The sequence below is a fragment of the Parasteatoda tepidariorum genome, chromosome 2, assembly GCF_043381705.1.
Source record: "Parasteatoda tepidariorum isolate YZ-2023 chromosome 2, CAS_Ptep_4.0, whole genome shotgun sequence".
Lineage (NCBI taxonomy): Eukaryota > Metazoa > Arthropoda > Arachnida > Araneae > Theridiidae > Parasteatoda > Parasteatoda tepidariorum.
The window spans coordinates 15,045,970-15,118,058 of record NC_092205.1 but is presented as its reverse complement, the minus strand read 5'-3'; the positions used below and the strand labels follow the sequence as shown (position 1 = coordinate 15,118,058).

General features: G+C 29.4%; 4 protein-coding genes across 9 annotated transcripts in view; 2 read left to right on the top strand and 2 right to left on the bottom strand.

Annotated features, from left to right (window-relative positions):
- Positions 1 to 4,878, top strand: part of LOC107441582 (oxidation resistance protein 1) — a 156,152-nt gene extending 151,274 nt beyond the window's left edge. For all 5 annotated transcript variants that reach the window (XM_016054904.3, XM_043051248.2, XM_043051269.2 and 2 more), the window contains one exon: positions 780 to 4,878. In XM_016054904.3, the coding sequence (XP_015910390.2) occupies positions 780 to 915 (136 nt within the window). In that variant the 3' untranslated portion in view covers positions 916 to 4,878. The remainder of the gene's footprint in view (positions 1 to 779) is intronic.
- Positions 4,879 to 19,201: 14,323 nt separating this feature from the next.
- On the bottom strand, positions 19,202 to 21,037 carry LOC107441584 (zinc finger protein 845). Its single transcript, XM_016054906.3, has one exon. It carries the CDS (start codon positions 21,035 to 21,037, stop codon positions 19,202 to 19,204), a length of 1,836 nt encoding a protein of 611 aa, XP_015910392.2.
- A 390-nt stretch (positions 21,038 to 21,427) lies between these two features.
- SREB (Sterol regulatory element binding protein) lies at positions 21,428 to 49,583 on the top strand. 2 transcript variants are annotated; one of them, XM_043051281.2, is made up of 16 exons: positions 21,428 to 21,649; positions 21,779 to 22,359; positions 23,855 to 24,081; positions 25,297 to 25,432; positions 26,149 to 26,263; positions 26,775 to 27,167; positions 28,454 to 28,629; positions 31,496 to 31,736; positions 34,826 to 34,992; positions 35,138 to 35,300; positions 39,472 to 39,583; positions 41,634 to 41,888; positions 42,768 to 42,933; positions 45,554 to 45,721; positions 47,692 to 47,812; positions 48,997 to 49,583. In XM_043051281.2, exons 1-16 carry the CDS (start codon positions 21,619 to 21,621, stop codon positions 49,221 to 49,223), a joined length of 3,279 nt encoding a protein of 1,092 aa, XP_042907215.1. In that variant the 5' UTR covers positions 21,428 to 21,618; the 3' UTR covers positions 49,224 to 49,583. The 2 variants fall into 2 exon arrangements, with proteins under 2 accessions (XP_042907215.1, XP_071033293.1); XM_071177192.1 differs by lacking the exons at positions 47,692 to 47,812; positions 48,997 to 49,583 and adding an exon at positions 47,369 to 47,437 and having other exon boundaries at positions 21,434 to 21,649.
- A 2,815-nt stretch (positions 49,584 to 52,398) lies between these two features.
- Positions 52,399 to 66,446, bottom strand: LOC107441585 (juvenile hormone acid O-methyltransferase). The gene is made up of 3 exons (XM_043051291.2): positions 65,347 to 66,446; positions 59,508 to 59,682; positions 52,399 to 52,668 (listed from the first exon to the last, which is right to left on the bottom strand). The coding sequence occupies exons 1-3, from the start codon at positions 65,845 to 65,847 to the stop codon at positions 52,493 to 52,495; spliced, it is 852 nt and encodes a 283-aa protein (XP_042907225.1). The 5' UTR covers positions 65,848 to 66,446; the 3' UTR covers positions 52,399 to 52,492.
- Positions 66,447 to 72,089: the final 5,643 nt, after the last annotated feature.

The window sequence follows — 72,089 nt, the reverse complement described above, 5'->3', positions numbered from 1 at the left end:
AACAGCTCAAAAGTTAAGAGTGATATGTTTCTGCTTACTATGCACTGCTAAAAATTCCAAGCCACGTTGTTCCAAAAATTGGTATTCATTTGCTGACTGCATAAAATGGAGATCAATTTTACCATATTTTAGTATTTTCACTAGCTCCACATATCGGTAGAAGGTTGTACCGAAAGTAAGTGTTTCGAAGAAACATACTTTCATTCTTTCTTCTTTTTCTTTTATAAAAGAAGAGGGAAGTTACACCATTATTAGGTATTTTTATAGAGCTCAAATTTAGGCAAAGGTTGCCATGTACCCTAATAAAACTATTTACCGGAAGTAGGTCATTTTATAGGAAGTAGGTCATATATCTAACCATTTTATACCGACAAACCAAATTTAAAAAGGCAACATAAAAGAAATGAACTTTAATGAATGCAAATAAAACATTTATTTACCTAAATAAGTTTATACTTGAAATCACGCGCATGAGTCGTTCCCATACAGAGTTGTAAAGAAAACATGGCATCGTAAACAAATATCGTTCTGCTTACAGTCACTGTCAAAGTTTTCTGTCTTTTACCAAATGCAGTCAGTTGCAGTTTGGAAGTATTTCTCGATCATGCTTCACAATGAATGGTGTTACTAAAATAAAATGATCTTTCACTTTGGGATAATGAGTCCTTTTGAACCAAATACTGGTTAAAGATTTACCGATTTTTTTATTTATTTTTACATTGTAAGTGAGGAAGGTTTCAAACTGTCATACTGAATATTCAATGTGTTTTAATTTTCAGAGGTCACTTTGGTTTGTGGATCGATGGCGATCTCTATCGAGGAAGAAGTGTCCGGTGCCAGACTTACGACAACGATACTCTGGCGTCCTCGAGTGACTTCATAATCAAAACCCTCGAAGCCTGGGGATTCGCCTAATAGTAGAATCTAGTCCGCTGTGTGTGTGTTTTTCTAGTCAAATAGAATCAGCCGTAGACCCATCCTCACAGCCGGCGCTTCCTCCTTTTTCTCGAGCAGCCCTTTCAACAAGGACATAACATTTTTTTGGTTTTCTCCAGCTCGACGACCAATCCTCTCCCTGGAAACGCCGGTCAGCAAGAATATCCCAAAGAAATCCAGAAACGGAGCGTGTCAGTCCGCACAGTCGTTACGTATAGTTCTAGATAGGCGTCGCCGGACGTTTAGTGTTGCAAAGATGTTTTGTCTACTGCTGAATTTCACAGCCACGTTCATCATTCTTAAAATCCTGTTATTCTTTTTTTGGAACAGTTAATTTCTCTTGTATGTGATTTTTATTGGGTTTCGAACTCCTCAGTCGCAAAACGGGGGAAATTTACACGATTTACTTCCTGAAAGTACACCTTCTGGAAAATCTGTTCAACGTTGAACCATACTATCAATAAGTTAAACTATGACACAGTGCGAATTTACTGCAACCTTAATAATGCTTTAACTTGAACCCTATTTCCGTGGACTGAAGTTTAATCACGGTATTGAGAAATCAAGTGTAAAAACTTCGATAAGTACCATTTATTATTTTTTAAAAATTGTCTCGGAAGTTTTTTTCTTCTTGTATGTCATTTTATTGGTTTCGAACTTTTTACTCTCAAAACGGGTAAAATTTACGCTATTTACTTACTAAGCGTACATTCTCGGAAAAACCGGTTCAAATACAAAATCATAATATCATGAAAAAGTCGATGAACCATAATATTTGTAAATTAACCCATAATACAGTGCAAATTCGCTGCAACCTCAATAAGAGGGTAACTAGAACCATGTTTCCGTTCAAGTGTAATCATAGTATCGACTATTCGAAGAAATACGATAATATGATTCAGCTTAATTTCGTATTAAGGTTGCAGAAAATTTGAATGATATTATGGTTCCATGCGCTCCAAAATTTCTAACAGTGAATTCTTAAAAAAAGATCAAAATTTTCTTAAGGAATTTTTAAGTAGAAATCCCAAAATTAATTTTATTCATGGTGTTTTAATTTTTAAACTATATGTAAGAAAAAAGATTTTTGATGAGAAATAAGTTTGGTTTGAATTGAAATTTTTTATCTCGCCTCTATCGTTTCATAGTGTTTTTCCATCCACGAATTTTAGTGTTAAAAAACGAAGCCTTTAAGTTATTATTTCTGAGCGATATTTAAAGTATCAAGAGCGTAATGGTGCTCGAAACTTTTGAACTCCAGTACTGCGTCTTTAGAAAATCTGCAGGAAAAAAAACTATCAACTTTCACTTAAACTGTTTAGTGTTTATCTGCTTAAATTTTATATTTCTGTGATCATTAAAAATTTCTCGATTCGATCTCTTTGTTTTTGAAATCAAAAGTTCCGCTTCGATACTGGAAAGGCTACAAGCGCATCTCCGCGAATTTGTTTATTCGATGTAAGAACGTGGTTGAGGGATCAGCTTCATTATTAATGGAGCACTGATTGAAAGTGAGAGAGAGAGAAAAAATATACTGAAGTTTTTATGATCTTTGTGAATTATTTTATTTTTAACCTGTTTGTTAATATGAAATTTAGTTTTGCTATGAATTGGAATATTTCAAAAAAAGGAATGTGTGATAGAGAGACATGTGATCGGTGGATAAAGAAAAGTGAGAGAAAAACCTCCAAGTACAACTGATAAAGCGAATTTTGAAAAAAAAATGAATATATAAAATTTGAGTCGACTGCTAACTTCTTCCCTTTCCACGTTTCCAGACGAGAAAAAAAAAGTAAAGATATGGATATAGATATATTTGCCGGCATGTTTTTATCTGAAAACGCAAAAAGGGTGGCAAAAAAAGTCGCTCTAAGCGTTGTCGACCCCTCCTTGTCCAGAGTCGACACGACAAGAATTGTCTTCCAATCAGAGTTTAGACTCGATGGCGACGCCCCTCAACTTTTTTCACAGGGTGACCTTTCACTAGATGTTTTCGAGTTTGCCTCCTTGCGTCAAACAAGAGAGAGGATTGTTTAAACTATTTAAAGCGTCAACGCAATTCTAGATATCACGAGATTTCGTGAAAAAATCAAAATATTTTTACTCTTTTTTAATGAAAAGTAACCGTTTTTATTCCAGGTTTTTAGGTAGTTTTATACTAAAAAAATTATAGTATTGCGGATTTTTAATGCTGTACCCTATTTCCGAGTTAAATACGTCAGTTTTACAGAGTTGTTGCTCACTTTTCGTAATGTACCCGACAAAACTGTATCCTCTGTTTGGTAGTCGTGATAGAATAAGTTTCAGTTTCGATTAGAATTCCGTTAGTTTTTAAACCCCAAACTTTAAAGAAAATATTTTGAAACGCTTTTAAAAAGAATGTCCTACCTATATCGACAAAATATTTCTACATAGACACCCTGCAGAATTATTGTCTGCCTTTTATAATCTTTCCTATATTAATTCAATCTCCTTTCATATCAACCATTTTTACTATTTCCCCGGAGCCGCGTCGCTGTACCACACTGATCTCAAGCATGGATTGCAGATTCAATGCATCAAAGCCCGTTTTGGCAAAGAAGAGGGATCACCCCTAACCCTAGCATTACAGGCTCTTCTGAATAACTGATGACAAAGACCATAAAAGAAAACAATACTCTGTTCAGCTAGAACTGATAGTGGAAGTAAGGTTTTTCTGTTTATCGCCAACCATCTGCGATTCCTTGCTGATTCGGTAGTATTTTTCTTACTTACCATTGGCCAGATGAGAGTTACTTGTCATGACTTTGGCGTCAATCTGCTAATGGTAATGCAGTAATAAGCATAATTCGATCAATGAGGCCATTTTCAAAGGAGTGTAGTCATACATTGAAAGCCCGTTCAGATAGAGTCCTATCATAAAGAGATCAGTGCAGTACCGTCTGGTTTTATTTGCGAAAGTACCCTCGTATACAGATTTTATCAACTCTAGGATAAGTACACACCTGGTTCGAACGCATCGAGTGGAAGGTCGCCAGTCTTTGAGACAAAATGAAATCATTTTTATTCCCACTACTTATTTTTCTACGTATGATGCCCAATCACCCACCTGGCAATCCGAAGAGCCACCCTAAAAACACCCTCTTCCCAATCCTTATCCATCGACCAAAGTAGTCGCGCCATTGATGTTTTACAGCCAATAGGCAGGCAGCCATCGTTTCTTCTGTGAGCTCTCGAATCGCCAACATATTACAATATTTGCTTGATTTACTTCCCTAATGTAGTTTTGACTTATAGAGTGCTTTAAAAGAAATGGAGATGCCTATATATACATATATATTTTCTTAGTTTTGTGCTTTTATCTCATTATCGATGTCGATAACCTCTTGAAAGTGTTTTTTCTTCTAAGTTCGACAATCAAGCAAAAGAGTTTATTCATGTTTTTTCATATTTTTAAAAAAAAAATTATAACGATACTATAGGATATTTGTGGATTTTAAAAAATATATCGCCTGCATTTACTGTAAATAATTTGCATTCTGAACACTATTCAATTGAATTCTTCTCGCACTTGTAATAATTCAATTGGATTTTTAACTGAATTTGATAGTGGGTGAAAAACTAATAGTTATTTTGAAAGTTAAATGTTGGAGAAATCTAACAAGGGAAATCACGACAATAACTTATTGCTTCGTGTTGTTTAAGTTTATAAAAACGCTTTAAAAATCATGTTTGGTAAGATGGTGCCATTAAAAAGCAGAATGCAAATTATTAAACGCGATCACTATTTTGTGTGCATATTCAAATCACGAGTGGCGGTTCGAGGCGATGAGCTTGCTTGCAATTGTAGATAGAATATTATATTTTGTAGAGCTCTATGGATGTTGTAGTCTAAAGGACCAAAGGGTTGTCAACCTCATGTCTGGTGCTCATTCGGAGTTATAAAATTTATTTTGTAGTTTATACCGTGTCTTGTATTCTTTTCCACACAAACAACATTTGCGCCACGATGCTGGGTGTTCTGTTACAACCTTCCTTTATATGTATATTTAGAATACTCGTCAGGTAACTTATAAGTACAAATAGTGTGGGGCACAAAATTTATACAGTTTACGACAGCACAATCTTCATAAATTCAAATTTGTTTGCGATGCAGCGAGACAAATACTGTATGTCTTCAGCTTAATCTAATGCACATTTAGCAATATTTTCAAATTTAAGGTCTGTAAGGAATTTGAAGACTTCGTCGTTTACTGATAAAATTAAAGAGTGAACAATACCAGTGGTCAGGGACAGAAAGAAAGGAAGGATCGAGAAACCATGCCTACATGGAGGAAGAGCGAGGACAAGTTATAGAATAGAAAGAGATCAGACATTTTGAAAATGGAATGAGTGTTTTTTATGAAATAAAAAGCTGTACATTGTACATCTTTAAAAGGGCTAAATTCTGCTTAAAATTTTAAAGATGCTTTAATAATGTTTTTTTGGATCATTATAAATTAGCTCTCTTGTTTACAAAGTTACCGAAAGGTTCAGTCCTAACAAGGCCCTTGAGCTTGAAGTTGTTTAAATTTAAGTTGAAATTTGTACAATGATACTGAAAAAGGTAGAATGAATTTCTATACAATTTAAATAGTAGTCAAGTAACAGAATTTTTTTTTCTTAATTCAGCTTTTTAATTTTCATTCAGAACAAATGCAGGGATGCTTAACAACTGAGTCTCAGGAATTTACCCCTTTTGTTCGCTTGCTATTTAAAACTAAAAGGTAAACTTAAATGAAAAAATAATCTGTAGCTCCCACTGCCGTGCAGGAAAGATGCTCCTAGCACGTTAAGCACGTGTCTAGCACAAAATCACCGACGATGTACTATATAAATCGGCATCACAGAAATAAGGGGGACGTGCGTGGTTAAATTGTTTCCGATTTCTGTCTTGCAAATAGAAAAGAGTGATGTCTTGAACTCAGTTTTGACAAGGATATAAGAAATATAAACTAAGAGAGGTCTTTACTAAACAATCTGCACTGTGGATATAGTACTCTACATAACTTATTTTTTGAGGTTCAATCGATATTTTTCGTGTTATAGCATTATATTAATATATAGCATTATATAGCATATAATGCTATATTATNCTACGGAGTTGAACGTAAGTAGTCGTAAACCCATGAAATTGAGTCGGCTGTTCAACGACGGTTATAAAAATAAAATAAAATAAAAAACTAAGAGAGGTCTTTACTAAACAATCTGCACTGTGGATATAGTACACTACAAAACTTATTTTTTGATGTTCAATCGATATTTTTCGTGATTAAATTATATAGCATTAGCTTTGAAATGCTTTAATTACACTCATGTCCGTGATTTAAGGACAAAGACATGGAAAGTGAAATTTAAAGTAAAAATTTTACCTGTAAAATTATCACACACATCAAGAATAATATGGAAGTTACAAGAAACCACCAGATGACGCTGATAGTTCGTCATCAAAATGATTAGAGTGTATATGTTACTGTGAATAACCGAAATCGGTGGTTGCTGACTTCCACCGGTGAATGTACATCAATGTTTTTTTAAAGTTTAGTGCCACTGCCCAGTATGCATATAACCGATACTCCGAACACTGATGTTTCTCCTAATCTATCCTCAGCAGATATTAAAATATCATATAAATATAATGACATCAACGAATAAATTAATATCAAATCGGATATAACAAATATTTCGGACATTCGCCAAAGCGACTGTGTTGTTGTTGACATTCACCGGTGAAAGTCGACATTCTCTTGATTTCGGTCATTCACGGTAACGCACATAAGGAATGGTGGGGAAGAAGTATTATTATTCACAAGCTTTCTTTTAACCGCTGAGTGCCGTTATCAACTAGTTAAGACACAGAGGATGCATTGAAAAAAATTTTTGTGGTAGAATTATCGGCTACCTGGAATGTGGGTGTACTCAGATGGAAGTACTTAAGGAACTTTGAATTGCCTAAAGTATTATCTCTAAACTTCGGCAAGGATTCCAAGACGATAAACGCGTTGCAGTGCAGGTCACCCCCGAGTTACAACGGTGACTGAAGACCGGTATTTGGCAGGAAATTCCAAAAAAAAAAACAGGCAGAGTACAGCGTGTCTTGTCAACTATCTGCATTCACGGGTATCACAGGTTCAAGGCAAATTGTACAATATACTTTTGGGAAGCATTGGTCTATAGACCAATGCTTCCCAAAGGTATTAGGCCAGTCAATCCCAGGCCACTCACTGTTGCCAGTGATTAGCCTGGAAAGGAGAAACACTAAGCGTGGACATCGTCAACGTCACAGTGGGTTTGTGAGTTCTTTTCCGACGATTCCAGGTTTAACGTACAGTCTGATTCAAGTTGAACTTTTACATGGAGAAAGCCTGGTACCCGTTAGTACCAAGACAACATCATTGAACGACATCGTAACGATGGTGCAGGATTGTTCGTTTAGCGTGGAATTATAATGGGCTCTAGAGCAGATCTGCACGTTCAAATTGGAATCATGATAGGCCCAATTTATCGGGATATTATGCTGGAACAACATTTACGTTTGTCTAGGGGTTCCATGGGCAGAATTTATGTTTATGAATGATAACGCCTGTCCTCACCGAGAAAACATCGTAAGAGAATGCTTTCAATCTGAGGATAGCACCCGTATGGAATAGCCGACATTCTCATCTGACTTGAATCCGATAGAGCATGTGGGGGACATGCTTTGTTTATGAATATCTCTTTGATATAAAATGTCTCCTACATTTGTACCGGAGTTTCGGAGATCATGAGTGAAGTAATCATGATTATTTCTATAGTTTGATACTAAACATGCGTTATACGAACTTTCATCGCATGGAGGGCATACAGTAATACCAACATAGCAACACTACAATATTAAACTTTTGTAAAAGAGATGTTTTTTATAATTGCTCCAGGGATTTAAAAATCGTAGTTTTAATGAATGGCATTATGCATACACCATTTCTTTAGTTTAATTAATGTATTTCATGAGTAAGTCACGTTTGTTTCGTTCCTGAAACTTTATTTTCCGCATTAGCCTTAATTTATGAACATGGGCGTAGATAACCGTATGTAGTTGGTGCTCTAACTAGACAACTCTTGTAAAAAGACAAAACATTAATAATTTCAAAACATGTGCATTAGAATTAGTATTTTACCTCAGGACTAAAGAATGAACAGAAGGGCTAGGTTACTCCTTTGAAGAGACACGTGCCGCTCCGAGTTTCTGATATCAGTCATTGACGTCACGGCGGCGCAACATCAACATCTCGCTTTAAAAATAAATTTTTTTCGCATGTAACTAGCATTCTCTTTTTTGAAACTTATTTTACTGTATTCATTGTTTTCCATAATTTTTATTTTGAGGTAATTTTCTTCTCATCTGATTGAAAAAATTTAACAGTCAAATATCACCCCTAAGAATTATTATAAAACACAAAATAAGAAAACGTAATTTTCCATGTTTTACTTCAGAAAATATTTTTTCTGATGGGAATAAAAAGCATTAAAACTAAACTTAGAAAATGATAATGAAAAAACGACAACCATTGAGAAAATTTTCGAACTTTAAAATGTTATTTTTTATACTATAAGAAAAAGGAATACTATATTTTCTGAACAGAAATAATTTGTTGGCAGTGTAAAGTTTGGTAGCTATTATCAGAAAAGTGACGAACATTCATATAATTTCTTACAGAAAGTATTAATAGTAAAGTTTCATTTCCCTTAGTTGTTATTTTCAAGGTCTGTGTACGGCGTGACGTCATGAGGTGGGGAATCGTAGTTTCAGCTTTGAGTAAGGAATGAACCAGCTCTTCTCTTTAGCCCTGATTTTACCTACTGATATGTTTTAAAATATATCATTTTTCAACTGCTACAAGGCATTCATAATTTTAACCTTTTTAAATTTATATCAATGCAATAATTTGTGAGGGGAGTTTTGGAAATGTCAACAAGTTCACTAAGGTTAAATTTTTTTTCTTCTTTTCAAAAAAAGTTGCATGACCACATTAAAGAATGAAATATGCTGGTTATTCAATACGTTCAGTGGTTCATACCGTAAGCTAATGCTATCAAGAAAAACTTATGAGTGATATTTGAAATAAAACACTATCTTAAATCGGATAGAAGTACGGTATAGATTGCTGCAAGAAAACTCAATTTAAAATTGCAAAGACTCTACATTTTGAGTATCAATGCTGTGTAAGATGTATGTTTACCATTTATGCGAATTTGTTCAAATCAGAATTCCTCTCAATCGGTTTAATTTAAGGATAATTTACGAAGGCTTGGTTGTCCTACGAGAGGAACTTTTTTTTAAATGAATAATATGCTAATTTCATAAATGCTATCCACGATAGTTGCAACAGCTATTCACGAGTGTTAAGAGAAGTTTAGCCAATCTTTAGCCAGCGTCTTCTGCTCATTCTGTAAATGGTGCAAAACGTCAATATGAAAAAAAAAGCAGCAGTTTCTGAAAATGAAGAGCTTTTGTGATCGATCTATTTTTTTTTAAAAGTTACTCCAATGCTGCATTATCTGTGCTCTTAAAAACTTACGAAAGAAATGGGAATTATTCATTAGTTCTGATTTTTTTCCCATCTAGATGGAAATATCTCGCCAAATCGATGGTTTTTAAAAAGTTTAAAAACTTTAAAAATATTTTTAGTTATTTCAAAAGTTATTAAACTTCTCCATTTTAAGCCTTTTCTTTAAGTCCGAATAATTCTGTACGGCAAGATGGTAGAGATAGTTTAAATTGGTAGCTTTGTCTCAAGTATAAGATACTTAAACTAAATTTTTTTTTATTTTCTTTGGTGAAAGAGCTTCGAAAAACACTGTTAAGCAGGCCAAACCAACACCTCCTAGTAAACTACTTTCTCCATTTTCTGACTACTTTTTCACTAGCTAGAGCATTCCAATCACTACTGGAGCATTATGATGACAATTTCAATCATTTTCCGATTTTTACAATCAAAATATAACGAGCTGTGGTGACCGTTCATCTTCCAATGAGGTGAATCGGGGTCGAATCCCACCGATGGCTGGTCGATACGAATTCCGCACCCGGCTAGCACCGACCATAATGCTGATGTAAAATATTCTCAGCATGTAGGAGAATCATGCTTTAGAGTCCCCTTGCCGTCAAGCTAATCGTGGGAGGTTTTTGTGGTTTTCCCCTTCATGTAACGTAAATGTGGGTTAAGTCCTCCAAGAAGCCAAATTTCGCCTAATACTTGTGAAGAGTTCTTTTGTCTTCTGGATTGGATTCAAAATTAGAAGACAACGGAGTAGAACATTAATAGTCCTAAGCCCGGAATTGGGTCGGCTGTTCAACGATGGTCATGAAATTAAATAAAATAAAAATATAACGCAGTTTCATTAACAATCGAAATTTCATCCGTCTGACTTGCTAGAGAGCGTAAACTTTAACTTGAGTTGGGTACCTGATTCGCAATGTAAGTTTCAGTCGTTTTCTGACTGCTGTCAGTAGAATTTATTGAAAGAAAAAAAAAAAAAAGAATTTGTTGACCATCCGGCTAGTTAGAATGTTTAAAACAGAACAAGAGCTCTCTGCTGGACAACAGCAGTTTTATTATATTTTGCCATTTCAAAATGTATATACGATTCCTTCGCATCGATCCCTTCGCAGGCTGATCAAAGTGGTCACCCACCCGCTCACTGACCGCCTCCAGTGATGCTTGACTTTGGTGCTCTACTGGGAACCGTGTCTTTACGATCAGTCCACTACTGGACGCAAATAGTCAGAAATTGCGCAAAGTTTAAATTTTCTCCTGGAACTCTGAGCTACATACCAACACAAATTTCAACTGTCTCCTACATATTGAAAGCAAATGAAATTCGATTACTTTTCGGTATAATTGACACAGAAGAAAAAAGTAATAGAAGTAAATAAAAAAAAAGCTGTTATTTAAGTAATTTATGCATTTAGAATTCTTTTTGTCAGTTCTAAAACGAAAAATGAAGGACGCATCTTTGTTCTTCCCCACTGAAAATTTATTTTAGTCTTTCAAACGATACGCCTTACGTTTATTGTTTTAGGTCAGGCAAAAATCTTATTTTCATAGTCCATTTAAAAATCGTAAAGCTAAAAATATTTTACTTTATTATTTTTTTTTAAGAAATTTAAAATTTTAGTTACCACTTTTTAAAAAAATTGTCATTTGTCACTATAGCATTAGGCCGCAGATATAAGAGAAAAATATATAATTCTTATTCGTAGAACATTCTATTTTCGCTAAAATTCAAATTATACCTGTAACTGTATATAAAAATATTCTCAAATATAGCAGATCACTCACATATTAAAATTTCCATATAATCATTTTCATTAAGTTGACATTTTATAGAAAAAGTTTATTAAAATCATTTTCATTTAACGTACACTGGGAATAAAATCTCAATAAAAATGAAAAAAAAAATTACAATTCATAATATGCATAATTGTGTAATAAAGTCACAAAATAAGCATGTTTAAAATTTACATCAGTCGAAGCTTCGTAATAATCATACAATCCAATAAAAAAATTTATGAATAAAATGTTCCTGAATCCTCCAAATACAACGTTCAAGATTGGAAACAGGACAATCAAAGCATTCACGCTTTTTGTACGACACATGTAAAAGAATTCGAATAAAACATATGTCAATATGTATGCATCCATGTACAGCTCAATGATCGGAAATAGGTAATACACAAAGATGAAAACTATGTAATTGACATTAAAATTGTGCTTGTTTAACACAAGTCTAACTCCTAATAAAAACGTTAGAAGCGTACTGTAATCCAATATTGACAACTGATCTAAGCATTCGTATTTGGTGGAAAGAAGAAGCACAAACACACCAGACTGATATTTTCTTCTATAAATTTTGTTATAACTTGCTGATCGAATAAAATTAATGAGTAAAAATATTTTAAAAGCAACAATTTGATCGTGCGTGTGTTTATCATTGAAAACGTTGAAAAAAGCTGTACAGTTCATTTGGAATGTCTTTTTCTATTTTAAAATTTACATAGATAAAAATAGCGGGACTTGCCGTTATTAGTTACTGTTCATTGCTTTATTGAAATGACATACATTTGCAGGCTTGTTTGCTCAATTTAGGCTTGTTTGCTCAATTTAGGTCAAGTAGAAGGACAGATAGAACAATTTACAGAAGGACATCACAAAGAATACATCCAGGGTTACGGAGGGATTCGAACCCGCCACCTCCATGCTTCTCACTGCGTTTGGCGGGCGATACCGCTCAGTCTGGGAGGCCCCTACTGTTTATTGTTATTGCGTTAATAAAATTACATACATTTGCAGGCTTGTGTGCTATTTAGGCTTATAAACCTTTTTCCAGAAGAAGGACAGATAGAACAATGCAGAGAAGGACACCACGTAGAATACTTCCAGGGTTACGGTGGGATTCGAACCTGCCACCTTCATGGTGAGCAGTAACGCTCGGCCAGAGAGACCCCTAGTTCCTGTTTATTGGTACAGCGTGCATTTGCAGAGTTGTGTGCTTAATTAAGGTTTATAAACTTTTGTCAAGTAAAAGGACAGCTAGCACATTACAGAGAAAAACAGCACGAGGATATATCCGGGTTAACAGCGGGATTCGAGCCCGCTACCTACACGCTTCACACAACGTATGGCGGGTGATACCGTTCGGCCAGTGATGCCCCTTGATTACTGTTTTATTGATTTATTCTAACACTCTATAATAGAGCGGCGATGGCTCAGGGATAGAGCTTTCACCTTCCAATGAGGTGATCTGGGTTCGAATCCCAGCGATGACTGGCTGATACGAATTCCGCATCTGGATTGCACCGACTACAGTGGTGACGTGAAATATCCTCAGTGGTAGACGGGTCATGAGTTAGGGTCACCATGCCGTCAGGCTAACCGTGGGAGTCTTCCTGTACATGTAACGCAAATGCAGGTTGGTTCCATCAAAATATCCTCCACGTAGGCAAGTTTCTTCCAATACTTGATCCTGGAGATCCCTAATCTTCTGGATTGGGTTTAAAATTACAAGGCTATGGAGTTAAACATTGGTAGTCGTAAACCCAAATTTGGGTCGGCTGTTCAACGACGGTATAATATAAAATAAAAACACTCTATAATATACATATAGACTTGTGTGCTTACTACAACTAGTGGCTTATAAGCCCTCGCCAAGTTGAAGAAAAGGCAGCACAAATAAGTGAATGAAATCACAAAGATATCAGTGGATATACACGAGATTCGAATCCGTTACTTCCCCGTTACAGATCGTTTGGTGGAACTGCGAGTCATCTTAAACTATGGATATTACTTATTCATTGACAAACATAGGGTATGTCTATAGGTTAGATGGCCATAGCAGAAAGATGATCAGTTTAAACATTCACAATTAGTGGATGGGAATCAGATGCAGCTGCACAAAAAGCAGTTCAAAACTTGTTTATCAATTGAAACGAAGTGTTCTTTTTTGTGACAATAAAAAGTTAGAAAAGTTTCATTTACTGAAGGGTAAAATATTTTCCGCGAGTTTAGTATTTTTGTTGTTTTTCAATGCGTTGGTAATACTTTTCCCCTAACTAAATGGAATTTTTACGCATATATATAGTTTGTCATAATCAGGAAGCCAGCAGAGCAGACAATATTATTTAATTAATGGAAAATGAAATAAAGAGTGCATTATCAATTTAATTATTTATTTAGATAGAAGAAAGACAAGTTATACATGCTCAAACCCACAACGTGTTCTCACAACGTTGGAGTCGATTGATTATTGATTACTGAGTTATTCAGTTCAGTTCTCACTTCAATGTACGTTGCCAGATGTATGAAAGATATATGAGATAGTCTAATCTTTATTTCCGAGTAAAAGGCATATAGGTAGGTAAGTACTTTATTTTACGTCGCCCTATAGCTGCAAAATTCAGCTATTGGTGACGATCTGGGAAATATCCGTTGTTGTTAATTTACGTCGCACTAGAGCAGCACAATGGGCTATTGGCGACGATCTGGGAAACATCCCGGAGGATGATCCGAAGACATGCCATCACAATTTTGATCCTCTGCGGAGGGGATGGCACCCCCGCTTCGGTAGCCCGATGACCTGCGCGCGAAGTCGAGCACTTTACGGTAATACAGTTTAACGAGGACCAATACAACACACCCTCGGTGTGTTGTATTGGTCGGTGTGTTGTATTGGGTGACCCCCCTCCAAGTGGTCACCCACCCGCACACTGACCGTAGCCAGTGATGCTTGACTTCGGTGATCTGCTGGGAACCGTGTCTTAGCGATCAGTCCACTGCGGGACTGGAAAATATCCATGAGGATGATCCGAAAACATGCCATCGCAATTTTGATCCTCTGGCAGAGGGGATAGCTTCTCTGCTTTGGTAGCCTGACGACCTCCTCGCGAATTCGAGCACTTTACGGTAAAACAGTTTGACGAGGACAGATACCGCGCAACCTCGGTCCCTACGCAGGCTGATCAAAGTGGTCACCCAACCAGTTACTGATCACAACCAGTGATGCTTGACTTCGGCGTTCTACTGGGAATCGTGTCTTTACGATCAGTCCACAATAAAAACTTGTAAAATCGAGCCCCATTACCAGAATAAAGAAATAGGAAGTTTTCGAATATCGATTCAACGTTTTCTGAGAATTGGTGAGCCTAAAATAAATAAAATGAACACACTGAATAATTTTTGATTAAATAATCTCATTTCCACATACCAGGACTCCTATTTAATGAGTTTGAGGGTCTAATCTTAAATAGGATTATTAATTAATGCAAACGATATTTTAATTAGCTAATAAATTACGAAGTCCGATACAAAAACATACTTCCTCTGAATAAACATACCTTATTTTGGCGAATTTTAAACTCTGACCCTCAAAATATGGATGCTAGCTATCCACAATCTAGAAAATATGGTCTCAATAGTTTAAACCACTAAGTGGCAGTCTGAACCCTTTAATATTGATTTAACTTTTTGTGCATTTTGTTAAATCGTAAAAAGTTTCTAAGATAATCAAACGATTTTGGTACAGAATAATAAAATTCCTTAATTCAAAGATAATTACATGTAAAAACAATTTTTTTAACTTACAAACTTTAAAATGTACTACCTTATAATTCAAATTATCTTCAATTATTATATAAGATAAAATAAATAATAATTATTATTTTTTTACATGGAATTATATTTGGATCATGGAGTTTTATAACTGCGGGTAAAAACTTTTTGATTTGTTTCTCAAGTTTTCGTGATATATTGTGAAACACAGAAAAGGCGAAATTTTCAAAAAGGAGTCCTAACTTTTAATCTCTTTCCTCCATAAATTATTGGGACCCTATCTTTCAGATTGCTGCTATCCCCCATATTTCGAGGATCAGAATTCCAAATATGTCGAAAAAAAGATATCCATATTCTGAGAAAATTACCTTTTGCGTCTGATTTAATAACATAAAATATCGACAGCATTAATTAATTAGCACATTTAAGGTTATGCTTGCTTCTTTTTCTAGCCTCATTGCATTATTAAAACTTAAAAAAAAGGATGAATACTTTTAAAATCAAACAAGTATCTGAGCAGAACATGAAATACATAAAACGTACACTGAATCAATATAAAATTGCACTCTAAAATGTGTTTTAAATGTTCAATTTTCAAGTGTACGGGGAATTATTTTAACTGATGTAGCATCTAATTATTTAATTGATTTAAAAGAAATGTCAATCGAGAGCCTCTCTTTCATTAGACTTACCACTTTTCTGTAACAAAAGTTTTCACCAAGAAGGCCAGTTTTAAAAGTTTCAAGAATATTTTATCTTCAACAGTATATAGAGAAATACTGTTGAAAGTCCCATATCCGGAATCGTCGGAACTTAGGTAAGTCCGGGAAATAGATTTTTCCGGATAATAGGTCCTTAAGGTAAACAATTAGCAAAACACCCTAACTCAAAAAAAAAAAAAAAAAAAAAAAAAAAAAAAAAAAAAAAAAAAAAAAAAAAAAAAAAANAAAAAAAAAAAGAATGATAACAAATGGACGATAACAAATAAATATACGTGGTTGCGCTATTTCGAAAGATTTTGTTACAGATTTCCACGTGGTTTTTAAAATCTCAATGTGATTCCGATATCACGCATTTCAGTTAGTAATCATTTCTCAATCTACTCGATTATTAGCGATGATTCCACAGTGAATCCGAGAGGTTTTGCCGATCGTTTTTTCGGTAGCTATTAAAACTGATTTTCATCTCGTTTTTGAAATCTCGATGTTTTAATACGATACTATTTTGATCGGCAAACCTCGAATCGTGCAATCAATTATTGACGATTCACCAGCAATATCACGTGAATTTACGATTGCATTTTTGTCAGTTATTGTTACCGATTTTCATAGTCTTTTAATGCTATATTCTCAATCCGCCAATCAAAATATATTCTCAATTTCATCTCAAATCCGCAATTTTTCAAAATGTGAAATTTTTGCGCAGTCTGAAATTAAGTGCGTGATTCTTGGAGGATCCTTTTATGCTAGACGTAAAAAAAAAAGAAATCGCATTTTTTTTTCGCTCTCAAATGAAATGCCGAATTTTGTTTCCGTGATAACCAATTTTTTCCCCACATATTTCAGCGGAAAGCGGATTAAAATCAAATGAAAATCGGGTAAAAATCAAAAAGAGGCGGGAATTAGAGGTAAAACAGAGGATTCTCATCCCTGCATACTTTTTTTCAACAAGTGGCAAATGTAACAAAAAAAAATTTAATTTTGATAATGAAAACAAAAAAAGTGTTCAGTTTATTTTGATTGTCAAAAAGTGTCTGGGAAAAAAAACCCTTCCTGTAAACGGATGTTCAGATACAGAACTTTTCACTGAGTAATTTTTGCTGAAAAAAAAGTAAAAATTTATGGGGAAATTAGCAGTCTAGTCCCCAAGATGTTTCAGAGGTGAAAAGGATCCATTGATACCATCCACACAAATAAATTCCAACACATCAGCGTTGTGAGTTTATTTGACACTTGTTTACGCAAAGCTTTTCCCCGATTATAATTTTGTACATATTTCAGGGCTAAGCTATCCACTGAAATTTCACCCATGCTATCGACTATGTAGGTTGTTTGCTAGGAAAAAAGAAATTGTCATTTTGTAATGGAATACCAGCAATACAAACTTTTGCTTTCATGGGAGTGAAATAAATATAAAGCAAAAGCAATTTAATTTAAATCATGATCTTGCGTAAGAGCTTATAAATGAATTAAAATAAGTAGCAAAACATTTCTAGAAAAAAAAAATTTCATTTGCTCTTTGTGAGAACCCCTAAACTGTGGTGTCTTATGCATATGCTTAATTCAGCCCTGCTTTTAGCACAGAAATAAATTTTCTTACAGAATACGGGTGCACAATTTGCTGCCCAGCAGCTGTCGAAGTGTGACCTGCAGTAGTAGTAGCTCTGCATTTGAGTTATCATTTTTAAATACGCTCAAATTGCACAAATTACATTATATATCTGTGCAGATTTTCTATCGGCGGTTCTAGCTACGGATTTCCACATTGTTTTAAAAATCTTAATATTTTTAATATATCATTCTGATCTGCACATTTCGAACTTCTTATTTTTTGTTGTGCTTAATTTGTGTCCATTTCATAGTTGATCCAAGTTCCTTTTCCAGATTTTGGCTGCTATTTTCAGATTGTCCACGTAGTTTTTAAAATCTATATTTATTTTTGATACCATATTGATATGAATTGTGAGTTTTAAATCGCTTATTTTAATAATCACTTTCGATGCCTTCTTTATTTGCATCAATTTCATCATATTTATTTTTCAGTCTCTTTTTTCAGTAGTCGCAACCCTTTTTCTACATGGTTGTTGCGAAAAATTCCGACCTTTTTTAATACTAGCTTTATTTGTGCCAATTTCCCCATAAATTTATTACACAGTGTACATGCAGTTGCTGCTACTTATTTTCATGTGGCTTTATGAAAACCTTTATAATTTTAATACAGTAATATTACAACACGGGGAATTTGAATGTGTGTGAAGAAACTGTTTACTGTTATTGATTATTATTTCAAATTTTTTGTAGCTTAAAAAATAATTTAGGATTTAATATTCATAAAATCTCTAATAATTCACCAACTTATAAATGCCCTAGAATTAAAAATATGTTCCCAGCTTATTTTGAGCTTTAATGTGTTTGTTTTATTTCACACCTCTTTAGACAACCATAAATTTTCAATTAAAATATTTAATTTGCGTTTACGTGTCTCAGAATAATATTTATTTATTCCTTTTTATACATTTATTTTATTCTACAAACATAACAGTTTATTTATTTTTAAACAAACCTTTATATCATGTGATGTGATAAAAAACATCATTAATTTTTCCCTATCTTTATATATGTACATTTTTTTCAATACATCTACTTTTTGAATTCGAAGGAAATATTATTATTTTTTAAAGTATCTGTTTGGTATTCTTTAGGTTTGAATATGAATTTTAATATTTAGAAGCGAATATATTAAGTTGGTTGATAGAAAAAAATTTAGTATCCAAAAGAATGACGTTTACGTAAAAATTACCAACATTGCAGATAACATGTTTAAATACTTGGGCCCTTTAAAGGTCAACCTGCTGTACAAGTAGCCTTTCACACAGAAAGGTTGTGCACCCCTTTATAGAACAAACCAATTCCTATTCTCGAAGTTTAAAAAAATCATGACTTGTTTCAAAAAATGAATTTAATTCAGATTTTATTATAGTACACTCTTTGCAATGCTTAGAAACATCCATTATGAAAAATGCATCAGGTTTACAGATTTCAAAAAGATTAACTATTTCTTACCCATAAGAAATTGCCCTTTTTAAATAAAAGAGGGGAAAAATGTGCTTGCAAAGGTAGTACTGGGTAAGTTTCCATACCAATACCACCATAGCTTGATGAGAACCGGATAGTGGCGCACAATCAATAAAAAAAATATCCTAGTAAGGATTAACATTGAAGTGTAAATATGTAGCCTATTCTAGGAAATATATTCTGAATTAATTCTAAATTTAATTGATTTAATCACATCAGTAGCACTTTTGACAATTACAGCTAGCAGATAAAAAATAAAAGTGGTACACTATGAGAATGCTTCTGCAGTACTTTAACTCATTTTTATTAACTAGAAAATAAGTTTCTTATATTTCCAGACAAAATTTTAATTAGAATATGAACATGTCAAAGTTTAAGTTCTTCTTTTCCTAATTTATGAGTATATTTCTTATGAGAATACAAATAATCAGCCCGTTTAAAGCTTTTACCACACAAATTGCACGCATAAAGCTTTTCATCATAATGTATCAAGGAATGATTAAGTAACTGAGCTTTCAATGCAAATCTTTTTTGACAAACCTCACATTCGTGGTGTTTTTCGTCAGAATGAGTGAGAGAGTGTCGATTTAAATCTCCTTTTAGTCTAAAGCATTTGCCGCACAGGGAACACCTATGAGGTCTTTCCCCAGTGTGTTTAAGGTTGTGATTTTTTAATTGAGTTTTTACTGCAAATGACAGACCACAAGTGATGCATGTATGCGGCTTCTTCCTATTTATATCATGGGAAAGTAAATGAACACGTAAGTGACTTTTTTGGCCAAATGTTTTACAGCACATAGTACACGAAAAGGGTTTTTCATTCGTATGAGTTCGGTAGTGAGACGTCAAATAACTTTTTCGTTTAAAAGTTTTATTGCACAAACTACAGGAATGAGGCCTTTCTGTACTATGATGGGTCAGATGATGTTGGCCTATTTCTGATTTACGTGCAAATGTTTTATCACATAAGCTACACGAAAAAGGTTTTTCGTTACTGTGAACGAGCTGATGTTTGGCTAAAGAAGACTTAAAAGTGAAACTTTTACCACACACAACACATGAATGGGATCTTTCTTGCACTTCTGTGTGAACGAGCATATGCCGATTCAAAGACACTTTACATAAAAAATTTGTTTTACACACATTGCATGCAAAAGTTTTTTTATGTTCCAACGAACTTGAATGGCATTTTCGAATGTGTGTTGTTAACGATTTCACATCCGCAAAGGACCGATTGCATATATTACAAGAATATGGTTTGTAAGGAGATTGAGCAAGTTCATGTGTTAAGGAGTTTTTTTCTTTATAATTTTCATTATAGACATCAGATGAATTTGACAGTTCAGTTGAATGAACCAAATAATGTTCTCTTAAATAGGATAGTTGAGAGAAACTTTCATTACATATACTACAACAAAATGGTTTATCATAAGTTAAATTTATTTCTTGAGTATTTTCACTATTTTCTGAATGAGATTTGTAAATGGAGTGAGCAAGTTCAGGTGACAATGAAGTTTTTTCAAGAGTAACTTCATTAGAGATATTAGATGAATATGAAACTTCAGTAGAATGAGTCAAATAATGTTCTTCTAAATAGGATAGTTGGGGAAAACTTTGATTGCATATACTACAACAAAATGATTTTTCAGGAATTGGATCAATGTCATGAGTTGTTGAACAATCATTAATTGCAGAATTTGTTGTAGATTTGTAAACAGAGTGACCAGATTCATGCGTAATTGAAGTTGTTGTTTTTAAACTTTCATGACAAACATTAGATGGTTCTGATACTTTAGTTGTATGAGTTAAATAATGTTCATCTAAACAGGCCAGTTGTGAGAAACTTCTATTGCATATACTGCACAAAAGTGATTTTTTAGGAGATGTCTCAATATCTCGAGTTGCTGAACAATTGTTATTTTCAGAATCTTTTTCATATGCTGCAGGTTTAAAAATGGAGTGAGCTTGCGCAAGCCTTAATGAAGTTTTTTCTTTAAAACTTTCATCACAGATATTAGAGGAACAGGACACTTCAGTATCATGAGCCAAATAATGTTCTTTTAAGCAGGATAGTTGCGTGAAACTTTTATGGCATATACTACACAAACGTGATTTTTCATGAGTTATGTCAATTATTGAATTATTAGTTTCCGAATCTTCTCTACAAGTTGTATAATCTATATTAATATTATTCGAAATCATTTCGTTTTCTCATTTTCTACAATACTTTAAAATAAGCATGGTTTAGAGCTATATTAAAAATTTTAATTTATCTGATAACGAAACAAAAGCTTACAAATATTTAATGTTTATTTTAGTTTTGAAGAAAACAAGCAGAAAGAATTAATGATATTTTGCTTCCGTTTACTTATTTCTGTTTGTTAAAGTTACCAATAAAAGATAAATTTACTAGTTTTATGTAAGTGAAAAAAAAATTTAAATTTGTTTTCAAAAAAATAAATATTATAGTTCAATTATCCTCAAAGAAACTTTCAATACAAAATTAAAATTAATTTCTTTTTGCCTACCAAATTTTTGCAAATTCTGAGCGATTGTGCTTACAACTGTCTACTTGTCTATAAAACATCGTCTGTCTTCAAACGTGACTTTTTCATTGGCCTATCGGGTGGTACGATTTTGGTGGCGTGATCATGATGCAATGATTAAATGAAGATGTCAACAATACCAGTGAAAATTTCTAAGGATCGTGTACGGAATAGAAAAAGAAATACTTAAAAGTTATTGTTTTTTATATTGAATTAATAAAAGAAACCAACAACATCATGGAGGGTGAACTACCCTCAGATGTTGATGGTAAGTAGAAAGCTATTATTAATTTTGTCTTATTTTTAATACCACATTTTCCTGATCTAATGTTCTACTTATATTGTTTCTAAGTTTTCATTCAGCGAATCTATTTAACACCTATTTAATCTTTTTTAGATATGCTGAACTTTATGTACTCGGAGAATCAAGTCGGAAATTTATTTGATTCTGATGTACTGCTGGAACCAGTTGATTTAAACTGTGACAGTAAAATAAATGACATGGATCAAGATCTTGCATTTGACTTGTTCCAAAATATGGACACTGTTTCGTTTCAAGATGAAAGGAAGTTGTATGATTCCCCTCAGCACGTTCTGCGCTTGGATTCTTCAAACTTAAATGATGTATCTATCTTAAATCAAACCGTATCACCCCCAATTCCTAAATCACAGCCACTTGACAACATTCAAATAAAATTTGAACCTCAATTAATTCAAACCACACAATCAGAACCATTAACTTTACCGGCATCTGTTAATTTGATGCAGTACACTGTTACTCCAGGATCTCGACCTACCATTGCTAATCAACCTGTTCGAAAAGTTGTTATGCAGCCTGCCAATCAAAGGAAAAAAATTCTTCCTTCGACTGATGCAAGTTTGACAAATGATTTAATTCGATTGTTAAAAGAGCAAGAAAAAGAAAAACAAATTCTTCTACAACAATTAAGTCAGTTACCTCAGCAGAAAGTGCAACAAGTAAGTAATAAATTAGTTTTGGTTGATTTAATTTGATATGAATTATTATTACGCTTGTTTTCATATCATTACATCATTATTATTCATCAAGGTAGAAATACTAAAAGTTTAGTAACGCTTTGTCTCTATAAGTTAATAATTGTCCTACATGCATGTACAGGGGTCTGTTCAGAAGAAATTTGGGTCCGTTGACAGACCTTTCACAAAATATCTTTTCATTAAAACAGACCCTTCACGAAATATTTTAACTTAAAAACGGACTCTTCACACAATAATTTATCTTTATATCGAACCCTTCACAAATTTGTTTATCTTCGTTATTGTTTTGTTAATCGAAAAAACCCTTCCCAGGGGATGGGGGAAAGTAAGACAGATGTAAAGCAACAAAGTTTTGTCTTTGGCAAACGCTTTTCGCCTTTATTCGCCTGAAATGAATATTCTGCTTTCAGCAGTATAGACTAAATACCAAATATTTCTATGTTGCATCTCTAATTTAGTAGCATCACATGCTGTATATTTTTGAAAATTAAATTTTTTTTAAAATTATAATTTTACAGTGCTGAGCTTAATCTTGTATCTATTTACAATTTAAAAACTCCTTGAAAATGTTTTTTTTTTTTTTTTTTTTTTTTTTTTTTTTTTTTTTTTTTTNTTTTTTTTTTTTTTTTTTTTTTTTTTTTTTTTTTTTTTGCAATAACAGGACCCTATATTTGCACAAATACACAAAAGCAGGACCCTGGTTGAAGGAATGTGACTTAACTTTTATTTTATAGTCACAAATTACCAGTAATTTTTTCACAATTTTACAAAAACAGGACCTTTTACAAAATGTCTGGACAGACCCCTGATGTAATAAATGTACTCGTATGTGTCTCTATAAGTTAATAAAGTAAATTTAAATTAAAAATGACAATCGTGGGAGTATGTAATGTCACAATTAGGATGAAATAAGTTATTTTATGACAAAAACATAGAGAGCGTTCGAAAAACCAAAACTGCATAGGTCAGGTGCGTTAAAGTGGATATAAAATCAAATTTTTTTTAAAGAAGGCACTAAAACCAAACCATTAAATTTATGACAGATTAATTTATCTACTAATTATAAAGCCATGTATAATTGGATAAATTACACCCATGATCTTTGCTGAGAAAGAGCTAAATATTTTTATTGAGACAAATTCATTATTGTACATGCGACAAAAGGTCATTTCTTTTCTTGATGTATCATCCCTGCAATGTATATTCACCTCATTGCTAATATCCACTCCAATGACCCTATGACAGCATATTGCTGCACGTTCCTTGGTTTGAAATTATCACTGTGTTTTATAATGTGACAGCTTGGAATAGCTATCTAATCTAGTTTAGATTATAGTTTTATAAAAATTGTGAAGAAGCTCATTTTTAAAGGAATGTTTGTTTCTTAATTTAGTTTTATATTGATTGTATGCATTACTACATCGTGATATTTAATTTGTGACATTATTTTTCATAGCTTCTTTTACAAGCTCAAGTTTTGAAAGGTGCCAATGAAAATAAAATAGTTACCTATGCTAGCCCAACTCCTATTGTGACTACCACTATTCCAGTTACTGCAAGTACTCAATGTATTGCAACTGTTCAACATGCTCCCATACAAACAGTTATGGCTCCACAAGCTGGTACAATATTGACAACAGGAATTCCAGTTTTTCTTGATGCTGACAAGTTACCCCTTAATAGGTATTATTATTATTTTTTCTCCTTTTTTTAATAAAAAAATGCATGTTACACACATCATATACTTAGATTTCTCCACTACTTTGGAATTAAATTCTAGTTTCTCTTTCTCTTGTGATGAATTAAAATGAACATCAATTCCTCATTTATTGAATCACTGATATATTTTAGTATTTTTTGTTTTATGTAATGATTTAAAAACTATATTGATTAAGATTGGGCATGTCAAACACTTAAATGTGCAATTCCAAATTTCTCATTTTTTTTATATGTCAAATAAAATGCGTAATGTATGCGTAATAAAAATGCGTAATAAAATGAGTAAAGGAAATAGTTTTATTTTGTTCAGATTCTACCATGAGCGAGAGTTGGTGGGCCACAGGTTGTGCATCCCTAATTTAAAATATCTTTTAAGAATTTACCAATAAGTTACTAGATTTCAAAGTTTAAATACATTTAAAATTTATTATTACTATTTATTATTACTATTTATTATTACTATTTATTATTAATTATTACTATTTATTATTATTTATTAGTATTTATTAATTATTACTATTTAATATTATTTATTACTATTTATTAATTATTATTATTTATAATTAGCTATTATTACTGCTTTGGTAAAGTTTGATACTATAATAAATTTTTTTAAAATCATTTAAAATTAGAGTTTGATGACTAAATTCCATTTATTGATGAGTATATGAATCATTTTAAATATAATTATGATTGATTCATATTGTAACATAAAAAATATAATTTTGTAGCATATTTTGCCACCTATGTCAAAATTTAATCTTTTTTTAAAATCTTATTTGTTAGTATAATATCCTTTAGTTGCTGCTAGAAAGAATAAAATTTTAGAATATTATTATTCTCTGCCCAAACTTTTGTTATCTTTTAGATTTAATGTTTTAAATACATAATATGGAATATTGTTCGAAACATTGCCGTAACAATGAAATTCTATAGTTATTTGTAAAGTTTGTAATTTCTCCTTAATGATTTTTTTCAACTTTTAAAAACTCAATTATTACAATATTTAATTTCATTTGTATTTGTTTGGTTCACTATTACACTGTAGCTTCTAAACACCATCAAGGTAAGCTGATCCAAAGTATAATAGTAATTTTTCCCTAACTTTTTTATATTATTTATAAATTCTTTTGCTAAAAAAATCTTTTGTCATTTATCTGTGTTTAAAATTTTTTTCAGTATTACTGTATCAAAGCCCCCATTTATCAAGGGAGAAAAAAAGAATGCGCATAATGCTATTGAAAGACGATACAGAAGCAGTATCAATGACAAAATAATTGAACTGAAAAACATCATTGTTGGAATGGATGCGAAGGTAATTTCTGTACATTTTATGTTTGAATTTGCATCGAAAAGATAACCAATAGTCCATATGTTACTATTATTTTGCTTTTTATGTATATTTTTTATCGAAATGACCAGATTAATTAACAATCTACTTTGAATTGGGATGACTGCACTTTGAATAATTAGAGTTCTATATATTACAAAGTATTTTGCAAAATAAAATATTTGTTTTGCTTTCTTGATTTTGCTATAACTTATGTGTGTTATGTTATTTTTTATTAATTAATTGATTGTTTTATTTACAATAGAGATTTATTATGTTTTATTACAATTTAAGGGGTTAGTGTTCACGTAATTAAATGTATTAACTTTACAATTATGTCAACTTCATTGTTTATTTCATGAATAAGTATTTTTCAAACTTATCTAATTCAATGCAAAGCATACCAATTTATTATACATAATATTTATGTTTGCTTATAAAACAGGTTATCTACATTTCTATGAGAAGTTTTAAATCTAATGGGTATAACTACCTAAGTTTTTAAAATATGCTATTATTTTTAAAATATGTATGAAAAATTTTATAAAAACCACAGAAAATATTATTGAAAAAATATTTCTATAAATTTTTTTTTTCATTTAATAGTTTTTAAACGATATTAGCTTTTATTATCATGCATAAAATTTTTTTTTTACAAAAATTGCTGAAAATATAATTGAGAAACTATTTCTTCTTTTTAGCTGAACAAATCTGCTGTTTTAAGAAAAGCAATAGATTACATCAAGTTTCTACAGAATGCTAATTCAAAACTAAAGCAAGAAAACTTGGCACTTAAAATGGCTGCTCAGAAACAACGTAATTTTTTAAATTTTTTAAATGTAGTTTTAGACATGTCAAAGCATTAAATGTATAAATATGTATCAAATTATTACAAAATTAACAATTTCAACTTTTATTTAACTAAAATTTTTCTTTAAAACTTTTCTTTGTATTTTTTTTTATATATACACTTAATCTTTTTATTTTTGTTTCGATTTTTACTATTTAAACTATTACCTCGTTTATAATGTTGTTTTCTATTTTATTAATTAATATTGATTACCTATTAAGTCTAATAATATTCTTTTAATATAGTCTATTAATATTCTTGTATTTTAATTATTTTTGCTTTTTTCTTCTTTAAAACAAAAGTTTTTTTTTGTTTCAAATATGTATTTACATAATATATCTCTTTTGATAAAATTATATTTTTTCCCCTGTTTATTTCATTTTACTATAAAAATTTTTTTTAAACTTTAACTTTTTCCTAAAATAAAAAAGGGAGAAAAATTGTTATGTAATGCTTTGCTTGCCTTTCTTATTATAGGCTTAGAAGACCTGTTGGATAAAAAGCCAACCATAGTCCCGCCTAGTTTGGCTGATTATACTCCTCCAACTTCTGACATCAGTTCTCCAGAACGCAGTCCTTCCAATAGTATCACTGAGTTGTGCTATTCAGATCAAGATTCTCCACAATTTAATGGAAGTTCAGATAGTCAGATGTTAGCTCCCTACAGCATCAGTCTCGACGAAGACAGCAACGACAGTTTTTCGAATCGAGGGATGATGGATCACAGTCGTGTCATGCTCTGTTTGTTCATGTTTTCATTCTTACTTTTGAACCCTTTTTCTTTTGTAATGAATATGCGTAGTTCTGGAACTGCTGATGAAACATCTCATACGGGTAGAGTCATTTTGTCTGATGAAGTTAATTCAGAAGGTAAATCCACTGTTTATGAATGTTATAATTCATTGTAATGAAGGTTCAGTAATGTTCATGATAGTGATGCTGAAATTTTTATGAATGTTATAATTCATTGTATATGAATGTTTCACTATTCATAAATGTTATAATTCATTGTAATGAAGGTTAAGTATTGTGCATAATTTCTGAAATTTTTACAGTTGATACATCAATTTTAAATTTCTTTGCTCAAGGTAATTTATAATAAAATGAAATTAATTTTTTTGAACTTAGTGCCATTAAAGACCACATTTAACTTAATTTAATAACGAATTTTAGTACAATTTTCGAATTTGTGAAACAGAAACTTGGAAGTTTTCCCTTTTGGTAATCATTTCCTTTTTTCACATTTAGGAAAACCACACCTAATGTAAAGGTGCTGGGGAACACATTTTGTGAATATATATTTAATAAATATAGGCTATTGATGTTTATATTTTTAAATTTTTTTTTGTTGATTACACCTATGTTTTAAGAGATTAGCACTAAAATATTTTACTTTAATAATACTAAAATATATATTAAACTTTAAAGCAATGACATCTTTCATATAACTTTCGGTTTCATATTTTTTATATTTTGCTAAAATATTTCTTTTATTCAATAATTTATTGTAAAAATGTACTTAAAATAAAGATTAAGCAATGGCTACAAGTTAATTTCTGTTAAAAAAAAATATCTCCATATAAATTCATTTACGTTATTGCACATGTATAGAATTTCAAGGAAAAAATAAACTTGATTTTCAAATTAGTCTAGGTCAATTAAGGCTCCACTGTTGTGTTTTGCAATACTCTGTCATTTATTTTAAGTGACATATGTGATGTTTGATACATGCCAAAAATAAAGGTAAAAAATAGCAGCATTTCACTTTATTTATAAGGAGTTTATAAATTAATTTTATTTCCTCTGTTGTGTTTTACCATACTCTGTCATTTATTTATTTATTTTAAGTGGCATATGTCATGTTTGGTACATATGCAAGAAATAAAAGTAAAGAAATAATAAGAATTCAATATATTTATAAGGAGTTTATAAATAAATTTTATTTAATGCACATTAATTTTTAAGTAAGAAAATAAAGTTACAGCTTTATTGGGATATTGACAAAATTTTATTCTTGTATATGTAATAAATGTATTCTGGGAAATATATTTGTTTACATATTAATTTACTTATCATAATTATCGCTAGGCAAAGAATAAGTGGTAACAAATTTCCAAGTTTTTATTATCAATATTATAATAAGTTTTGTTTTTTAGGAAAATGGGCCAACTTTCTTTTATCAAATCTTGCTACATGGTTCCTGAATTTTATCTTGGTTGCATTTTGTTTTTTCAAAGTGTTTGTTTACGGGGAACCTGTTTTGAAAAAAGAATCTAACAACTATACAGTTTTCTGGCGGCATCGGAAGCAAGCTGATGTATCATTTGAAGAAGTATGATTTTACTTGTTTTATTTTCGTTTTGTACTTTTACTATGTATATATATTTTGCATTTTTTGTTATTTTAGAAAATATTAACAGAAAGAAACTTTGCCAAATATTAATATGCATGTGATTATTTTTAGTTAGGGTTACAAGTTTGTTGAGGTATGAATTCCAGTAAATTAAATTTTTTTTTCTAGAATCCATGAATTTTCCAAACTAATTCAATTTGTGCGAAGAGTATTTCAAATTTGCGATTTTTATTTGATTTTCAATTTAGTACTTACATTTTAACAGCAACTAGTACTTTACTAAAGTTTTACGAATTATTAGTTATAAAATATTTACGAAAATAGATAAAAAAAACCAAAATGGCATTTTTATGAGTATCTCTATATTCAGGGACAAAGAAACAATCAAAGAATAAGATATTGAGGGAAGGAAATTGATGCAGTTTTGGAAATCTAAGATAAAACATCCCAAAATTGGAAAAGTAGCTATTGGATGTATTTTAGTGCCTAGAAATGTCATAGTCATTTTGGAAGTGTGACAATGTGTTAAACGATGAATGACAAAATATAAATTAGAATTAACTACACTATTTGAATAAAATTATTATTAATTTTTTCAGAACTCTTTTGGCTTTTTATTTTATTATTTGTGCCGTACTTGCTTTGGTATGTATATATTGTATCTCTATGTGTAAAGCGAAATCTTGTTTGATTGTATGTTTGCAAGTAACTCAAGAACAAGTGCATTTATTAAAAAAAAATTTTTTTTTACATGTTTCAAAACTTTTTGGGGTGATTAGTAAACAATCATCTCTTTCCTGCCTTATTTAGTTTTGGCAAAATATGGAAAATACGAAATTTCATCGTTTGAAATCATTGTTACAGATAAAACTTTCCCTAATATATTTTGATTGGCTTTACTGATTGACATAAAGCTATTTCTTACTGATTGCTAATATTTTTGGATCATTTTGCAATATTTTTCATCCTCTTATGTTGAGTTGTTCGCATACAATATTTAAAAATTCCTTTTTTTTATTGTTTCAATATTGCTGTGCCATGGAAACAGCATCGTTACAAAATGTTTAAAAAAATCGAGGCAGGCGATTCTCGATAAAAATAGATTACTTACTTCATAGTTAAACTCATAGTTTCATAGCTTAAATAAAATGTGTGCAAAATACAAATAAGAGGGTGAACATAAATTATCAAAAATTAAAAAAATACTTGATTTAACAAAGTAATTTTAAACATAAATACGCTTATTCTTATTGTATAAAATTATTAAACCCTAATGATAAAACTTCTTTTAGCCAAATATTAATAATAATTATTATTTTTGATATCTTTTTTGAACATTAATTTTTAACTGTATATTACTATACTTTAAATGAAAATGTCATAAAACTTTTTAGCAAAGCAAGACTTTGGGCACACGAAAGCAATTAGATACATTAAACATTAAATTGTATGTTGGTGCACTCGAATTTAAGGCCTAAATCAGTTAAGTCTTAGATCTTGTGCTTGAATAGTATGAAAATAATTTTTTTTAATTGGAATTTTTTTACTCCCTAAAGAAAAACTCATTCTGCAAGAACTCGGTAATGTTCTGTGACAATGTCGCCGCTTCGCCATGATTCTGCCACGGGGATGACAATTATTGTTCATTTCGTTCCGACAGAAAAACTTACAAAAAGAATTCCCTAGCTCGCATAATCAATAACAGCTAATAAGTGCATAGTTTAAATTTTAACTAAATTGCTAATTTGTTTTATTATCTATCAAAAGGGCCATTAAGATAAATAGAATATTTATATTTGTTTAAGTGTTAACATACGTTGTTTAAACATCTACTAAATTTACATTTTAATAAAAATTTATCACAGTACCAAATGAACATGAAGAACGCATGCAAACAAGAGCACAAGTAAACATGAACATCAAATCCACTTTCACTTGAGCGATATGAGTTTATACTTAAATATTATTTTGATTTTTGATTGAACAATTTTGAGTGTCAAAATTCTGTTTAAAAAGGGGGACCAGCAAGTTGCTGTAGGCGACTAGTATGTAATAAACATTTATGTTTCCTATTTGATTTAACGTAAAATTTTAAAATTTCTCGAAATCTTCTACAAATTTTTTTCGTCTTTCTTTCTTTCTTTTTTTTTTTTTTTTTTTTTTTTTTTTTTTTTTTTGCTAAGAAATACAAGGAAACTAAGAATTTTGAACTTAATGTACTCAAATCTATACATTTAAACTATTGCAATTCTATTTACAATTAAGATGATTTTTTTTCTTTGCATACCAAGCATTTACAGTGCCCAAAAATGTCTTTTTACTTATTATTTTCCTAGTGAAAAACTAATTTTCATCCTTCTTATTTAAAGAGAAAGTTCTGTATGAAAGAAAAAATTCTAAATAAACTAGCCTAAGTTCAGATAACTCATTCAGTTAAATTAGTTTGAAGTTGTATTATGTTTTAGCACTATATCTTTAAAATTATAAATTTATATTTTATTGCTATTAAGTAATATTTTTTATCTTTGTGTGTTTTAGTTAAGTAATAATATTTAAGTTAATTTCGATAAGTATAAAATGTTTTCATTTAGGAATTAAATAAATAAATTTCTAAATAGTAATTTTTGAATAGCATTCCGTAGTATCCAAAAAAAAAAAAAAAAAAAAAAAAAAAAAAAAATTAAAANAAAAAAAAGAGACACTATTTTTTTACGAATAAGGTTAGATTTATTAAGGTAACATCAAAATCATCATATTAGCTTCAATGCGGTGTGTGGAAATATTTTATTTCTTTTTAAAACTGAAATTTGTTATTTTTGTTGTATTTATTAAATGTGATTTTCAGGAAGACTATGGAAATGCAGTAACCCACCTGAAGCATTGTCTTACTGCTCTTGGTAGACCTTTTCCTTGTGGGGCTGTTGAATTAACAGTAGGTGTTTCTTGGCAATGCATTAGACAGTTATGTCATTTTACTGGCATTCAGAGACTGGTTAATAGATATTTTGTTAAGAAAGGTCCTTTGAAGGAATATTTAAGAGATTCAGCTCTTGTGTATCAAAATCTGCAGCAACTTCATGTTCTGGGTAAATTGTTTCCTTTAAAATTATTCTTTGTAATATTTATCTATATTTATGTAATGTTTCTAAAAGTATTGAAAAATTTAATTTTTAAATACTATTGAATAAAAATTTAACTATAATTTTTCCATGGTCATCCTTTAAAAATTTGTTCTTGTTTATTATTCTATTACTTTTACTTTTTTCACTTCATTGAATTATTACATTAAGTGAGTTGTGGCTGTTGTCATTGACCTTTATGGTAAGGGGTGTGATTGCTCTTGTTCTCCAGTGGCGCCATCTCTGGCCAAAAATTTGACTTCTGCCACATCCATACTTCACACCTGTTTATACATCCATTCATTCATCCACATATCATAATTTTGACCTGAACCAGAGAACTATCAATGTCCAATTCAGTACCCCCAGAGGGGCAATTTGTTATGGGAACATGAAGGAATTTGTGGCCCAACAAATTTAATGTGCACCGGTCACCATTTACTGCACGGGGAGTCTTCAGCCGGCTGGATTGGAGCTCCTGTTCTTACGAGAACGAGTCCAGCCTCCTGTCAACCAGGTTGTCCTGGCCCCATTAAATGTGTTAAAACAGTATATTAAGGAGTGCAAAACAGAAGAAGTATGATTAATTCTTTAGCTTTTAACTATATGAACAAGCATTGAAAAAGAGAAAAAAATAGTATTTAATGCTAGTGCTGCCATGCAAGCAAAAAAGAAAATTTATAATTTATTAATACAAAGTTGCCACTCGACAGGGAGAATAGGGAAAACCTGAAAAATATAGGGAATTTGAAAATCATCTAAAATCACAGGAAAAATGCAGGGAATTTTGAATTTTTCCTTATAAACTGGGACAAAAACAGGGAATTTCATTTCTTATTTTTGTCTTTTAAGAAATGCCAACCTCTCAAAGCTCAATTTATGAGATAGTTCAGAGATATTATATTATTTCATTAATTATAGTATTATTTGTTTTATGTTGAGCTGTTCCTTATTTTTTCAGCAACTAAAACTAGCATTTTTATCCTACTATAGCTCACAAGAGCGCAGTGAATGTGTGTTTCCTCTTAATATATTGTGAAGGATAAAACACAGGGAATTTTTTTTTACAGACATGAGTGCCGACCTTGTTAATATTAAGGAGCTTGCATGCTGTAATACAGTATTGCTTAATGTAATCTGAAAGTAATCTTAAACAGTTGAAATTGCATTCACTACTAAATAAAACAGTATTTGATTCAAGCATTTTCTTTAATGATATCTTGTACAGATGATACAAATAGCATTGTTAACAATAATTTTTTTTTTTTGAATTTAGATTTAATGGTTTTATTTTTCTTAAATGCAACTTGAATTCATTTCTTTTGTCTACCAATTTTTATCTGAATTTAATAATCTTAATTGTTTTCTCTTTACATCCATTAGAGAATTTTAATTTTATGGATGGTAGCAAATTTAAATAGTAGGTTTATCTAATATATAAATATTTATGTTAAAAAATGTGATAGAAGAATTGTGAATGGCGTTCCAATAATCCCTTTTGCCAATAGAAAAGAAGTGAAAAATATTGATATAACTGTGCTTAAAAATAAACACTTGCTCATAAATGTTAACGATAACCTTTATCTCGGAATTATGATGTATAATTTATTTCCAGTCTGTCCATGCTTATTGTGATAATATGTATTTTCTTTTCAGGTTTGTAATGTTTAGTTTTATGATTATTATTGATTATAATTGTAAATGCAAGAATTGTTTTTTTTTTAAATTTTTTTATTTTTCCTTTTTTTTTTTTTCGCTAGCAGGTGCGCTCCACACGGTTGTCATTAACATTTTTATAGAAAAGCTTTAATTAATTGATTCTTTGGTTCTAATTTAGCTCTTCTACATGACATAGTGTTACTTTAGTAGTTCGCTTGAATTTTAATTTTGCTTCATTAATTCAACACTTAAGTTTAATACTTGTACAAATTATGAAGCGTTACAACCAGTAAGTGAGAAAAGAACAAAGGGCAGATCCGATTTAAAGCCAAACCAACTTACCTGGAGGTATGCCTGCAAGTAATCATTCCCAGTTATTGGACAGAATGAGCAACTGCCTGCAGGTGCTTTAACCCACTGGCGGTTAAGGAAATGGGCAAAATTGGGAGAATGTTTCTCCCCTACACACAGTTCCCCTATCAGTTAACATGGGAAAACCAGTTTTGCTATGCAGAGAAGACTGCAGGTTAAAATGCGACTTTTTACGTGCAGAACCGTCAGTGGGTTAAACAATCTTTGGAGGCAAGGCAATTTTTTTTTTTAACTTGAGGCAATCATAGGTGAAATTGTTGACAGTTATAGTGATATGATTGTAATAATCCTGAATGACAGTGGAAACTGCTGCTCAAACTTTAACCCCTGCTTTGCTNACCTAATTTGAAAGCAGTAAACTTGCAGTTTCTCCCGCCAAACACAACAGCAAAGTTGCAGCCGATGGACCAGGGTATCATGAAGTGCTTCAAACAGTCTTATCGTAAATGACTTGTCAGAAAAATGATCTTAAATATTGTAAGCAATTAGAAGATTTGTAATTAATAAGCATTAATTAAATAATCCGACAATCCTTTAAAAGTCCAAAACCGAAACTAACGGTAAGTCGAACTTCCGATATGTCGAAGTTTTTCGTCAGTCCTATCAGATTCGAGTTATCGCGAATTCACTGTATTTAAAATTTTGGCACCATTCTATTTCAAGGATTGTAAAAACCTATTGTCACTGTACCTTCATGTTGTTTATTTTGTACCCATTACCAAAGTTCCTATTACATTTCAAAACGGCTCTCTCGAACCGCATATGATATGCAAATGATTTATTTTTCTGTTTCCTTTTTCGAAAATGGTAAAGATTATTATTTTCTTCTTCAAAGGACCCTTAGTTAGTAGTTTACGATTTTTTAAAATTAAAATAAACATTCAAACTACCCTTGGCTAGTGCTGCTATTTTTCCTTGTGACTTTTCATTAATAATAAATCACTGTATATTAATAATCATTTAAAAACTATTATTGCTCTAAAATATTTGTTCTTTTATTAATGTTTTATGATTTTTTTCCTCAGGTTTTCTATCAGATAGTAAACTTGAGAGAATATATTTGTCACTGAATGCTCTGAATTTAGGAGAAGATGCTAAGTCTATCATACCAATTGAAAAAATGTCTGAAATATACATTAGTTCAGCCATGAGCTTTATTAGTTGTTTCCCAAGAAAATTATATTTTATCACTGTAAGTTGTGCTAAATGTTTATGTATTTTTATTAAAAAATTCCTGTTAATTTTTTTTGTAATGAGGAATTGAATTTCTTCAGTCTTAAAGTCAATTATATTGTTTTGTACGTGATTTTAAATTGGAATGTTTTCTTTATTTTTAGTGGTACCTATTGAAAAAAGCTAGAAGAGTTTACCTTTCTAATAATGTTATGGTTCCTCCAACTTTGCAGTGGCTTTTTGACCCCATAGGGCATACTTTCTTTCGTAATGGAAACTGGACTTATGATCGGGAAGGAACTATTTTTAGTTCAGTTCCAAAATCAAGTAAATATGACTTCTTCTTGATTTCTTTTCTTGTTAGGATTTTTTTTTGTTGAGGGAAAATTGTGATTGCACTCAGAAAGTTTTACATTGATTTTGAGATTTAATTTATTAAAAGGCAATATGTCACTTTAACAGTTTATAAAAAAAGAAATTGAGGAATTAATAAAAATTTATGTCACTTAAAAATTTATTTTTTTAGAGTCATTCAAAAATAAATGTTTAAATTAAGCTCAGATGATTTTTGTTACAAATATTATAAAGTAAAAAGTTTTTTTCATAACTTTTGGATGCTGTCTTATGTCATTTAATGTCTTTATGAAAAATCTGTATTCATATTACCGGGCAAAAGAAATGAATTATTTTTTTTCTTATTGGCGCGCTGTTACTGAGCACTTCAGCCCGTCAATATCACGGGAGCGAGAAATAGCGGGCGAAAACTCACCCTGTGATTTTCACGGGAGCGAGAATGAAGGGGTTAAAAAAGAGTTAGAAACTGTAAACTATAACTAAAACATGGATGTGTAGCATTTTTAAAAAGTGCTTAAAGGTGCTTTTTTCATTGGGTTTTTTAAAAGTGCTTAGTTTTCCCTTTTCGAAAATGAGATTTTTTTCTATACCACATACATTTTTGTGAGGTATTATGCAAAAGCGTGCTTTTCACATTGTTCTATTCAATGTTTTCACATTATTAAAAGTTCACAATTCATTCAACCACAATCTATTTCTGCATACCGTCGGCTATGGCGTATTAAAGGTTTCAATAATTTTACATGTTTGATGAAATACTTGCTAGTCCATATGTGCATATATACTGAGCTGGGCTTGGTGAGATTATTGCACTCCCATGTGCAACCTGCTGCATTTTGCAAGATATTCTCAATTTCAGACTTCATTTTCCACCCTCTGATAGCGAACCAAAAAAATCTCTTTATTATTTTATAATGTATAATATAGTCAAGAAGAGTTCTTTGTCAGAAACTAGTTATTTCATCATGATCATTTTTTAATGTCTTCAAAAATTATTTTGTATTTATTAATGCATATAGTGCTTAAAAATATTTTTTGAGTGTTTAAAAAGTACTTAAAAGGTGCTTATTTTTTGTTGAAAGATTTGGCTACGCACCCTGTAAAATTTAATAAATTTTAGTGAGCTTGTTTTCTTTCTNTTAACAGTTTATAAAAAAAGAAATTGATAAATTAATAAAAATTTATGTCACTTAAAAATTAATTTTTTTAGAGTCATTCAAAAATAAATGTTTAAATTAAGCTCAGATGATTTTTGTTACAAATATTATAAAGTAAAAAGTTTTTTTCATAACTTTTTGAATGCTGTCTTATGTCATTTAATGTCTTTATGAAAAATCTGTATTCATATTAGCTGTTTATATTAACCCTTAATTGAAACAAATAAATAAATACCTAAATAAATAAATAAAAAGGAAAAATATAATTTTGAAGGAACATTTTGGTCAAAATTTTTCAGAGTACTATTTTGAAACTGGTGTAAAAAGTATATTATAAATATTTCTTACAATTTATGAAAATGTTATCAGAAAATTAAATTACCTTATGGTTTAAGTTTGAAGTTTCATTCGGGAAAAAGCCCAAAGTTTTAGCCATTTTTTTAAAAATTTCTTTTGTAACTTTTTAGGTTTAGAACTTAATTGTTACCTTTTTCGGAATTTTTCTTAACTTTCACTTGTCTGATCTAATCAATTGAGTGTAATTTCTAATTACTCTCTATTATTTAATTGAATGCACCTCTAAGCCAACTTAGATAAAAGGAAAAACTTTCTGTGAATGCAAAATCTCTATTAAAAAACATTTTGCACCATTGATTAACATTTGTAACTAGCTTCAACTCTTTTGTCGCCATCTCATTTTGGCAAAATTTGGTTGAAGATCAAGGAGTTTTTTTCTACCGATATTTAATTATTGTAGAATTCTATATTTATTTATGCCATGGAGATGAGTTCAGTAAAAAACCAAAAGAACTGAAAATAAAAATGTTGTGTGCAAAAACACTTTTTAAATAATTCAAAAAAATACCTGAAATTTGAGCTAGAAATAAATGAATAAAGGAAGCATTTATCCACAGAATGTTATAAACGTTTTAATAAAAATATCGATGTGAGATTTCATTTATTTATTTAAATTGTGAGAATATGATTCTCAATCTATTATTTTTAACAACGAGAATACAAGTATTGATGTTGGATTTTAAAATTGCATTAGTACGAATCTCGATATTTCATTTTTAAACAGCGTGAGTAAGAATTGCGTTGTATAATTTCTAAGTCATTTGAATACTATTCATATCAGTGGCTTCTAAATCGGGTGAATATGAAACATGATATTTGGTATAAAATCTTGAAAATGCGAAACAGGATGAGCAACCTTAAATAGCGTTAATAGGAATCACGGTGTGTGATTTTAAATCTTGTAATTTTAAACCGTGTTTGCATTGGTAGGAAAAAAGGTTAAAGAAAAATTTTTTTTTCTTAGTAATCGTAAAAAAATTTCTGTGATGGGGACAAATTTTCTGCATGAATTCGTGTATATTATACAGTGATTATATTATTTAAACTGAACTTCGAAATTAGCATTATTAAAAAGTGCTTACATAGAATATTAAATAAAGTATCTAGTATATATTTTATTACTAATTTATGTTACATTCATTTTATGTTTATTTTTCTCTCTACATAAAAAAGGATTAGATCAATTATAATTTTATTAACCCCTTAAAAATCGGTTAATTTTCAAGAAAACGGTCATAAAAGTGCCTATTTTTTTGTATTTGTATTACGTATTTGATTAGTGCTGCAACTAGTTTAAAATAAACTAACTATCTACAATTACCTTAAAAATATTCTGGTACTGCCATCAGGTGTGTAAAATTAGAAATAAAATACTTTCCAGGCAAAAAAAATGAATTAGTTTTATTCTTTTTGGCGTATTATTACTGAGCACTTCAGCCCGTCAATATTACAGGAGCAAGAAATAGCGGATGAAAACTCACCCTGTGATTTTCACGGGAGCGAGAAGGAAGGAGTTGAAAAAGAGTTAGAAACTGTTTACTATAACTAAAACATGGATGTGTAGCATTTTTAAAAAGTGCTTATTTTCGATTTTCTTTATTAAAAAGCCCTTAAAGGTGCTTTTTTCATTGGGTTTTTTAAAAGTGCTTAATTTTCCCTTTTCGAAAATGAAATTTTTTTCTATACCACGTCAATTTTTGTGAGGTATTATGCAAAAGCGTGCTTTTCACATTGTTCTATTCAATGTTTTCACATTATTAAAAGTTCACAATTCATTCAACCACAATCTATTTCTGCATACCGTCGGCTATGGCGTATTAAAGGTTTCAATAATTTTACATGTTTGATGAAATACTTGCTAGTCCATATGTGCATATATACGGAGCTGGACTTGGTGAGATTATTGTCTTCCCATGTGCATCCTGCTGCATTTTGCAAGATATTCTTAATTTCAGACTTCATTTTCCACCCTCTGATATCAAACCAAAAAAATCTCTTTATCATTTGATAATGTCTAATATAGTCAAGAAGAGTTCTTTGTCAGAAACTAGTTATTTCATCATAATCATGTAAAGTCTTTGAAAATTATTTTGTATTTATTAATGCATATAGTGCTTAAAAATATTTTTTGAGTGTTTAAAAAGTACTTAAAAGGTGCTTATTTTTTGTTGAAAGATTTGGCTATGCACCCTGTGAAATTTAATAAATTTTATCGAGCTTGTTTTCTTTCTTATTCTTGTTATATTCAGTATAAAGTGAAGGTTATTTGGTTAGTCTATAAATGATATTGTGAAATTGAAAATTTGAATTTGAAGTAATAATAATTGTTATGAATGAACAACAAGATTAATTAATAAATAATTTGATAAACATTTTTCTTACATTCAGTTGAAGGATTTAAAAGTAACATTATTTTAAATTTAATTAGATAATTTATAAACTACAGTTTAATTGAAGTTCATTCATTTAATAAAGGCTTCTGATGTGACATTATCTTCCTGTTTGTTCATATTATTTTAAGACCGCAATAGCAGTACATTCATTGATTAAGCACTTTCTTTAATTATTTGTAACAAATTTTGTTATAAAATGAAATCTTTATTAATTTATTTTTATGTTTCTATTTTCAGTGAATCCCCTGTCATTTGCATCCCGTGGTTTTCGAGAGTTTCTCTTGGAGAAAATAATTTTGTCAATTATTTCCCCAAGTATGGAATTAGATGAAAATATTGAACATGGAAGGTTTGTCCATTTACAGTTCTAAAAGTGGATCTAGAATTAGAAAAAAAAATCTAAAAACTTGAATTTCTGTTTTAAATTTATGAATTGTTGCCCTTATTTTGATTAATTGAATTTTTTTTCATTTTAATTTAAATGTTGTATCTAAGCGATATTAACATTCTCTAAGGAAAATAATAACATTTGTAATAAATAAAATTTAAAAATGTTATGAAATAAAGGTGTTAACCGAATTTTATTTCCTAAATTTTTTTTTAATGTCATAACTTAAGTTTGATAAAAGCTAAAATTGCTGATTACTAATAATCTGATACATATTTATACATTTAATACTTTGGCAGTATTTATTATAAGTGTTTATTATTGGTTATACTTGAACCTAAGCTTGTTTTAAAGATAGTTGTATTTGTAGAATATTAACAGATAGATTATAGTACAGAATATTATCGGACCATTGTTTATAAGAGGCTGATTTTAGCAATCTTCGAAATTATGCAAGGTTATGTAGTTTTAATTAAAAATTTTATCATATAACAAATAATTATTTTATTAGTTTGTTACATAACATATTATCATTTGCTATCCACTGAATTTTTATAAATTCTTCTAGCAAACAATCAATATTTTGCAGTGTAAATTTATGTATCAAACAATTATTGTTAGTATGGCCCGCTGCCATATTAAAATCATGCTCATTTTTAGAATATTTTATATTATTACTGGAATGTCTAAAATTTTTCAAAAAGCCTTTTTTATGATAAAGTTAAACTTTGCAAATACACAAAAAGCTGAATTGATTACTTCATTTATATTAATTAAACATAAACTAAATTTTTTTAAATTTGCAGAACGGTTTTAAATTAACATATCCTTTTTTTTATTAACAAAATTTAAAATTAACTATTCTGCATGGTTTAAAAGTTATAAGGGTCATTCCATGTCGGTTCATCCAGCCATGGCACCCACCGTCTCAGATTTTGATGAAAATTTGTACACTTACAGAGTTTTTCGTGCTGATTTCAAAAATATCAATTATATTTAAATCGGTTAATGGGTTTAAANTTTAAAATTAACAATTCTGCATGGTTTAAAAGTTATAAATGTTTTGTAACTTTCATTGTATTTCTTTTTCTTTGCTGCAAAGTTTATTTCAAAATATTAAGTGCTAAGTTGTTGCTGCCTCCATAAACATGATTTAGATTGGGAATCAGTAAATGAGATGAGAATTAACCACGACCCCCTCCAGGTGTTCTAACCAAGTACTAAAATTTAATGATTATAGGTAAATAAAAAGAATCACTGCATGAATGTGAGAGGGGATGTGCAAATAATTGTTTTGAAAAATAGTTTATCTCCATCGACTTAGAATATATATGTGGAGAGAGAGGATAAAAAAATACACAGAACACTTTAGAATGTTGTGTCGATCTGGGAATCGAAGCCAGCAAAAGTCATGGTCATGGCCTAGTTTGTTTTTTAAACTAGGTGCTAGGCCTCGAGTGAAATAAAAATAAAAATTAAGTAATGGCGGAAAGGTTGTAAATGGAGTAAATGCTTTATGAGCATTATTACAAGCGCTTTTCTGACATCTATTAAGATAAATTTACCTTATGGAATGAGTGATGGTCATTGATATTGACTGATGACTTTTCTTAATTCTTTAACAGTTTTAATTTGAATTCCTCTACATTCCCTGTTCCATAATTTATTTTTTAATTATCATCCTTCAATTTCCCTGCAAATTATAATCCACACCTCTAACTTAATTCATTGGGGCACAATGAAATTTGCTATAGATATGCTTTCAAAACGTGAGAAAATAGAAAGAGAAAGCAGAGTTTTTAATTATTTTAAATATATGCGTACAAAAATATGATTTTATAAAACGACAATCATGATTTCATAATTGACGGTTTTAGCATGTATTGGTTTTGTAATAATTCTATTCTTGCAGATTTCATTTTTTAAAAAAATGGCTACCTTTTTAATTCAGTGATATTATTGGTGGCAGTCACAGCATACAAGTGTAATGTCTTTATATTGATTTCTATAGGAATCATTCTACTGGATTGGTTATTTCAAACTGCATACAACTGTTGAAGAATTCTTGTTATGTTACTGAGAGTAGTAATTTCTCTTCAGCTCTGAAGAGTTCCAAACCTGTCTGTTTGAGACAAGAAGATCGTGTAACCTTTTGGTGGGCATCCGTTTTGAGTGTTTCTCTCTCCTGGCTTCTGGGTGAGAAGGAAAAGGCTGAAAAATTGTACCAAGATGTTGAAAATTTTCCAAAAGAACTTCTGAATTCTCAGTATGTTTATTTAAATGTATAGATTTCAGTATATTAAGTGCAAAACTCTTAGTTTCCTTGTACTTTTAAGCACAAATTTTAGTAACACAAAATCTAATTTTATCCATTTCTTTAAATTTTTTTTCATTTCAAAATTAAAAAAAATAATTAAAAAACTTTTAATTGTTTTTTTTTTAAATGTGTTTATTTATTCAAGAATTTTACCCTAACAGTTTTTTTTTTTGCAGATTTATTTTTCCAAGAAAAAAACTTATTTAATTTAAAAGAAATTAAAAAAAAAATACGAAGCAAGAAAAACGTTAAAGACTCATAATATTTTTTGTAATATTGGTTTTCTTGAACTTTGATGTTGATTCACTCAGAAACTGACGGAATAGCGTTGCAATTTTTTTGTTACTAAATTTTAAACTTAAATCCTATTGAAAGTATGAAGTTCATGGACATTAATCTACACAGGCACAGCTTGTATATCAAGTATCTGGCTTGAGCATTATGGACTAAAAAGTGGTAGCTAAGGAATTTTGACTTTAAGATAATTTAAATTGCTTTTCTTTTTCATTTAATTAAAATAGAGAAAACATGCATGTTTTTTCCTTCAGTTTTTTTTATTATTTCCTACCTTTGGAATTATTTGCTGATATATTCCAATTCTACATTTATTTTGCATCTAGTGTGTTTGGACGCATTAAAAAATAGACTTTTGCATTGATTTTTGAAGAAGAAAAAAAGCGCAACGTTTAAAAGAACTAGACGAATAATAATTATGTATTTAATTTTGTTGTATGTTGTAGTGAATTTATTTGAAGTTTTATGTCATTTCAAGTGCGTTTGAAGATAAAATGTTGCTGAAGCTTACAGATTATAATTCTTGTTTCTTAGACATCCTCTTCCCTCTGCTGTTTTGTATTCTTTTCGGGCTAAAAAGAGTTCTACTAGTCATGATTCAATGCCTAGTACTACGTTACGACTATGCGACAAAGCGGGAAGTCTTGTGAAAGATAGTTTAAATTATTCATTGCATCAAATGCCTCCACCTTTAGTACAGGTAATTTCACGTTTTCGTTACTCATTGGCATATGTCAGTAAGTGTGCACTTATATGATCCATAACAATATTGGTCTGCATTTTCATAATTATTTGTTGTCCATATCAGTTGTACATGATATTGTAAAACTTGCTACAGACGTTTTAAAAAATTGATGTTTTTGTAAAATTGTAAAAAATCTACTCAAATTTTTTTGAACTTGTGAAAATAAAGTAATATTTTTGAGAATTTGTGAGAAATCATGAAAAACAGTTGTTTCTCCAGTCTTTTTGATGAAAAGCTACTGATTCTATTAGCAGCTTAAAATTGGGAGATAGAACAGAAAAAAATAATGAAAATTGTGCTTTTATTTATTTGGTTCTTTCATAGTGATAGCTTAATGTACTTTTTTGATAAACAGTTTAAATTATCTATCAATAAAATAAGATTTTATCTTGATTCAAATTACTCAAGAGTGTAAAGAATTAGCACTTGATAAAAATTACAAATGTAAGTTTTAAAAAGGGTGAAGAAGGTTTTGAAATTCTATTCAAGTGTCTCATTTACTCTGAAGAACACTGCTTTATTTTCGGATATTGCAACAAAAACTAATATAGAGCATATGTTCCTACAGTCAAGTGGTCAGTCGAACGTGGAACCGTCAGTGTTTAGTCCTCAAGTTTTTAGTGCTGATTTTATTAATCCACTGAAGTGAAGTTAACTGTGCTCAGATTAAGGATAGAACCTCTGACCTGGGGCATGGGGGTGGAAAGGGCTAGCACTAAGTCACCGAACTTCAAAGATAAAAAAATATATATTTCTTCGTAGAATATTAATTCAAAAATTTAAAATTTTTTTAAGGCAGTTAAATTTTTATTGCACATTTTTTTGATGCTTGTGTAATTTTTTATACTAATTTTGCCTTTATTTTTCTTTTTTTTAAAAAATAATTGATTTATTCAATAATTGATTTATTTAATATTTGTTTCATAATTAATTTTAATTTTTAATTTATTTAACAATAAAATAGAAACTAGTTTTTATATTAATTTATAAATGTTAGTAAATCCCAACCAAATTTTTTAAAGTAATCAAAATGTGACAAAGTAAAAAAAATCCTGCTGTTATATAATATTTTTTATTTGCAAATTTTATTTTTCAAAAATATTTGAAAACTTGCAAGTTTTTGAAGGATGATTGGAAAAGTAAAATTTGTTGAATGAAATGATATGAAAAGGAAATTTCGACTATTATATCATAACAATAATTTGTAAATAAAAATTTATTATTAAAAGCAATAAGTTTATTTTATCAATTATAATAATTCATAATTTTATGATTAGGTATGTAAAAATACAATTTGTATTTCTGTATTGTATTATGTAAGTTTTATTTGTATTTATTCTTAACAGTATTTAGTTATGAAAATTAGTGTGCTGTTACAATTTGTAATTTGTTGTATAGTGCAATAATATGTAACTTGACTTTGATACTTTAAAAGCTCTCTATATAATTATAAAGTTCTTCAATACTCCTTTATGTAAAACTTTGAAAGAAACCACACATGTTTTAATTTCTTAAGAGATTCATAAAAAAAAAAAATTTCTTCCCAATTTTCGCTTTTCTATTTTCTTTTATTTAAAAAATATTTATTGAAGTACTAGGAAATAATATTATTTAAACTAGATTGCAATTATAAACTGTTTAAAATTTTAGTACTTGATAATTCTTTATTAATTATTTTTTTCCTTTTTTCTACTTTGGTACTACTTACTTAAAAGCTTTTTTTCTTAGGCACTTTTTTTCATGGTTTTTCCATGTCAAAAAAAAGTACTCTAAAGAAAATTCCAGACTGAACTTATTTTTTGATCAATTTGCACGATCTTGCATTAGCGTTATCACTTTAGGTGAGCTGTAAATCCGAAAAAATATATTATGTTCTGTCCCGCATAATATATTAATGATTTAGATTATTTTTTCTAATAAAGCAAATTTTTTTTAATTTTATTAGTTTATTTTTTATAGCAGACAAAACAAAAGAAACAGCTAACCCCATACATGGGGTTAGCTGTTGTAAAAATATACATGTATGTATTTGAAACACCAACTTTTTGTTTGAGCCATTTATATCTTTACTTATTAAATTACTTTGTATCTTTACACTTCTCCAAAGTAAAGTTTTCCCCTTGAGCTATAAGTTTAATTTTTTAAGGAAAATAATCATAATTGAGTTTTTTTAAAAAAATTTTTTTAGCCTTTCAAAATGTCAGGAGAAATTACAAACTCAAGCAGATTTAGATTTAAATTTTGTAAAAGCAATCACATGTTGAAGTTAGTCAATCCTATTCTTTAATTGTGGTGTGACATTATTATTTGATCATTGGTAATAATTATAAAAAATAACAACAAAAAAGTATTAATTTTTTTTAATCTTTACAGATTATTAAAAAAAATGTAAATTTTATTTATTTTTTGAAAACTTAATTTGAAAAAAAAATTGGAAATAAAATATTAATTGGAGGATGGAATTCAGTCCACTGATTTTTCCTCAGGACTGAAGAGTGTTTCACTGTGGAAGAAACTTGCTATCTTTGAAATAAAACTTATTTATTGTCTAATAAAGGTTACCTAATTTATGCAGGCTTTCCAAGTTCTGAGTATCGATTGGTGCCTGAGTACTAGAAATCATGTTTGGGAGTCGTCAAGATCTAATAATTCTTCTGATGTTTGTGGAGTGTCTGAGGGTTATAGAGAAGACCTCCGGTGCCTGCGTCGACTCTTGCATTATATTCCAGAAATTCACAGCAAGGTAAATTTTTATTTCACACAATTGAAATTTTATATTTATTAAAAATATTATACACAGTACGATACCATACCTGCCAACTTTTATGCATTTGGCGTAAAATTTTATTTGTGTATTTAAAGTGGTAGTAGAATGTATACTTTCTAAATATTCCATGCATTTATAAACTTAATTTATAATCTTTTTGACCACCACTGTTTTTCAAAAAAATTAAGCATATATAACAATATGCAATACTGACGTGGTAGTCCGCATTATCTTTTTCAAAATACAGTGTATCTTTCTGCCAAAAATTGTAATTTAAATTCCATTTTACTATCACTGGGGAAAATCATCCTCGAAAGGATTAGAAACTGGCAGGTATGCAATACCTATATTTTTTTTTTTTGTAATTTTCATAAAAATAATGTATGAGTCATTTTATTTTCTAAATGAACTTACTAAACTGTATAATGTTATTTTACGTATAAATTAAGTTAATGCATGTCAAAGACAGGTGTTAAGGTTTGTGAATATCATATTTGTAGAGTAAAATATTAAAATCTCATTATCTATAAGCTTAACAAAATGTAACAATCATTAATTATTTTGATTAAAGTATAATATTTAAACAATTTCAATGCTGGTTGTAAGGTTTAAGTTAAGGATTTTATATAACTTTTATATTGATTTCTTTTGAGTTAATTTCTAGGAAGGTGTGCTGCAAGGGATTAATTTAGTTACCAATCTATTAAAATATCTTACTTAATAATGCTATTATATCAATTAATTCATGAATTCTTACTGTTCATATTATTAATTTATTTTGGAATTTTAATTTATTTAATGTATATAACTATTCTGCCATGGTGTTTAAGAAATTCTAATTTTGTGTCAATTTGTATTTATTTCCTGTGTTTGGTGAGGCTGATAATTTGGGGAGACTGATAATTTTCCTTTTGTTAAAATATTTTTTCATTACATATTTCAAATGTTGGTTAAAATAATTTGTTAATTTGACTTTCAAACAATACCTTCACTATTTGACAATTATAGCTCTAAATAAAAAAATTTTTAAGATACTTCTGAAGGATGAGAACAGGTCTGGAACAAATATGTAAAGATTAATTATAGCTTCCTAAATGCCTTATAATCAGATCATATTAAGTTATAAACTGTGAAAGTAGTGAGCATTCTGTCATCAGGCATTTAATATTATATGACAGACAGTTTCTGCTTTATATTTAATATTTTAAATTCTTGTTTTGCTTTTCAGTTAATTTAGATATTTAAAAATATTCCTAGCTAAACTAAGTATGTCCTTTCGATATTTTTCTTCACTCATTTTTTAGTTTATTAAATCTCACAATATTTTCTTAATACAATAATCCAGCTGGTATTATGTCAAAATTATAAATATTTGCTCAATTATATCCAAAAAATGGCCTTTAACTTTAGATTTTTATTCTATTTTCATTTTGTTTTTATTTCATGTTGTTTCTTAAATTTATTACTGTAAGCAGGTAAAAATAATTAAATCTAATAATTTTCTGATAGTATTGATAATTCACCTACGAATGTATGATTCTTTTTTTTTACAAAAAAAGAAACTCATTTTTTTTAAAAAATATTTATAACTTATATATGATGTATGTCAATTTGCATTTGTAGGTTCATCTTTATGAGATAACACAACGATTTATTTCTGGTGCTTACTTTTTTTAATTTAATAATCCAGCTGGTATTATGGCAAAATAATAAATATTTGCTCAATAATATTATATTAAAAAATGCTCTCTAACTTAAGGTTCTTATTTTAGATTCATTTTATTTGTATTTCGTATTGTTTCTTAAATTTATTACTGTAACCAGATAAAAATAATTAGATCTAATAATTTTCTGATAGTTTTGATAATTCACCTATGTTGTGTAATTTTTTTTAAAGACTCCTTCATTTTTTTTATAACTTATGTATGAAATATGTGCATTTGTAGGTTCATCTTTATGAGATAACACAGCGATTGATTTCTGGTGCTAATCCTGTGAAGACTCAACAAATGCTGGATAGAAGTCTTAGAAGAAGAAATAAAGTGAACTCCATTATCTGTACCAAAGGTATCATGCTTGCTTATTAACCGTCATTTACTCACTTAGAACTTTACCTTTTTCTTAATTGAATTTTTTTTTTTTTACCTTGACGCTCTTTATGCCCAAAAGGCACATCTGCACTCCATCCTCTCCTGTCCAGTGTGGGCAATAATCCAACTCAGCCTATTAAATTGGTTTCTCTCACTGGTCGCCATATATGCCAACTTGTATGAAGTTGGCTTTGGTGGTTGGTAGAATTCATCTAACACTGATATCTCTTGTCATTAAAATACATGTAGTACAATAGAGGTTGTCGTTATACTTTTGCTTTTCACTTTCATTTCATTGTTTCATTATAAAAAAAATAATCAGTTAAACCATTTTATTGCCTCTATTTTACTGATAAGAGATATTTTATGTATAAAATGCCTTACTCTCTCTCTCTCAAGGTTCAAGGCTGTTCTAGGGCTGACTAATGTTCAAGCTAATAAGTTGTCTGCTCAAAATGTTCACATTTCATTACTTATGTTGTTCAAATTTTTTGCTGAAAATTGTTTACTATGCATAATTATCTCTTTTTGTGAAGTACAGGCATTAAATTTAATTAATTGGAAGTGTTATTTTAGTTGAAAAAAAAAAATACAACTTTGCTTAAGCAGCACTTTCTCAAGAAAATAGCTGGTATTTTGCTCATTCATTAATTATCTCCCCAGACAACTTTTGGCAACTTTCGAAAGTCGAATTGAAAAACCTTTGTCTTCTTGTCCCAGCCTATTATGTGTATTTCTCTATGAAATGTGTTCTATGTTGCAATATTCTATTAGGGGCAATTATTCTATTAATCTAGTTAATTAATTGCTAACTATTATTAATGATTTTTTTAGCTATAATTCTTGTTACACTGTAAATATATTTGATATTGTTAAAAAAAAACATTTTCGTTTTTTAATTAAAAATTAAACATATTTTTCTGAAATGTAAAATTTAAAATAAAATAAATCTATAATGTTTTTTAAAGTTTGAATAATTTATTTGATGAAATCTAAGTTTTAAAATTTATTCCTTAGGTAAGAATGGAGAAAGTCATCACCCATGTGAGCNAAACATATTTTTCTGAAATGTAAAATTTAAAAAAAAAAAAAATCTATAATGTTTTTTAAAGTTTGAATAATTTATTTGATGAAATCTAAGTTTTAAAATTTATTCCTTAGGTAAGAATGGAGAAAGTCATCACCCATGTGAGCGTGACCAAGCGGATGCCTTGATGCTGGCTTGCCAACATTTTCCCGACAACATAGTTTCCAATCCCCGAGAGAAGGAATGCATGCTGGCTGAAGCTGCCAGCATTTTGCAACGCCTTAGCGATAAGACAAAACTAGAAAAATGTCACAAAATGATGGTTGCTGTTGGCAGCGTCTTCATCGCTCAAGCTTCTTAATTTACTGAACTGTGGGCTGTAAATAAAGAGATTCATCATTATATTGCTTTTCATTTGTACCGATCTGCTGTGCTGAAGGATTTTATTTACAATAAATTAACCGAATTGTAGTTCCGTTAATTTTTATTTATTATCATTCTGTTTTGTTATTGGAGTTGCATTTTTTCAATTGTGTGAATTTTAAAATAAATATTTGGAAAATGCAGTTCTTAGTTTTTTGATATGTTATTAAATTTTAGCATTTTTTTAAATTTCATCTTTCAATTTCAATTGATGTTTCTATTCAATTTTATAGCAAATATATCCAATATAGCATTGTGTGTGTGACAACATTTTTATAATAAAACACATGTTGAATAATTTCATGTCTGATTTAGAATTTTATAGAACATATACACCACACAGCCACCCACAATATTTTTTATGTTATCATTAATTCATTAAAAAGGTAACAATCGTGATAAATACAGTGGTCAAATGTTTTTGTTATCGATTTAAAGATAACAAAAAATTACTATTTTGAATTCATTTTAATTTATTTTAAATATAATTAAACATTACAAGATAACAATTTTAATGATTAAAAAAGATATAGGAAAGATAATTTTAGTTACGGCACCTAATGGAATTATATTTATTTCTAAATATGATGCAAAAGACTATTTAATTATGATTTGACTTTCTAAGTTAAAAATTAGTAGTATCTGAATTCCTTTATTTTTGATTTTTTTCTATGCTAGTAATTCTTTGATTCGCTATCCTAAAATCAAAGTGTAAGTATCATTTTGTAGATTTTTGTTTTTAATTAAAACTCCGGAAACCCTCTATCTTAAAGCTTAAAAAAGTAGGCTCAAAAATATGTGGAAAAAAACAGTAACTTTGGTTTTTCCCTTGGGAAGATTTGAAATTTCAAGACCTAGAATTATAAAAGGCACCTTAAAAACCAAGCTAAATAAATAAAAGTAAAAAATTTGAATTTTTTTTTAACTTCTTAAACATTTTAGGCTAAAACCTCTTTTTATTAGACTGTGTGTCAATGATAGTTTTATTCTAAATTTTTTCAATTTTTTTTTTCAAGCAAGTTTTTGCATTCCTCCTCTTTTTTTAATGCAATGATGTGAACTATGGAAATTTATACTTTAACTTTCCCTCTCTGTACTTCTATGCAGTGCATTTAAAAACAATAATTTAAAGTATTAAAAAAAAATAGTGTGTGCAGACAATGCATTGTTCACATAGAAAACGTGGCAAAACAAGCAGAAAATCTGTATCAAACAACGGGAAGAACACCATACAAATTGATACCACAATTAAAAAGGTAGGGCATGATATAGGTTTTAAGTGACAAAAAAAAAAGAGTATATTTTCTTGACTTTTTTTCAATATTATAAAAAAGTAATTTTTTTCTAAGTTCAAGAGCATGCAACAACATTTGAATTTTTTTTTTTTATAAAATATTAATTTGAAGATTTTGAATTTAAGAGTTGATTTACTGAATCCTTTTAGATAAAAATGTAAATTTTGTTGGCATGATTTTGAAATTAGGCATTGCTCTTTAAGATAGAATTGACTAGATATTAAATGAAGGATTTAAAAAAAAGTTTTCAAAAAAATTGCAGAAAAAAAAAATTTCTGACAAAAACTATTTGTATCATTGGAAAAAAAAAGAAGAATATTTCTAGTACAAAACGTATGGAAACTTCTAATTTTTTTGTTGTTCAAACTGCTGAAATTGAATGGTTTTAATTGTAAATAATAATAAAAAAATTATTTTTAAAAATACACTCTTACGTTTATCAGCATATTAAAAAGTGTAAATGAAAGTTTTTTCATCAAAAGTTAGGTTATAAAAAAAATTGTAAGAAAGTGAGGCATCAATATGCTTTTTATTTTCCCTCCAAGATTTAAAAAAAAATATATATATTTATTTTCTCCTTTTTTTAAAATATTAGCACTTTTCTGTGTTAATTTAATTTTTTTTTTACAGTATTACCTCTTTTTAGCAATAAGTGCTAATATTTAAACTGAGTTAAAAATTTTTTTTCAGTATTACCTCTTTTAGGGTGTTGTTAATTTCTATTTTCTTATACTATACAAAATTTAAAAAATTGTGTTCAAACTTTTATAAACTAAATCAAAGTAAAGAATACTAATGAGATATTTTATTTAAACTAACCTAACACGTCATAGCTATACTTACGAACCCGCATTGCAGGAAGAAGAATATGTTACTTTAATCAGCCTAATAATGTGGTTGTGTCCGGCATGTCAATCTTACAGGTCTTACGCTTAGTTTATCAACACGCTGAATCGGTTTTCGGATAAGATTTAATAGGATACCTGCAAGCGACGAACCTGATTGGCAGGCGAATTGTGGTATAAACAAATGCCACAAAATGTATAAACAAATTTCTCCTGCTTGAAGGTAGCCAATTGTGAAGATAGATAAACCTGCAATCAAATTCATTAAAATTCACTTTAAAATTTTCTGCAACTTGGATTTTTTTTTCAAAAATTATATTGATGTTGCTCATTCCTCCTATAAGACAACTTTAATTGAAAACGATTTCTTAATTCTATTCATTTTCTGAAAAAACTGTTTTTTCTTCTTGTTTTAACTCTTTTATACTGAAATATTTTTTAAAAAATTTGTTAAAGTTAATTTTTGAAATATTTTGCTGTACCGTGCCATTTTTTTCTCCATTTAATTCTATTTTCTTTTGTTATAAATAAATGAATTCTATTTTTAACTGGGATGAATTTTTCATGTTAATTCAAAACTAAATAATTCTATTGCAATTAAAAAGCCACAAAAAAAAAATTCTTTTTGTTTGCAAATTATGAAAAAACTCCACTGGAAAATATAATTAATAGAAATGTCTTCTTGCCATATTGTATTTTTTTTATATATATTTTTATTTTTATAAAAAGAGGATTTAGTGGAATCTATGTAAGTTGCAAATATAGAATTCCTAAAAATAATACTATTCAAAAAAGTGTTAAATTAGTTGCAATTTTGAATAAAATGATGCATATTAGAACACTTTTTTTTCATGACCATTGTTTGTAAGTTCTGAAAAATTCGTAAGTTTCCTTCATAACGGTTTTTTTTTTTTTTTATATTGTTAGGAGTGAAGCTGGGTTACAACAACTGCAAAACATTGAGAGACACAAATTATAGAAACATAAAATGATATTTAATATCTAAGAATAAAGAAAATGAAATATATGAAAGTTTTTGTGTGAAGAGTTTCTTTAGAGTTTTATTTTTACTGTTCGGGTCTCTTGGCAAGAACCAGAACATACTTAAGGTTCCAAATGACGGATCCGCCTGGAGTCTTCTTAGCTTTTTTCATTGCAGTTTTTTGGAATTCTTTCAGAAAACTCTCCGACTTTTCTGTTGGCACATACTGAAGAGGTTTTCGTATCAAGCTTCGTAGACAGGCTAAATAAACAGAAGAGAAAGCATCGGAAAAAAATATAGAGAAAGTCAAAAATAATAATAACAAAAAAGTGAATTCATTAGAATACCAATGAGTAATAGTGTAAATGAGTGTGTTATTTTGTAGACCGTCGCAACAACGAGGAATATAAAACTTTAATTACTGATATAGTTATTATTATACAGGGTGCGTAGTATTTTTAAAAAGTGCTTAAAGGTGCTTACTTTCGGTTATCGTTTTTTAAAAGCCCTTAAAGGTGCTTTTTTCATTGGGTGTTTTTAAAAAATGCTTAATTTTTCTTTTACCCTGTTTATTTTCGCCACGTATTATGCAAAAACGCACTGTTCATGTTGTTCTATTTAATGTTTTCACAATTAATTCAACCCCAAACTATTTCGGCGTACCGTCGGTCCTTAGAGTATGAAATCGTCATTAGTTTTATGAATCAACTATGCCTGCAAAACTAGTTTTTTACTTTGACATGAAGGTTAAATCCGGATAAAACCGTCAATTGTCAAAAACTTCAAAACCCTGCCTAATTATATATTTTTTTAAAGAGCATAAAAATATTTTTGAGTGCTTGAAAAGTGCTTAAAAGGTGCTTATTTTCTGTTGAAAAATTTGACTACGCACCCTGTTATATGCAGCAAAAATCGTAATATGTAAATAGTATTTAACACAAAACATGAGCTGTTATTAAGTTCGAAGATACTTTAAATATTTTTATCAAATTTATTTGAGTTACTATTTTATCAAATTTTGCCTTGCACAGCAAGGAGAAAGGTTTTGAGAAATTTCACTTACAGAAAAAGTTAAAACAGAAAAACATAACTCAAAACTATCGCTCCCTGCAGTATTTCATTCGAAAAAAAATTTAATGAATGAAATACGCCCATAATTCATCTTATTTATTTGTTTTCTTTTTTGCTTTATTTTACTGTACTTTTATTAACTTACTTATCTGTAAAGATAGAATCTTGCAATCGAAATTACAATTCTTTTCCAAATGGGAAACACATTCTTTTGGATCTCCATGCAAGATGACAATGCAAATTTTATTCGTTTCTATACTGCCACAAGTAGAAAAATCGAAATTTTGACCATTTCCCGACTAATTACAGCGCTGAAATTGCTCTGTGATAGATGGCAGTATATGTTTGAATTGTTTTCTCATAGAATTTATGTCGAATCTCAATAGAATTTATGTCGCAGTTTTCAGTCAAAATTAATTACCAATCCACTTCTGATCTCTTTCCGACTGACTAGAGTGCTCAGACTTTCTTCGGAGTTCTGTTCCTGATGCCAATTCAAGTTGCAATATTTTCCTTAATAAAAAAATAACCTCAGTGGCACGACAGCCCCATGGAGGGCCAAGGCCTTGCTGTGTCCATTACAGTTTTTTTTTACCTTGGGCTCTGGGGTGCAAGAGCAGATGTTGCGGTTGGATGGTCAGTCGGGAGGGGAACTCCGAGTGTTTAGTTCTTAAGCACGCTAGGTATTCATTCTATTGACCTAAAAGGGATGAAAAACTCCGTACGAGAAAATTTGCACCCATCAAATTCTAAAAATTAGTTGCGTTAGAACCGTGTTTCTTTTCTAAACTAACATTAAAAGTAGTTGCCAGGAACCACTACAAACTACTGTTTTCTGTATCACTACTCATTACACTACTTTTAAAAAAAATAGCACACTGCACTATAAACTACGAAAAAAGGTAGCGACTACAATGGTTTCACTATTTGTAGAGGACTACTTCCGACCACTGGATGTGTAATTTACCTTCATTTTGCCATTCCATCAAAACGAAAACATACTATTGCAAAATTTCGGATATATCTTACGTTCAACGTTATAAACATGTTAACTTCTGCTAAAACAATTTCCAACATTCCATAAGATAGCGAAGGAATTTCAACATTAGATGCACTTTATTTAACACTTGGAATGCAATTTAATTTTAATTAAATTTCGAGTAGTTGGATATTCAAGTTAAATAGAAACTTTCGCTAAATAAATATTTTACTGAAGTTAATTTGTATGTACTAAGAAAAGAATAAAACACGCTTGAAAGGAAGATTGTTAATCTAAGTCTGTGATTTCAGAGAATTACTTTGTACTGCAAACATTATGCGATTCCTAAAAATTTATGTTATATATTTTAAGTTTTCCTATCCTCAAACTCAGCAGGAAAATTAAAGAATCTTGAAAATTTTATTTGAAGTAAGGGAAGTTCATTCTTTTAGAAAGATCAAAGTAGGTTAAATGATTAAAGAATGTAGTATCCCTTTTCTTTTAGCCAATTCAAAAATCAATCGTTCAAAATCTATAATTTTAAGTATAATTGATATTTAATTTTTGTTAATTTTGATAAAAGTGTATTGATTCTTTTTTTTACGACATTCTTCGTTTTAATAGTTTTCGCAGCATTTTGCTGATAAAATGAATCACTTTCATTTAAAAGCAGAGGCTGTTAATTTGTCAGAGTTCTTAATATCTGGTTTTTAAATTCGTTGTCCAAAACTGAAGATGACAAGAAATATACATAATTTTGAAAATGAATGTGTAAGCAAGGAAGAAACAAGTGTGCTATCAAAATCTGTGAGGAACTAGCGAGTAAATTGGAATGAAATATATCAAAACAAGGTTGAGATGAAGTTAGGAGGTATTTATAATAATCGCTATTTTGTTCTTCAGTCAGGTTTTGATGTTTTCCTTTCCTTTTTTTCCTCACAGTGTTAGATTTCAATAGCGTTTTTGTTTTCTCTTCACTAAAATTTCAATTTGCGATTCCCCCATGTGTCTACTATCTTTTGAAATTCATTTTCGACAAAATAAAAAAAAGCAAGTGATTAGTGATTACTGAACACACTATACGAAGGCTGCGAATAATATGAAATATGAAGCGGGTGAAGCGTAAACGTACGCTTACAAATTTCTTAATGAAATATTTTTTTCCTGCGTGAACAACGAAATGCTGAAACAATCTGAGCCGTGATTTTGGGGAGAATTGAAGGGCCAAAAATAAATAGTTCATATCAACAAACAAAATAATGTTCTATGTTTTAACTATGCGTATGCAGATTTAATAATAATAATAATAATAATAATAGTTATAATAATAATAGTTATAATAATAATAATAGTTATAATAATAATAATTAGAATAATTATAATAATTACAACAATAATAATTATAATAATAATAATAGCTTAATAATGATATCTTGAAGTTTTGAAAGTTATAACTCTGTTTTGAACAAAGTAGTGAATTTTTAATAGCGAGTCATTTATTTCAATAAAATTTTTTATTTAAATAATTTATTATCGACTGATAATTGTAATTTTTTTTACAGAGGAATTAGTTTTGAGGATTGCCGGCCAGGTGGCAGAGCGGTTAGCGTGCCTGACTGCGAAGCCATAGGCTGCGGGTTCGAATCCCGCTCTAGGCATGGATGTTTCTCTCTCTCTTTGTGCTGTCCTCTGTTGTGTGTGTGAATGATGTGTGAATGTGTGGCCCACCCTATAAACGGGTTTGTGGCAGTGTGGCGTGGGCGATGTTGCTCGCCTCCGTGACTTTGGTTCACAGGTGCCCACTGGGTAACGCGAAATNTGGCTTAATAGTGATATCTTGAAGTTTTGAAAGTTATAAGTCTGTTTTGAACGAAGTAGTGAATTTTTAATAGCAAGTCATTTATTTCAATTAAATTTTTTATTTAAATAACTTATTATCGACTGAAATATATAATTTTTTTTATAGAAGAATTAGTTTTAAAGATTTGAACATTGATTTAAATACTTAAGATTCTATGCTAGAATACATTTTAAATGGATTTAACTAAGTAGCGAGCGAATCGAACTAGGTTTGCAAAGTGAACCATATGAGGTTACATAGCAATTTTTGGGTGCTGGTGTGTCAGCGAACAGGGGCTTAGGCCACTAGTACATATTATATTAAATCACCATAGTTCTTAATATAAATTATTTTGTAGCAGAATAATGTTCTATATAAATTGATTTGGTAACATGCAACATTTTTGTACCAAAAAAAGGTTTATCTTTTTATTAAAATATTTTTGTTAAAAAAGTAAAATAAATATTCAATTATGTATATAGTAAACAATATATTATTAGAAGAATATAAATTTATAACAAATAGGAAATATTAAGGTAGGAATTTAGTATTGTTTAAAGCTTGATTTAAGTATAAGGGGTCTTAAAAAAGTTTACTATAAATTGAAGTAAAAGAATAAAATAGCTAGCTCTCTAGTTTTAAATTTTTTTCATATCTAATTAGTTCAGAACTTTATACTCGTTATGAAATTGGGTTATAAATATTTAAAAATTGAATAAAATAACGAAGAGTCATTTTAGAAATTAATATGGAATTTCAATTAAATTAGTTTATGCTCAGCTTGCTTGAGAAATTTAAGAGAGACTGTTTAATTGTAGATCTTTGATAAAATTATGAAAGTGTTTAAATAAAAAATGTTTTTCTCATATTTCTATACGATTAATAAATTATATATGATACGGATTTTATTTTGAAATTAAGCTTTCTTGCGTAAAGGATGAATTATGAATCCTTCATATTCTTATTGTCAGGGGAGAAAATGTAATGTATTATAATATTTCCATGAAAACTTGAAATATTATTAATATAAGGAATTTTTACCTTTTTTAGTATTAAGATTTATTATATAATTAATTATTTTATTAATGAATTCGTTACCTTTATATTTATTGCAAGAGGTTAAAATATAATATACGGTAATATTTAATAATTATTTTAGGATAAGAATTTTATTTGGGATTTAAATTTTCGAATATTATGGCCAATTTCATAGATGTATTTGTTATCTATATAATCATCACCAGAAGTGAAAATATACAATACTATTTTATTGAAATTAGAGTAATTATTGGAGATGATTTCTTTTGGTATTAGGATTTCTTATTTATTGTGGGTTTTCATAAATCATTTCAGCACTTTAAAGGTTATCAGACGGTTAAACGTTATATACAATAATATTTCATTACTTAGAATTGTTATATATTATAAATTTATTTTGGAAATAATTTTCCCATGTAATGTGTAATTTGATAAATGAATTCGTTACCTTTATATTCATCGGCTGAAGAAAAAATACAATATTAGAGTTATTATACTATATGAATTTATTTTGGAATTAAGTTCTCTTGTATTATGAAAGATTTCATAAATTAACTCACCACCTTTAAGATTATCAGAAGGTTAAACGTTCTATACAATAATATTTCATTACTATTAGAATTGTTGCATAGTATAAATTTAATTTGGAAATAAGTTTTCCCATGTTATGTGAGGTTTGATAAATGAAATCGTTACCCTTATATTCATTATCTGAAGAAAAAATACAATATAGAATTATTATACTGTATGAATTTATTTTGGAATTAAGTTCTCTTGTATTATGAAAGATTTCATAAATGAATTCGCCACCTTTAAATTATCTTAATATTCATTACGTAACTTCATATTCATTACCGTAACTTTATATTCATTTCCATTCTTATCAAAAAGTTGTGTACAGTGCGGAATAAATAAATAAATAAATAAATAAAAATTAAAAGTAAATAAATAATCTGACCTCCCTTAATAAATTTTGATCTAATGATCGGATTTCACGTTCTTATTATTCAATCTTAATGATTTGAGAGGGTGACTTCAAATATGCTAATCAATAAGCGCAGACGATAATTTTAAGATGCAAAATCAGACACAAAAACGTACTTTCACTGAATAAACATGTCTTTTTTTAGACGGATTTGGATTTCTGACCCCCAAGATATAGGGGGTAGTTTCAATTTGAGAAATAGGGTCCCCATAGTTTAGTCTGGAGAGGTGTGCTAAGTTTGGATCTCTTAATGTTACTTCGTCTTCATGCGTATTTCATTATAACTCTAGAACTTTTTAAGCGAATTGAAAAATTTTTGCAAAACAGTTATAAACTTCGTTTGTACAAATATAATTCCATGCAAAAAATCAATTTTAGTAAATATTTATTAATTTTTATTACGTAATTTAGTAAGAATCGAAAAAATTTCGAATTGTAAGTTATGAAATTTTTGCGTCATTTTACAGTACGTAATTTCAAATGGCGAAATGTAAAATTCGATAGAAATCTGTCGAATAGTTCCTGAGAAATCCAATTTTAAACATACTATTTTTTTAAAATTCGATTTCTCAGAAACTATTCGACCGATGATTGAAAAAATTGTATACCTTATAATTCAAAATTTTTTTCGATTATTACTGAATAAAATTATGAAAAATAATACAAATTTACAAACATTTGCATTTTGCATGGAATTATCTTTGGACGAACGAATTTCATAATTTGTGCAAAAAATTTTCAACTCAGTTAAAAAGTTCTCGATATATAGCAAAATATGAACAAAATAAAATTAACATTAAGAGATCCAAACTTTGGATCTCTCTCTTGACCAAACTATTGGGAACCTATTTCCAAGATTGCTACTAACCCCTATAATTTGGGGGTTAGAAATCCAAATATATCGAAAAAAGTATGTTTATTCAGGGAAAGTACGTTTTTGTGCATGATTTCGTAATTTAAATTATCGTCTGCAATAATTAATTACCATATTTGAGATCACCCGTTCGAACCATTAAGATTGAGTCCCAGAACGTGACGATCGGTTTTTTATTTTGCGCACGGTACACCGCCAGAGAACAAAAATGTTACATTACATCAATATTAGAATTATAATACGTTATGAATTTTATATTGGCATTGAAACTTTGCTGCTATATTGTATCTGTTTTCATGAATGAATTGTTCACCTTTGTATTCATCACCAGAGGAGAAAATGTAACGGAAGTCGAAGAGCTTTGTGTGCAGAATTTGGTATCCAACCTGTTCTAAGAGAGCTGAATAGACTCTGTCTGCATGGGGGTGGTGGAACCAAAGCCTATTGCAATTGTTTTCTGTCATATCTGATACCAAATCAGAGATGGGCTGAAATAAATATTTTATGAGTTAATACATGGAATTTGCAATCATAATAAAAATAAATGTTGTTGACATATGCCTGTTTAGGCAGAGGGGGTAAGATTGTTCTTGTTTTCCAGCGGCTCCATCTAGGGCCAAGAATTCGACTTCTGCCACACCATACGTCGCACCCGTTTATAGGGCGGACCCATTCATATATCCATTCATTCATCCTCAGATCGTAATTTTGACTTGAATCAGAGAACGATCGATCTCCAATCCAGTAACCCCAGAGGTTTTGATTTGTTATGGGAACCTGGAGGATTTTTGCGACTCGACAGATTTAACGTGCATCAGTCACTTTACTACACAGGGGTGTCTCTAATAAAAATAAGTAATCATAATAAATAATAATAATAATAAAATCATAATAATTATGAGTAATGTTTAATTGCATAATCTTTCTTACCTTGTTAATGAATTGATTGACATTTCTCAAAATTAATAATCATGGCTTTCACTTGATTAAAAACTTCATTAACTTCAAAAATATACAAACTGGAAATAACAGTCGGCAAAGCGCTCAAAAATAGGTGCCCCTTTTCAAGACTTGTCAGACGTGAATGAGGAGAAACAAAAGTAAACTTTTTTTTCTCTTCAATCACTATTGTTTCTTCTCATCAAAGTCTGGCAAGTTTTGAAAATAGCTGCCTATTTTTGAGCGCTTGAAACGTGTCGACTGTTGTTTCCAGTTTGCATATTTTTGACGCGAATGAAGTTTTTAATCGAGTAATATCTTACAGCTTCAGTATCTTCTATTATATATTTAATTATGGCTTTTATTTCATGAATTATGAAATATTATTTGTTTTATGAAAAAATTGAATTCAAAACACTTAGTGATTTTTTTTTACTTTTTAATTTTTAATAACTGAGGCCTTGAAGAGGAATAGGAACAACAAAAAAATCTAGGTCAATCTAAAGTTTCTACACTTTTTTGTTGATATTATTGCTAATTTCTTAAGTTTGGAAATGTTAACGTGGAAATACGTAATAACAAAAAGGAAAAGAATTAGGAAGAAAACACTAATAAAAAGTAAAAGGTCCCAAATTGCGATTGCCTATAGCCTCTAGAAAATTATGATACCGACCTTTTGCAACGTTTGAATCAGGGACATCATGAACCAATATTGTTCAACATGTATAAATGTTTATGTGTACGTAATGCTAAATTTTAGGCACATAATGAAACTTGCTATTTTTATATTATCCGATCTTAATTCATATGAAAATATGATTCGATACACAAATTTATTTATTTAATTCAAACGCATCATATAATTTCATATGCGAAAATTGGAATTTTTTCGCTTGGGATTCAAACACAGAACTCTATTCGATGTTTTGGTAAGGGTGTAAACTTTTAAATTATCCAACAAAAACTATAGTACATCTGTTTATGCGGTACTATTTTTTTAAAACATTATTTTGTTTTTAGATACAGCACAAAGTTCACAATTTTTTTAACTTTGATGAATGACAGATATTTTTTATTTTATAACCGTCTTCGGACAGTATTTTATTTTGAACTGAAAAGCACGATGAGAAATGCTAATAGAATTTTTCGTAAATGTATATTCTTTTCATAATTTATTTACTATATTGTTATTGAATTTTTCTTGCTACTTTTTTCATTGGCATTTTACGTAAATAATTTTGTATAAGCAATCTAAGTGTTAAATAAATTATGGATTATTGATTGGATACAAATATAATTATTAATCATGAAAAAAAAATCTCTCGTAAACCTTGTAATCTATAATCGAAAAACCTGTAAGGTTAAAAAATTCTGTGGTAGAGAATTTATTATTTCCAACAAGTTTACATAAGTTTTTTCTTAAAGAGTAAATAATATTCACTCTAAAATCTTATTATTATATTTATATGTTAAAATTTTAAAGTTAAAATTTTAATGACTTAAAAATAATCGTGGTATAGTTTTACTGCCATTAGTCATCGAATGCATGCCCCGAAGGCTGGGTGCCTAGGGCCCTTGCCCTATTTATCCCCCCCCCTCTGTGCGCCACTGCTTGCAACATAAACTAATTGTATATTTACACTAATTCGAATAAATATTTTTGTATTCAATATGTCGTCATTACATTTTTTAAATGCTATTTCGTATTATCACTGAAAGCAAAAGTATGGTCAAAACTACCAGAATATGATAAAATTTAGAGTTCTTCTGGCATTATGGGAACATCAAAAAGCTAGGTAATTTTTACGGAAGAGCTTTGGTAATGACTTTTGGTAAAATTTACAACAAAATATGGTTTTATTAACATGCTGTTTGGTAGCAAATGTGATAAAATACTGTAATTTTATCTAATTGTCTTTGCGCGCGGCATAAAAACCACTTATTATCATATATTAAGTTAAATTTACTTTTCAGTTCTGTATCCTTACTAATATGTGGTAACCATACGAACAAAACATTACAGAATAAATGTTTTAAATACCGCATATTTTTTTAATTTTTTTTTAAAAATTTATTTATTTCTTTTTTAAACCAGAAATGTCATAACCATACAAAAACGGTAATTTTACCTAAGTTTTTTTCTCTGTGTTTATTTAATAAAAAGGTCACATATCTTTCCCTGTGGGTCAAATTTATTTTCAGAACAGAAATGCGGTAAACGAAATGTTAACAATCTTTCAATTTTTTTTTAATTTCATAAATCATAATACTGGTAGTACACGGAGTAAGGAAATTCTGATTAAATAACTGTACTGCATGGTAATCATATTTCTAGTAAAACATAATTTTAGGTAAAAAGTAAAAACCCAAAATTACATAATATTTAAACCATTTATTTGTAAATTTTTCCGTTCATATGGTAACGGTTCACCGAAAATTCTGGTTTTCAAAATTATAGTTCTCATTACCACACATTGAGTAAAAAATAAAAAAATTGAGAAGCTAATTTAACCGAAAAAAAGCCATCAGCATAATAGATATCATGAAAAAAATACCAAATTTTATGACATTTTTCAAATTTTATAACATATTATAAAACCATGTTTTGTTGCTTATTTCACTGAAAGTCATTAATAAAGCGCTCCCGTAAAAATTTTAGTGTTCCCATAAAGCCAGAAATATGGTAAATTTTACCATATTCTGGTAGTTTTAACTATACTTTTTTTCTCAGTGTACGTCTCGACTTGCGCTTTATGTTTTATGAAAATATTGTTCTCTCGAGAATGGTATAAAAATCCCGAGATCTTCCTAATCATTGAAAAAAAGAACGTTTATTAAAATTGCACAAAAAAATCACGCAAACTCATCTATTTAATAGTGTTAATAAAATGTGCTTTCGTAAAAATGTCGATTAGCGATTAAATAAGAAACTAATGATTTAGTAGACTTTCTGCATCAAAGCAACGTTATAGACTATAATGATTAAATAAAGTAGTGAGCGGCTGAGCTACGCAGGTGTCCTTGCCATTCGAACACTCTGAGCTGATACATACCTCTGAGTTATCCATGAATATAAATTTTACTAAAACGGTGGAATATAGTCGTAATTTAAATTATGTTATAAGAAAATACAAAATAATGGTATAATGAAAGATTAAAATACTTTAAACACAAAATGAATAAACGAATTTTAAAAAAAAAATGATTCTTTTAATTTCGAATGTCTACATTAAATCTTTAAATTTTATTTACCAATTCATTATCGTTTTTTTTGTTGTTTAATTTCAAAGAAGTTAATGATAATAATGATAACAAAGAAAAAAAAAGACTTTTGATGCTTTTTCTCACAAAGCCATCGTTTTGATGAATTCAAACCACTACAAAAAGTCTTGTAACTATTATTTCACCCCCCCACCAAAAAAAAAAGAAAGAAAGAAAAATTAGCTATATTTTAAATCAAGGGCTTTCAAACTTTTTCAATCATGGAACACCTTTCAAATTTAGCGCTGTGCATTAAGCTTTTGTAGTGTAGCTGAATACGTTGTTAAGCAAATTGATCGACAAAATATTAACGACGCAAGGTCGTTGTATCATTTTAGTTTGTCGAACATTAATTATATTTCAACATGTTAAAATTTCCATTTTTAGACTAATTTCCTGTTGCAGACAGTAAAAGTATAAATGGAAAAAAAAGGAAAATAAATTCAAAGCAAATGTTGCAGACTTACAATTTGCTATTTCATATTTTTGGTGCTTGTTATAAGTGTTTGGATTCTATAAATTTAACAAAAAGGTTTTTTTTTTGAATAAAGGATATTGCTACGTTAAATGCTGACCTTCATTATAGGAAATTAAGGTTTCAACACGTTTAAATTTAAGAAAAATATGAAATATAGTTTCAAGCTCAAAATTAAAATTATTTTTATTAGTTTTGAACTTGAAACTATGTTTTATATTTTTCTTAGTTTTAAAGTTGTTCGAATAGCACATGCTTTGAAGATCATTAAGTATTCAGTTTAGTCTTACAATCTTTCTTTCAAATCATATAAAGTTTAAGTCAAAATTTTAGGAAAATTAATAATGAGAAGCGAAGAGTAAAATGAAGCACTTTTCCATTTCAATGGCGCAAGTAAATTCAGCAATTTTATGTATCTATTTATTTATTTTTGATTTTTAAATTCTTTATTAATTCAAATTAAAAACAAAAATTAAAGAAAAAAGATGAATTTTTTTTTTCAGTGCTTACACCAACAAAATGAATAAGTACCCAAAATAATATGAGGGGAAAAAATATTTTATAACAAAAAATACATAATTTTTGTGCTAATTAACTCATAAACGACAATATAATTGTTATATATTTAAAACAATTTTATTGATAAGAGTAACATAACTATCAAACATGAATTTTCTTTACATTTTAGGAAAAAAAATTATGATTTTTACGTTTCATGTATACTATACTAGAAAATATTTTTAAAGGAAGGATGTGTTCCTAAATTTAAAATTTAATATAGAATCACTTACATCAAACATTTTTTTAAAAATTTAATTGAATAATTTTAAAGAGCCACTTACTTCAAACACTTTTTTTTAAAACTTAGTTGAGTAATTTTAAAGACTCACTTACTTCAAACACTTTCTTTAAAATTTAAATGAATACTTTTTAAGAGTCACTTACTTCAAACATTTTTCTTAAAAATTTAATTGAATAATTTTAAAGAGACACTTACTTCAAACACTTTTTTCCAAAATTTAATTGAATAATTTTAAAGAGCCACTTACTTCAAACACTTTTTTTTAAACTTAGTTGAGTAATTTTAAAGAGTCACTTGCTTCAAACACTTTCTTTAAAATTTAATCGAATAATTTTAAAGAGTCACTTACTTCAAACACTTTTTTTTAAAAATTTAAATGAATACTTTTTAAGAGTCACTTACTTCAAACATTTTTCTTAAAAATTTAATTGAATAATTTTAAGGAGACACTTACTTCAAACACTTTTTTTTAAAACTTAGTTGAGTAATTTTAAAGAGTCACTTACTTCAAACATTTTTCTTAAAAATTTAATTGAATCATTTTAAAGAGTCACTTACTTCAAACACATTTTTTTAAAAATTTAATTGAATAATTTTAAAGAGCTGCTTACTTCAAACACTTTTTTAAAAATTTAATTGAATAATTTAATTGAATAATTTTAAAGAGCCACTTACTTCAAAAGCTTGTTTCCAGCAATCAGCTGCTAATACTTTTCTAGCTGCGACATGAAAATCAGCTGGTTTAGCAGCCGGAACAGCGATAAAGCATTTTCCTCCAGGTCTCATGCACCACATGAGATTTCTGAGGGCGGCTCCATGATCCCTCACAAAGAACAAAGCTTGTGATGAGAAAATCCAATCAAATTTCGCAGCCCACGTCAGGTCAAAAGTACTTTGGTCCTCGATATTCGCGTACGTGAAGTCCATATTCTCATCAGCCACGAACGTGAACGCGTAATTGATAGCGTTTTTATTTGAATCAATTCCCAAGACTTCGCGGTTGTGGGGCCAATACTCTGATATTTGAGCCGTTGTAGCTCCGTACGAACATCCAACGTCCATAATATTGGCTCGAGAAAATTCACTCCGTTCCGTTACCTGCTGGCATTCCGCTAATAAAGTGCTTTGCAAAGTCATTAAATAACCGCGACACTCCTGCGGTGAATAATCTTCCATATTGGATTAATTTCCGATCAGCAAACAGTCTTGAAGAGTGAAGACTAATACATTAATCCAATCAAATCCATTATCGTTGAAAATTCCGCTGGTTAGATTTAAGCTGCAATAGGAACGATACTAAATAAAAGATCCAAAAGCATTATTTTTTTTCATCGAAATAATATTTAGACCGCAGATTACAAAAGCATTATTTCCCTATCGATCTTATAATAAGTCAAAGATGCAAAAGTATTGTTTTCCCATCGAAATAATAGTAGAACATAAATTGCAAAAGCATTATTTTCCTATCGAAATTAATATTAAATCAAAGATACAAGAAAAACAAATTTCTTGCAGAAATAACGTTAAATCAAAGCTACAAAAGGATTGTTTTCCTATCAAAAATGATGTTCTAAAATCAAAGATATGAGAACATTGTTTTCCCTATCTTAATGAAGAGAGTTGTAGCATTATTCCCCGATTCTATTCACTCTAAAGATCTAATTTTAGGGATTTTGTGCTGAGACCGAAAGGAGAACACATCCTTCCATCGAGAGTGTGTGCCAACACTTGTGACGTTATTACCACTTGATTTGACGGTTGCTTGCGACTGACGTAAGAAACTTACGGCCGGTGAAAACGTTTAGGAAATCAGTTCTATTTCAGTTTTCGATAAACATAAGCTAACATGGGTTTGAAGAGTGAAAGATGTACATCATATTGCCTTTTTTTCAGCTCAGTTATTTTACCTCCGGTACAGAGATGTTAAAGCCTGCCATCGTTTTTTTTAGGAAAAATTTAAATTTTTTTTAATTAAATAACCATCGTTGATCAGCTGATCCAATATTTTGGATTTACAACTACTAATGTTTCACTCCGTAGTCTTGTAATTTTGAACCCAACCCGGAAGACAAGGGAACTCTTGGATCAAGTATTGGGATAAATTTTTTATTGTATTGGAATTTCTCACGGTTAGCCTGACGGTCAAGGGAGCTCTAACCCATGATCTGTCTACCACTGAGGATATATTTACGTCATTACTGCGATCGGTGCGAGTATCGGTGCTGGTCGATATGATCGTAATTCATATCGACCAGCCTTTACTGGGATTCGAACCCGTGAATGCAGACGAAAAATGCATTTCGAGGGTCCGATTTAAATATTTAAAATTATTAACCAGTAAATTAGCCAAATATCAAAAGTATTCGTCAATTTTCGAAAGTCTTCGCCAAATGCAAATCTTAACAATATTTTATGATTAATTTTTTTCCCATTGAAAACTATTTTATAGTATTTTGCTAGAATTCTTATATTATTTGGAAAGAATTATAATTGGTTATGCGCCGCATCTACCAAAAATTACTGTAATAGAATAAAAAATACCGATTTGTTTAGAAAAATTCATTTGGACATAATTTTGAGGATATAGTTAAATATATATTTTTCTGTTCAGTGGCAAAGATCATTCGCCAATACTTTCGCCAAAACATAATTTTATTCGCAAAATTTAAAATTTTATCTCATTTGGTGAGAGGGGGGCGAATGCTTAGGGCGAACTCTGCATTATTATTACGTAAAAGTTTTCATTTTTTGATATCCAATTTTACGTGTATAAATAATCCTTAGGTATTAATTTTAGAAAAAATTGTAATTACGAAATATTTATTTTTGAGATTACTATAATTACGAAATATTTATTTCAGAATCTTTCGAAGTCGAGGGTTTTTTCATTGGGTAAATGTAGTCTTCGGGAAGGAAAATATAATAATAAAAAAGAAATTTTTTAGCTTTTTGAAAAATAATTACATTTTGTTGATATTAATTATTGTGTTGGTATATGTGTATCTTTCAATTTTGTGCACGATTTCCTAGTGTTGCTCAGTGGGCCAGCATCCAAGGTATCGTGGCCAAAATTAGTATTTCGATAAAATTTGTTTCAAAATTTGTATTCAGGAGTTTTCATGTGTAGGTAAATTGAATTCATAGTTGAAATTTTGAAATACACTAAAAATACCCAAAAAAACAAAATGGCGGTTGAAATATGGCGAACTATAATAAAAAAATAATATAGTACGTTTAAATAATTAAATATAGCAATGAAAATAGTATAATAATTTTCGTAACTTTATATTAAAAAGGAAAAGCAAATTATATTTCCGAAGTAATATTACAAAATAACGCGAAAACATGAAAAAAAAATATAATTTTTGTTTTTCGGTATATTTAGTCCACCTTTGCAATACGGGCAAAATGGGGCAGATTTTTTCGAAAGAAGAAACATCAAAGAAGACAACAAAAAAAAGTTAATTACCTCGTGGAACTTTTTGGAACTAATTTTCGAAATCATTCAAACATTGTAAAATGTCAAATGATAAGATATAAACTTTAAGTTTGTCAAGAGTATTAACCAATCCAACAAATTCAAAAATTGCACTGTAATTTAACACTAATTACTCTGATACAAATGTAACAGTAAGGGGAAATTCCTATATATATTTTTGAAATAAAAATTTTAAAGTTACATTTAAAACAATATTTTAAAAATATTTTTCGTCAAATTCTACTCTCGTCGGTCCAAAAAGCAAATTATAATATTTGGAATGATATGAATACTTAATTTGGGATATATTAAAACTACCTACACATATTTTAGTTGAAAAATTAATTTTTTACTTTTGGCCAAAGATCATGGTCTTCTGGCCCACAGTGTGTTGTTCAGTATTCTTATATTTATTGTTTACTTTTTTTTCACCCTGCATTAAGATATAGATACTCAGTTAGTGGGTAATAAATAATAACTTAAAATTTTTTTCCTATTCCCGACAATAAAATCAAAATAATATGACAAACTACTTGAATATTAATAAACTAAACCAGAGTCTTAAACATGGAGAAAAAGAACTCTGTTGAATTTATCGTACTGTATGGTTAAGATCAGTGGTAGGAATTAGCGCTCTACAAGTAGTGAAACTACAGTAGTCGCTACTTTGTCGTTGTGCGCTACTTTTTTTTAAAAGAGTAGTGTATAGTGTGTATAGAGTAGTGTATATATTTTAAAGAGTAGTGTCTTTTTTAAAAGTATAGTGCGATACATAAAAAAACAGTAGTTTGTAGCGATTCTTGGCAACTACTTTTAACATTAATTTAGAATAGTAACACGGCTCAAACGCATCTAATTCTTCGAATTTGACGGGTACAAATTTTCTCGAGACAATGGATGCAATGAAAATGGCCCTATGGCTGTAGCTAAGCGTTAATAGAAATGACGTATTTAAAATCAAGTATAACTAACATATTAACTAGCAGTTACTAAAAATAGCTAATGAATCAGTTTAGTTACACTTAAACATGCGAAGGCAGACTCGTGAAGCATTAATGTTATGTAAAAAGAAGGGAAAGTATTTTCGATATGCTTCATTTTTTAGAGGAAATAAAAGAGAATGAGACAATTCAAAAATTGCATGCATTTGATAGTTTCGCATTTCTTAAATAAAATAATCGCTGTCAAAAAGGCATAAAAAGTGGAAGGTTAAATGAAAAAAATCGAAAAAAAGCTTAGGACTTACAAATTGGCTCATGTAAACACAAATAAATAATTCTTAATTATTACCTTATATTTAATGTATGCCATATTCTTATTCAAAACCATTTTGAACATCGATGTAAATTAAGTTCTCCAGCAAAGTTTGTCTCCTTAAAGTAGTGAAGTAGTTACTACAATTCAAAAGTTGTTAGTAATTACTAATTTTAAAAAAAGTAGTTATAGTTAACTACATTTGTAACAAAGTTGTTTTGTAATTTATTACAAAGTAGTTGTAATAAATTACAAAAATAATGTAGTTTTTCGGACCACTGGTTAAAACATTTCTGGTTAAAAAAACAACTATAATGCCGGAAATAAAATCAAAACATGAGATATTTAAATTCTTTATTTGGCATTTTTTCCGTTCATAAAGTAACAGTGTACCAGAAGTTATGGTTTTCAAGATTATGGTTCATATTACGCCACAAAAAGTAAAACTTAAATGTAAATTTAACCAAATAAATAGTTTTTAGGCCAAGCTTTCAGGTATCATGATAAAATTACTAAATTTTAACACACATTATAAAACCATATCTTATTGTTAAGTTTATCAAAATCATTACTAAATCGTTTCTGTCAAAATTACCGAGCTTCTTGTTGTTCCCATAGAGCCAGAAACAAGGTAAATTTGACCATGTTCTTAGTAGCTTTGACGATGCTTTTTTTTCTCAATTCAGAGAAAGGGTTTATAGTAATTTGCACAAATAAAAGCACAAGAAAACATTTTTTATTGACGAAATTGCATGCATACGGAAGTGACGTTTGTGTTTTTATAACAAAATGACCTATTTTTTTCTTCAAAAAACTCCATTATTGTTTCCTTGTAGGTACACAATTCACAGTTCACATTAACACAATTCACAGAAACATCTTTTTGTATCCACTGAAAAATACCAGGATCTGTATGCAGATTTTAGAGTATTATGTTTTTATCTTCTGGAAATTTTGGATATTTGTAAAGAACCAATCAGGAAAAAATACCGAAGAATAGTTTAATGCTCGTTTGTTTGAAAAAAAAGTGAATACTACCTCTATACTTCGCAAAGACCTTTCATTAAAATCTTTTTTTTCTAAGTGTGTGTAGTAAAACTTAATAGTTTTGTATGGTTGACACTTTTTTATACACAAGATGATGTTCATATTAAGAGGCAAAATCGATCTCGATATTATATCTTTCTTTTATCTCTTTTCTTTCAAAAATTATTTTTTCTTCAAAAAATCTTTCGATATTAAGAGTTATCAAACATTAATGTAAATATCCAGTGAGAAATTTTCTTCAAAAGCGTAAAACAGTATCGATATAAATGGTTATCGATAAAATATCGGTACCTATTCTGATTTGATTTTCATTAAATACAAATTTAAATCGTATCTCAATTCTCTGTAAGAAATGCTTTTTTCTTTTAAACTTTTGGTGTGTTCAAAATGGTTTTGTTTACAAAACTTTTTTAAGATAATTAGACAATAGAGAGATTTTGCACTTTTACGCTAGATTCTGTACATAAGATTTCAAGTAATTGCGCATGTGCCCGTGAAACAATATCAAACTTACGTAAGTGAAAATAAGAAAATTTACAAAAACCGGTAAGTTAAAAACGCCAACGAAGTAGAATCTCATTTTAACTTTGACCACAAAATCAAAACAAACATTTATAATAGACGTAGACTAATCTCTTTAAGGATGTGGCATACGTTTCAAGATGCTTTGATCTACGTAAAACTGCGGATTTGTCAGCAGAAAAATTTAGTAGATTATAAATTTTAAAGAATTCAGCGATAAAGAATGCAGCTTATTATTATTATTAATAATAATATTTAAAAATTATTATTGAGCTTCTATCGATTATTTAACGTCTTTCGATCGATTATTTAACGTAGAGTTAAAATAATTATAGTTTATAATTTCAAAATATCAAAAATACATCTAGTTTCGTACGGAACTAGTGCAATCAGACAACCATAATGGTAAACAAAAACCAATAAAATTATTTTTTTATTGAATGAACCAATTGTTGTAAGATAACACGATTCCTTTCTAAATTTCCTCAATACATTTCTTTAAGTTCGCATTCCATGTGCATGTTTTTTATTCGAAGGTAGGCTTTAACAGAAAACATCATTCAAAAGCTTAAACAGCGTGCTTGCAGTTTTGTCTCAGGAGCGTAAATCACGTCATTATGACGTAACGATACGTAGCATCTAATATAAACGCGAGCATGCGCAGTTGTTTCAATCTTTCGTACGGGAGCGTACGGACGCTAACGTAAAAGTGGGAAATCTCCCTAATGAAACTATTTATTGATTTCGTTGCTCTTGAAATTAAAAATAATTTTATATATCTCTTTATAATAAGAAAAATCTATAAGCATTAATTTGAAAACTTTTATTTTTAGCTAAAATTTATGCATTAGTTTGCTTTTGTGATACCTTACTACTCAAAGAAAAAAAAAAGATTTCTTATCCTTAAATCATTTTTAAAAAGTAATAATTTCGAATTTTTCACAATTAAGAAAAGCTTACTTGATATAGAAATTATCTTAATGAGTTTTAAATATATTTTTATTTCGTATTTTTAATTCTTAAGTAAAAAATAATTAGTTTAATTTGTTTTATTATGTTCTGATAAATATAGTGACATCNTAAATTTTAACACACATTATAAAACCATATCTTATTG

What these genes read in the sequence shown, in the direction of transcription:
- LOC107441584 (XM_016054906.3), bottom strand. Translation starts at nt 21,037, where the DNA reads ATGATTTCGAATAATATTAATATAGATTATACAACTTGTAGAGAAGAT.
- SREB (XM_043051281.2), top strand. Translation starts at nt 21,619, where the DNA reads ATGGAGGGTGAACTACCCTCAGATGTTGATG. An exon ending in AATGGCTGCTCAGAAACAAC is followed by an intron (nt 26,264 to 26,774) that starts GTAATTTTTTAA and finishes TTCTTATTATAG; the next exon opens with GCTTAGAAGACCTGTTGGAT. An exon ending in TGCCTCCACCTTTAGTACAG is followed by an intron (nt 42,934 to 45,553) that starts GTAATTTCACGT and finishes TAATTTATGCAG; the next exon opens with GCTTTCCAAGTTCTGAGTAT.
- LOC107441585 (XM_043051291.2), bottom strand. Translation starts at nt 65,847, where the DNA reads ATGGAAGATTATTCACCGCAGGAGTGTCGCGGTTATTTAATGACTTTG. An exon ending in GCTGGAAACAAGCTTTTGAA is followed by an intron (nt 59,683 to 65,346) that starts GTAAGTGGCTCT and finishes TATTTATTTCAG; the next exon opens with CCCATCTCTGATTTGGTATC. An exon ending in CTCTGGTGATGAATACAAAG is followed by an intron (nt 52,669 to 59,507) that starts GTGAACAATTCA and finishes CTGTTTATTTAG; the next exon opens with CCTGTCTACGAAGCTTGATA.